Source organism: Engystomops pustulosus, chromosome 4 (genome assembly GCF_040894005.1).
Source record: "Engystomops pustulosus chromosome 4, aEngPut4.maternal, whole genome shotgun sequence".
Lineage (NCBI taxonomy): Eukaryota > Metazoa > Chordata > Amphibia > Anura > Leptodactylidae > Engystomops > Engystomops pustulosus.
In genome coordinates, this window is record NC_092414.1 from 57,046,611 (window position 1) to 57,118,699 (window position 72,089).

The 72,089-nt window shown below is 40.3% G+C and overlaps 1 long non-coding RNA gene across 1 annotated transcript; it reads right to left on the reverse strand.

Moving 5' to 3' along the window:
• Positions 1 to 19,936: 19,936 nt before the first annotated feature.
• LOC140128965 (uncharacterized) lies at positions 19,937 to 33,657 on the reverse strand. The gene is made up of 3 exons (XR_011855216.1): positions 33,597 to 33,657; positions 33,428 to 33,489; positions 19,937 to 19,990 (listed from the first exon to the last, which is right to left on the reverse strand). It is a non-coding gene; the product is annotated as an uncharacterized lncRNA (long non-coding RNA).
• Between the last annotated feature and the right edge of the window lie 38,432 nt (positions 33,658 to 72,089).

The following is a 72,089-nucleotide window of genomic DNA, read 5'->3' on the forward strand; positions in this document are numbered from 1 at the left end:
GGTTTTATAAATCACAGATTGAGACAGGATAATTTGGAGCAGTGATTGAATTCATTTTGCTAAAGTGGAGAATTTGCCAGTAAAAATGTTTCCTGATTGACTTGAATATATTTTACAATTCTAATTTTACGACACGTCTTACTCAATAGCGAAGAATATGTTTTCCTGTTAGTAGATTTTTACTTTCAGTGTTTTATCCCCATTTAGAAACCAACGTAAAAATGAAAGCTTTTAAAGGGGTAGTCCAGTAAGTTATTTAACCATTTCATGATCATTTCAGGAACCAAGGCCTCTCCATGTGTGACGGGTGTCAGCTGTATAATTGAGAAGTTGTATGTGTGATGATATGTGGTGGTCTCAGTTTATGAAAAAAACTTAGATTATATTTGTCTTCTTAATGTATATTTTATAAGTGTAACTTCAGGCAAAAATTTTTCTTCAGTCAGAAGCTCGGATTCAGGTTTGGCTTTCACCCACGATCGATGCTGCCAAAGTTACGTCATAGGGAAAACTTGACATCATTGGGGAGTAACAATCCTCGTAAAATTGGCAGCATGCACACGCTGGTGGCATTTAAAGAGTTAACAATCACAATTGGTGCCAGCAACAATTACTAATGGCAAGCTCTCAAGATCTCCTGAAGTCCTGCATGATATCAATCACAGAGGCAGCATACAGAGACCCCCACTTTGACTTCAGCCTCCTTGACTTTATACAACGAATTTACATATTACTTCAAAGTTAATTTTCTGGATGATGCCACTACATTGGACCATGAAAGAAACCAAAACTAGAAGGTATTACATTGTTTGACAAAATAGTGGTAGTGGTTTATTACGGCAATTACTGATGACAGGTTCCCTTTAATTGGAGATTTCCTACAATATGAACAGTATTCTGTATGATCCTGATCAGCAATGTAGAGATCTTACTGTACAATTACTATTCCAAGCTAGCCTTGTCCATTTCCACCATTGGTTTTATCACTAGTGGGGTGGATTTATGGATTATTGGAGAAGAAAAAAAGGGTCGCTTTTGGGGTAGTAATATCACTTCAGTTCAATTCAACTCCAGTACAAAATATTGATGTAAGATTTATTAATTAGTTGAAAGAAAATACATTAAAATAATATGAAACAAACTGATCAATGTCTTTGTAACTTATTTCAGGTGTTGTACACCCAAAAGTACAGTAAACAGTAGTCCACCAGCATTATATATTTCATTTTTATTAATTTATGCTTTCTATGAATTTCAAGCAGCTAAATGTATGTCTAAAGTGACTTTTAATGTTATTTACTAATTTATGATTTTGTATTATAACTGTGTGTATTTATACTGCATTACTTTTTTATTATAGAATCACCAATTGTTTTATGCATTTAAAGGAAACCTACAATTAGATTTGATGCACTATAAAGCAAACATACCTTGAGAATGCTGTAGCTACACTGATGCAAGATCATATCTTGGTTAATCCCTGTGCTGAGTGGTTTTGCTGAAAAAACAATTATAAAATTATGATAATTAAGCTATGTCACTTCTGTGGCTGGCTTTCCTAGCACATTAGTTATGTACTGCTCACAGGATGATGTAATCACTGGATTGTGTCTGAAGGCAGAATAATCAATTGCTGCACCATCCCCCAGGAGCTGTGTATGAGTGACCCAGCTCATGTTGATTAGTTCTGTCTGGACTAAGCCCCCTGTGTCATACATGCTCGTGTAACAATCATACAATCCAGCTTTCCCGAGGTCCTGAATGTCATAATTGTTTTTTCAGCAAAACCACTTAGCTTAGGGATAAAACAAGATATGATCCTGCATCAGTGTAGCTACAGCATTCTCAAGGTATGTTTGGTATCAATTAGTATATTTATATCTACGTGTATTGGTGTTCTATGGTATATGTGTTTTTTTTTATGTGAGTTTTTTATATATGTGATGTCTTGTTGATTGATGTAATGCGGATGTGACACTTTAAAGTTCCCGTTTGGGATAATAAAGTATTATTATTATTATTATTATTATTATTATTATATTTCCTTTAAGAATATTTTCTATCTTCGTTAGCTTTTTCTTACTTTTTCTTTTCTTAGGGGTCTAATTATATGATAGATGTGTTTCTATATATAAGCAATCATTTTGTTAATGTAGAATCTTTATACCAACATTTATTTAATTGTGATTTACCAAAGACCAGTTATATCACACTTCATACCCACATGCATTATGTTTACACATCTAGTCTTCATTTTTATAAATGGTCAATACTATCCCTAGCTGTAAGGGCTGTAAGTCCCTATTATTGTGACGCCAGATAGAGGGTCTTGTAATCATAGTTACAATCACACCTTCGTCATGACAGTTGGCCACTTCTTCACGCTGCTTTCCATGAGTCACAGAGGGAACAATAGACCCATGTATTATACTGTAAGTTTTACAGTTCACTGTTGACTAATTATGTTGACTAATTATGATAATATATGGGTTGTTCTTGAACTGTATATTCCCTCATTCCTTACAATTTCTACCCTCCCCTTTTAAACGTGTCACGAGAACATTGATATCAGATTTATATTCTTTTTATGTAATGCCTTTTAACTAAATAATAAATATTACATCAATATTATTTACTAGAGTCAATTCAGAATATTTTGATGTGGACACTACAGACCTAGGGGTAGCACTCCAATAAATCCCATATTTTTCTTTTCCAATTTTCCTAATACCAATAACGGCTCCCTTTGTAGCATACAGATTTTTTGGCTTGGTCTGTTGCAGGACACCTTTGCAACAGCCTTATAAATCCAACCTAGGAGAGTAGTACCAAGTGTGTACCCCGAAGTGGGTGTTTCTCATTTATGGATTATGGAATTTTGTGGTTAACGTGAATTTCTTATGAAGAATTCAATTGGGATTTCCAGACATTTTAGAAAACCTGTTGGGGGCCAGGGTAAAGATGGGTAAAAAACAAAGTGAACTTACCCTACTCCCAGTTCCCAAATTGCTCCTTGTTGAAGACAAAAACTCTTAATTTTTTCAGAGGCTTCTTTACTCTGTCACAGGGAAGATGATGAGTGGTGCTAGTCTTTAAAAAATGTCTCCCATTGTTGAAACTAGCACATAAGCACAGAACACTAGGAATTTTATTCCACAAACAATATTTATTAAGATTATGTACACTTAAAATATAGAGATCACTATGGCGATTAACAGCTTTATATAAAGAGAAATGGTCAGAAAATGTTTGATCTATATGTGGAGAGCAGGAGAGGCTGAACAGATTTATAGTTTTTGTGGAGAGAGAACAGGAATAAATGGTAAAAGAAAGTATTCTAATTTAAGATATAGTTAAATAACATTCACAAAATAAAACTAACTACTGTATATACTTGAGCATAAGCCGACATGAATATAAGCCAAGGCCCCAAATTTTACCACAAAAAACTGGAAAAAAAAACCTATTGACTTGAGTATAAGCTGAGGGTGGAAAATGCATTGGTCACAGCCAGTATATACCAGTCAGTCCCTTTCCCCCCTAGAATATAGCCAGTCCTGCCCCCAGTAAATAGCCAGCCCCCTGCCCAGGTATATAGGCAGCCAGCATTCCCCAAGTGTATAGCCTCTGTATATAAACAGCCCCTTGCTTCTATAAATTGCCAGCCCCTGCTCAAGTATATCGCCAGTCCCAGGTTGCCAGTCACCTTTCTGAAGCATGTCTTCTCTTCTTAGGTTCGGCAGCGGCAGGACATCACAGCTTTTGCGCTAGAGCATCAAACGGACTTGCTGCTGAAGGACCGAAGAAGAGAAGACATGCGGGGGCTTCGGAAAGGTGAGTAGTGACTTTTTTTGTTTGACTCAAGTATATGCCAAGATTGGGTATTTCAGCACATTTTTTGAGCTGAAATACTCTGCTTATTATAACCGCGTGAATACGGTACTTTTTTCCTATGTGGTGTATATAAAGTAAGATGTCAAAAACTGAACTTTATGCCCTGGAATCTTGAAAGTTCAAAAACAAAACTGCATATGATGAGAATTAACAACCTTTGATTTTCAAAGAATTATCCCTTTACATTGTACTCGTTTGATATAAAGGTTCTGTAAAAATGGCTGTGAAGAATATTTTTTGCTATTTTTTAAAACTACTTTTAAAATTACTGGAAGGAATGTAAAGCAGCATAAAATGAACTGGAGTACTGTATGTAATACAGATGGTAAAGCATAGGGTAGTTAACTATGATAAAAAGAGAAAATTTCCGCTTTGGGTAAAAGGAAATTTTACAGCTACACTATGTGTGTTTGGGACTGTGGCTTGGATTGAAATGTCAAAACATTATTATTTCATATCATTCTGGCATTTTGTAAGAGGAAAGTCCTTTAGGACCATTTATAAATGGTGCAGCTGTACTCTACAAATGGAGCTGATGTGCATGTGGAGTAGATTGGAACAAATGAAGTCAAGAAGCCAAAATTACTGGCACCTTCTTCAAGCTGCAATTACATCCTGGCCTCGGTATCCTTCCCAAAAAGACATGTGTAGACTTTTGGCTTCATTAATCCGTCACCTGGAACTGCTAATGAGGAAAACTGTATATCTGGTAAAGCAAAAATAAAATGCCCAAAGTAGGATTCAGCCAAATTGAACCTAATAACTGACTCGTATCAGACTGCATTCAAAAATGTAAAATAAGCAATAGCAACATCTGTTTGTGAAAGCTGTAAATGAGAGATGTTCATTTATACCATTCCCTAGAGGCTCCAACACTCGAGACACCAGGATGACACGGAGGTCCCAAACATCAAAATTATCTCTATATTGGATCCATCCATCCATCAAGCTTTTTATAATTACAAAACATAAAATCGACAGTAAAAAACGGCAGAGGGTGCTACATATTGTCTCAGCAAGGACTGTAAATGACTTGTTCTGCCTCATCAAACACTTTTTTGGTTGCATTGTTGTTATTTTCCTCTTTATAACCTGGACAAGGTAAATGAGTTTTATGTGTTTGTGTGATCTGAAATAATAACATTACACATTATAACCACACATTCTGAAATCTATAGAAATTAATCCTTTTGGGATAGTAGGAGTTTGGCCTGGTATTTGTAGGTGACCTTGAGAATGAATGACAAACGACATTTGGTGAGCTAAAAAAAAATCTGTATGTTATAAAAGAAAAGTATTTAACAGCACAAACGTGCTTGGTTAAGTAGAAAAATTATGGGGACAAAAATGCCCCTCCGTCAGGCAGAGCACTAGGGGCTTTCTTAGTTTTGTTTGAAATCTAAGAGGCTGCTCCTTGGAATACTTTTGGCTTTGTAGATCTCTTCATCTATGACCACTTAAAGTTGTAGAGAATTACTCCTTAGTATCCGAGCAGATCTGAAAATATCTCAGAGCTTGGTTTTAGACAGTGGATGTTTTTGTGTTTCCTGGATGAAAACTATTCCAGCTGTACCAGTACTTTATACGTGAAATTAAAGAATACAAGTTTTATCACAGTGCTGGTCAGGGGCAGTGTAAGACCACCATGGGCCCTGGGCTATATGAATATTATAGCCCCTACAAGTCTGGAATCACTTCCTACATGTTGTACTTGTATCAGCTTCTTGGGGAATGGCGGATGTGGCGAATGGCTTTCAATCTGCTGTTTCAGGTCCTTTGGAGGACTTTCTAAGGTCCTGAAATGGATCTTGTGTCCATGTGTATTGAGAGCAGGAACATATGTATGAGGATTTCATGGGTGAAGGCCCTTCATGGGCCTCCTAGAAGGCTTGGGCCCGAGCTACTGTCCAAACCGCCTATATTATAATGCACTACTGGTGCTGGAAGGCATTTTTCTTGCTGGGTGTACCAGCTGCTGTCTCTATTCTCTGGTTTATCTGCTCGTACACTGTGTATGAGAAAAGGAGAAGACATGGGTGTTAAATATGAACTCTTTCTTCATTCTAAGGGTCCCCTCCAGCTTTCTAGTGGCATTGACTTTAGGGACTCATCTGGGTGGTCCAAAAAGCAGTTAAGATTTTGTTTGATGTTTTTTATATTTATGCATTCTATGTAACTGGTGTGATTTGAAATTCTACTTTTTTATGTTGAATGACAAGACTGGGGGCTTCAGGCTATCATGGCAACCGAAAGGCATTCCCCAATGACATCATGGGGAACATCTAATAAATTAACTGCTACCATCGCTGCCAGCACTGGTCATGGCAGTTATTGTTCTTGTTTTAACAGGGCTTAATACATGAGTCCTCTGCATATACACTTAATGGCACCAGGTTGTTCAATAAAAGTGTGTAAAAAGGGAATCAAAAATGTATTTAAAAAAACTTTAAAGTTAAAAAAAAAAATCAAATGCATAACCAACATTGTGTATTAAGTACACAATATATTTTATTGGGAACATGTTACCTAAAACTACAAAAAAAAATTACATGACCTTATTCCCCTAATAACAATAATCTTTATTTATATAGCGCCATCATATTCTGAAGCGTTTTACAAATCAAAGAATCAATTAAATAATTTATTTAGTGTAGACTTTAAACAGGATGAAACATTTTGAGAATCTTTCTCTTTACTGACTGTCCTTTCCTGAGTTACCTGCATTACCTACCTACATAGCAGAAATGTCATACTGTATGTTCTTTGATTCTGAGATTATCATTAATGTGTCCTAAACATGTGTTGTGTCTTATAAAAAGTGGTAAACAATACATATTGGATTTATTCAATAAAGCACCCTAATTCCTAATTACAATGTCATTTATCTAAGAACCGCTTCAATCCTGTATTAACATCAAACTGCAGGGGAAAAAAGCCTTTATTGGCATTCTGATCCAGTAATTTCTATAGAAAAAAACGACTTTATTTTTACCAACTAAGACTGATCAGATGTGATGGCATTTGAATTACAATTCACTTTGTTAAAAAGAAATTCATTTCAAAGACCCGAGGAATTTCTATCAAAGCTAAAATCTTCCAGGCATTCTACTGTCCAGCTCGGATTAAAATGAATGCCGTAAAACATCAGACCACAGTATTCCCCAGGGTCTTCAAATCTAGTTTGCACCTTTATCAGAGAGTACATCACTCAAGGACAGCAGATTAACTGCATCTAAACAAACGTATCAGTGACAATTTAGACATGTAATATTCAGTATCTTTTATCTCACCATTTCTTTCCCAAATCTTTTCAATAAATGTATTTTTCCAACCCTCCTTGGGCTTCATCTTAACTAGAGGAAAGTCATTATTCTTCCTAAAGCAGCCAACCAGAAATCTGTTTTGCAAGAGAGCAGAACACCGTGTATATGAAGATTCTTTAAGATTTATGGATTTTTTTACACAACTGAATTCAGCTAATGTTTCAACTGTGCTGTAACTACTTGTGAAGGATTCAATGTTAAAAGGTCTTTTTCTTATGTTCTTGACATTCCCTATTCTCCATATACAGCAGGAAAAAATGGCAGTACTGAAACACACAATAAGATGCAGATCTGTTTACAATCTCACAGGGTAAAACTATTTATGCCTTCACTGAATATATGAGCAGTGATGTATATACTGGATGTGTATTATTTTTTGTTGTGGTGGGGTTTTTCTATATTTTAATGTTTAACTGTGACTTATACCTTTACCAGGCAGTATATTTAGTCTGTGCACAACTGTGTCAACCAATAGGTTTAGTTATTTGCTACTGCCACAAGTGTTTCTAAGCTTTTTCAGCTTTATCCCCTAAAGTCGGATGTGGTATTTGATGTGATGGTGTCAAGTGGTCTCTTCATCCCTGGCAAGTCCCAGTGTAGGAGGCAGCTGACCCAGATAATCTATATGACACAAGTGCAGAGTATGAGCAGGAATAAGCCAAAGATTAGGTTGTATGTGTAACACCACAAATGGTACAGAGAAATAAATGCATATATAATGCTGGGCCCACACCATAGACACAACTAGAAATAGGCACATAAAAGCTAGTGTGTAATAACGACCCAGGAGCAATACGAAGTCATGTAGAAAGAAAATGGTCTTTATTGAATCACATCTCTAAAAACAATTAAGATGTCACTGCAAAATGTGATTAAACAAGGGTCTGGTAGCAATACACTAGTACACCCAAAACCCTCCTCACCCACATCACCAATAGTGGTGTGGAGACTGACCAAAATAAATAGCCAACTACCAGCACAATAGATAATCCAAGCCACTGTAGTACATATGAACAAATACAACGCTGGGATTCAAGGACAATATGAGCAATGCAGCAAAATGAATGGTAGACAATATAATAACCAGTCAAGGTCCCAAAAGTACGGTCAGGAGGGGTCAAGACAGCCCCACGCGTTTTGCCACAAATGGTGGCTTCTTCAGGAGTCTGATGAGATGCATCGATAAGTGAATATATATATATATATATATATATATATATATATATATATATATATATATATATATATATAAATATATGAATCAAGCTGGAAATAGGCCAATCATGTGAGAAGTATAATTACCTGCCGGCTTGATTGGCCTATTTCCAGCTTGATTCATATATATATGGATGAACAGCATATGGCAAATAGTGGCAGTGCTTCTTTAGACCTGATGATTTTGTGACCATCAGGTGTCTGATGTGTGCAAACCTGCTGGCTCTTAAAAGACATAATACATTCCTGCATGTGACTTCATGGGTCTACTGGAGCCTAAATAGTGACATCATGGCCCAGGCATTCTGCTGGATCTCGCCCGTTTTTTGTCTACATTCGCACTAAAAAGTGTCTTTGGAGCTTGAGTGTGTCACAGTTTTGTTTTCACCGACACTTTCGAAAGCTGTGCGCCTAAAGTGGCGTTTTGGTGTGTGTTTCTAGTTTTTTTATAACATATGTTACTGCGATTCGACACAATTGTGTCGCAACAGCATGAAGCAAATGTACCAAAAAAATGCCGCAGCTGCGTGCACATCCTGAAACCGGACCAGATAAATTGAGAGCATGCGCCACTATTAAATAATGTGGCGCAAAGTGCACATGAGTGAGACAAACGGCACTAAGGCAGATTGCACCAGTTTTCATATATCAGGAAAACAATAAAAAAAATTATACACACAGTACAAGCAAATGTTAATAGTGTCCAGAATGTTAATGGTTAATTAATATTAGGTATTATGGTAAGGTAATTTGAGACCAAATACTGCCCTAATGTGAATTTGCATGTGCAGAGAAATGCAAATGCAAAGGACTAATACATTACAATACTGGTGGAAGAGGTCAGTCATCAGCAGAACAATAAGGGTTATATTTTGAAGTCAAAATAACCAGAAGAGTAATTATCAAGCGACTGAACTTTTTTATTATGGGGCCTTGACAGTTCCTTTATAACATTCTGTTCTATGGGTGTATGATTTTCAGTATCCCAAGATATATTTATTATGTCATTGGGTTGTTATAAATTCCACAATAATTCCGGGCATAATTAGTGAAGCTATTACTTTGCAAACTTATAGTTTTATGTTGGAGCTGAAAAGAAATCTTACATTTTCCAGAAGTCAAAATTAAGCAATGTGAAACAGAATCCGAAAAAAAGACAATGAATTATTATAGACCAAAAGCAATTATATTTTGCAGACAGAAACATACATTCCCTGACTTCCTTGTCAAGATGTTGAAAAAAGATTAAAGAGGATTTTTGTCATTGAAAATTTGTTTCAGAGAGGAGAAAAAAGAAATTCTGCTGTTCAGCTTGTGATTTTAATAAGATGGCCTGATAGATGCTTCTCATCGGAGAAGGAATAAAAGGAGAAATTGGACACATGCAACAGGTCTTCTCAGCTTCTTTAATCTGATGTCACTCATCACAAAACAACCGGTCACAAAATCCACATCTACAAGATGAAAATATCCCATGAAACATCTAATCACACCTTAAGAAATGCGGAGACCTTTTAGCAGAAGATGTGATATTGTCATTGTGCAAAGTTCGGCTTGTGAAATCTGTGTTACAGGATTTGTTTCAACAACTGGCGGCTGCAGAACTGATCGAGGGTCTCTGTCTTATTCCTTAGGATATCTCAAGTGTATGAACATTTACCTGAAGCAAACAATTGGAGAGTACCATGCTACAAAATATCTTCCTGTGGTTAATATGACGTGTCCTCAACAAGAAAAGTGTTCGGCAAGTACAGTGCCTTCATTAGAATTTTTTTTTTTCTTTTTACTCATATTCTTATTAACATATTGGAAATCCAAAACTTATTTTTTCCCCTTTGTGTTTAATAAGGTAAGAGGTTTCTAGGTATTTTTGTGGGATTTTTTGTTAAGTTTTTTGTCAACTTTTTTTTTACTTTTAACTGAACAACTTTACAGGGGTTTTCCCATGAAAGAAAATTGTTAAATTTCAACCCTCTAGTGATGTTAACACAAAAAAGATAATTTTTATCCCCTTACTTTTTTACTCAGTTTTATTGCTGTTTTAGCTCTTGTCACTCCCTAGGCTGGTCAGTGCAAAATTCCAGAATGTGGGCAGGGACTATCTAAGCAGACACATTATGATTCATCTAGTTCTGTGAGCTGAAAATGTGGTTAGATTATCAGGGTCCAGGTGTATATACATTTTCATTTATGTTCTGAACACTGTACTAGTATCTGACACCTAGAAAGAGAGATGAGACAGGTCAGAGATGATGAGATCCATGAGATGCCTATTACACACAATGATACAGTCAGCTCTCCTACATCTCTGCTATTACACAACACACTGCTACATCTGCTGTGCCTTCCTCCCCTCCCCAGATAAAGAACTTATCTGTCTGTAGTGTTGCACTCCTTACGCTGCTCCTGGCAGGATGTCAGGGTAGAGCTCTGTCATGGAATGGGAGGGTCTAGAAGCAGAGAGCAGAAGGAGACAGAAATCTCAGCTCCACAGCTATCGCAAATAAAGCTAAGATGGCTCCCGACCCCAAGTCAGAAGATACAGGGTCGGGAACCAGGGGCAACTGAAATTGTGTACACCAGGACTGATAGAGACAGGTTGGACTTATATCTGTGAAATGTTGTATTTTTGTTAAGAACAGTGAATTAGAGAATGTGTTATTTTGTTATCCTGAGTACATTTAAGAAACTTGTATATGAGGGAATAGCCCTTTAAGCCCTGAGCACCTGTTTTCAATGTTTATGAACACGTTATTTTCAATTTTTTATTTTTCTGTCCATTTAGCTGTAGGGTTTCTTGTTTTTTTTTTGGATGAAATGTAGTCTTTAATAGAATAATTTTGGTTTTCATATGTCCCACTGATGAACTTTTATTAACCCTTTCTGAATAGTATACTTATAAAAGAACAAAAATCTAGTGTTCTTCTAAACAAAAGTTCTGCGTAGTGTGAGGGCTTAATTTTTGTATAGAGACCTGTAGTTTTTATTTGTACACTCTAGGGGTTCTTAACATTTTTTGATCGCATTTAATTACATTTTTAGTGTGATGGATGAAAATTTTTCAGTTTGTGCAGTTTTTTCCTATGTTTATTTTTTTTCTTTTTAGTTTTGTCGCCTGGGTTTGTCAAGGATGTTAGTACAAAATTTGTATTTTTACGTGGATATTTTTAAAGGGGCAGGCAATTTTTGTGTGTTGATGTAATTGATTTTGCTGCTCTGCGTCTGATATATTCAGAGACTGAGCGCAGTAACTTAGCGTTCAACGTCCGATTTTCACTAGAGGGTTTAATGTAATTACTATAAGTGGACCACATTACAAATCTAAAAAAGCTACATAAGAAGTTATATAAGAGATTTTACACCACAAACATAGTGTAAATATATTGTAAATAGTTGCCCCATGCTATTCGATCTCTACTTTGGATGACAAATTTGAGTCTATTACAATAAATTACATCTGTTTTGCACAGTTCAACATTAGTTCACAAAAGTCTGCAAAAACCTAATTTTATGAAGCTTCCTTTACCCATTTAATAAATATAATAAATAATAAATAGACGAAAAGTGTCTAACATTTTCTGCAAGCTGAGTTTTAATTAAACGTTACGCAATATTAAATAAATTTAATTAAGTTATTTTTAACTTTGTCTCTTTATTAAAAATATTTTTCAAGATGAGAATATTATCTACTGTTTTAATAAGCTTTGTTATTATATTAAAGACAATGGAAATGCAAAAAGAAACCTAAATTTATACTGCACTTGCTGGCCTACTTAAAGAGATTAAATATAAAAGAGAAGGAAAACAAACATTAATGGTTATGTTCAGACATAGATGTTTTGATCTTAATTTTGCTTAAGGATTAAATAAGTGTTACATTTAGGCTGACCTGGTACAAAACGTACCCTCTAGTAGATTTATTTGTTCTAATTTTTCCGTAGTTAAATAGAAATTCCACAATTCTCCAAAGAATAATATAAATCACAAAGATTATATATGATTAAGGTGCTGCAAATTTTAAAATTGTTTACAGAAATATTGTGCTTCACTATAGTTTTTCTATTTTAAACAGCTCTAATACAAATCATTAACAGGTGTGCAGAACTCACCAACCAATGACACACAGGCTGCAGACAATGAACCATGGGTCCATTCATGTGCAGGTAGGCTTAGAGTGCTTAAAGGGGTTATCTGAGTGTTCGTAAAATTCTGGGGGCAGGCTGGTGAGGCACTTTTAGAAAAAACAAACCTGTATTCACCTCCTCAGTTGCCCCAGGCATGCCGCCGCCTCGCCGGGCCTTGCCTTGTTTACAGGGGCATGAAAGCTCCGCCGACTTTGGCTTTCGGCCAGGCACCCACTCATCCCTATTTCCCAGCACTGTATCAGGCGCTGAGATATGGTGATGGGTACGCATGGCCAGCCACCTCGGCTGGTCAGAAGCCGAACTCAGCGCAGCTGTGACGACCTGGCAGTGCGGGACATCTGGAGCGACTGAGGAGGTGAGTACAGGTTTTTTTTTTTTTAAAAATGCCTCACCAGCCTGCCACCAGAATTTTACAAACGCTTGGATAACCCCTTTAAAGGACACCTGTCAGATCAATAAAACGAACTAGCTGCACATACTATTGAAAGAATCTCCCTAGCCCTCTAACAGTTATGTCACTGTGAAAATCCTAGGTTTATGGGAACATGCCAAAAAGCTGGGCCGTACTGTGGCACGTAGCGGTCCGACTTCTGTCTGACTTTTCCCATTCTTTTCAGTGCATGTATTTAATAAGAGTTTGAGTCACATTTGTGTCTCAGCTGCACTGTATTGCACTGAAATGGAACTTGCCGTACACAATCGGACCGTGCCCCACATTTATCATGGAAAGTCCGACAGAAGTGTGTTGTATGCCCCTTGTTAAAGCTGCACCAAAAAAAGTGGTGTACTCTTTCAGAGCAGTGCAAAGAACACCAGATTCATGAAGAATGTGCACCAGAAATCCTGAATCTGCCCCCCTCTGCACACTACACAGGCAAACTGCACATTTAGTAAATGTGTGTGTATGTTTACATTCATGATGCATCCTTTTTGAGGCAAAGACATGTGAATTTCTACTAGATGTGTGGCTGCTCCTATACTTAGCAAAGAAACAGATTAGGAACAGATTAGCAAAAGGGGGCAATTCTTAAGCATTTGATAAATCTCCTAAAGTTTGTTCTCGGAAACTGTCTGCGACAGAATTCTAACCAAAACCTACCTAACTTTAAAAAAAACTGTCTTAAATGCTTTGTGACACATTTATTAAGGATTTTGGACTGTTTTAGGAGCTTTTTGTATTATTATGACAAAAGGTGTGTGGCCTCAAAAACGAAGGAATACTTCATAGGAAAAAGTCAGTTAATTCAAGTGTTTTCTGGCATTAAATACTTAAACAGATTGTACAAAATATGACTCTACAAACTTAAACCCCACCAGATTTATCATCCAGCATCAGATACAGAAATCTGGCCCAGCATGGTAAGACTGTCTAGTCCAACTGTGCACCGGGGAAATTTAACAAAGTTTTGCAGACATCCTTTGACTGCAGACATGCATCAATTAGTGATGTTCATGCTTATATGGAGAGGACCCAACCATAATTTTGCTTTGGGGCCCAGCATTTCTTTGTTACACCCCTGGAAATCAAATAATTATGAACTTGTTTAACTGTTTTTGCAAATTAGCATAATATAAAGGCAACCTGAGTTACTACTGTAATGTCCTGGAGTTGGTGTCATTACTAAATTAGATGTCTGTTAATCTCACGGGATTAGTCCTAGTATGACAGATTACCCTACTGGGACCTGTTACTCAAAGACCCAGCCTTCTAGAGAGTGTAACCAGCTTTCCGAAGCAATATCTCTACTGTTTAGGCTGCATAGTTTGTAATAACAGCAGATGTTTATGTCATAAATCACCTGGTGCAATTGCAGGCTGTCCAATTAATTGGTCCCCTCAAAATTTCCAGAGGCCAAGTCCTGAAGTCTATAAGTATAGACTCAGCCCTGGTTTCTTGGTTCTAGGTCTTCTTTTCCTAGTCTGACTTCAGAATGTTTGCTGCTGCGTCAGAACTGACACAGTTCCCAGAAAATTTACCCAACCATGCAGAACACTGCTAAAGGGTTGCTGTCCTACCCCTGCAAACAAGAGGGAAGATTATCTGAACTTGAACCAGGCCCTGCATGCTATCACAGTCAAAAGTTGCACAGTCTATCACTGGTGCTGAAGCCTTAGCTAAAGCCACTAACATTAGGGGCCTTCCCAGTGCACTTAGCCAGGACCCATTATACAGACTGTGCCAGGGTGATCCTTTCTACAATGTAGTCCCCCTCTTCATGCTTAATCCTGCTGCCCCTGACAGGGGTAGAAAAGGCTTACATCAATACTGTGCTACTGTGATCATTCAAGTTTTTCAGCACAATTATTGTGCTGAAAAAGCACATCTTGGGTACATAAAAAAAATAGACTTTGTACTCACCTTTGCATCTCCCCCCAGCTGCCCTCCCCACAGGTCCTCTTCTTGATCCTGTTCCGCAGTGGGGCTCAGGCTATGATGTCGGCAAGCGATGTCATAGTCTGTACGTCTCCAGCGTTCATGGACCGTTGCCGGTGGAACTGGATCAAGTAGTGGACCTGCAGGGGTGTACATAGGTGAGTACATAGTTTATTATTTTTATGTGCTGGGCGGGCTGGCTATATACTTTGAGCATCTTAGTTTCCACAAATAAAGGTTGTTGTTGCTTTTTGTTTGTAACACTTTAAAGATGGTTTTGGCCAAATATTAAAAAAAACACTTAAAAAGTTATAATAACAGAAGCGATACTAATTTCTCTTTCTCGGGTGCTCCCATTCTTCAGTTTCCTGTTCCCTGGCTGGTCTGTAAACCAGTGATCAGTGGTCAGTGATTATTTCCTTGGTCTCATGTCTGTATGTCTCTAGTAGTCTTGATACCCAAGACTGGTGAGGACTGTGGTGGATCAATAGCGACAGAAGATCAGTAGGTAGAATACTGTACTATTATTCATTAGTGTTATTGGAAAAATGTTTAACAAGGCTGAGAGTAATAAATTGTGGTGCTCCAAGGGTTAATTGCTTAATCAAAGTGTTTTTATTTTTAATTTGGGTTCTGCTGCTTTATCAATACGTGTAAGGTTTTGACCTGTTAATAGGTCTTTGTCCAACACTGCAATATACAGAATGAATCATATTTACAAAAAAGTACAAACTGACAAATACAGGTATATGTTCTAGGCGTGTATATACATATTAAACCGCATTACAAGGCTGGAAATCCCCTCTAACTTTCTCTTTCAAGGATTTTAATGATCTCAGTATAACCCTTTATTATATGCCCCAGTGTATAAGATTCCGTCTTGATCATGTGTTAACATAGCTACATAGCTGACTACTATACAGTTATTAACCTTATGAGTCACATATTTGATTAGTCATTATTTATTCATCAAATGACCAAGACTAATATGTATGCCTTAAAAGTAAACAACATGGGATCCTATTAAATGACCTCAAACCAAAGACGTTCAAAGAAATTGCTACAGAATCTACATAGGAAAATTGGTAACATTCCCTCACACATTCCACAATCTTAAATTTTTCAGAAATTGTAATACCCCTTTTTTCTGACTACCATTGATTTATTGTTGCTTTGGATAATTGATATTATCTAAATCTCTGAAATGTCTTGTCTTCTCCATAACGTTATCTATAATGTCATGCACATATTTTATTACACTTCCTTATAATTAAATATAGCACGTCTGGTTAATATATCTTGGAAAGTAGTTGGCTTGGAATGTTGTATCATTTTGTTTTTTTATTGAAATTTTTTTTTCACTCGCTATAAATCAGGGCATAGGCCTGAAATTTTTCTCACATGTTGGACTTCAAAATTCTTTACTGCGCCCTTTGCTTAAAAAAAGTCAATGACTTCACCAAGAAAGTTTGATTAGTTTCTTTTTACTTTCTGTAATGAAGTGCCATCCTTTTTACACTTGAAAGGATCCCGGTAATTAATGCAACATTGATCCTTTGAATACAGATGAGCTAACCTAGATAATAGGGTTTGCTATCCAAGGATGGGACTGTAGTGCAATAGTTAAGCTTGTAGTGCCATCATAAGGACTGTGGACGCAGTACATGTACATAGAAACGCATTGCTTCCCTCCGAGCCATTGTGTATCATGCTCCCTCTTACGTAGGATCACTTTCCAGCAGGACATATGTGCTATTTATTAGGTTACAAATGGTGACAATTGCAGAAGACAAGCGAGCTGCTTCACAATAGTATTTTATGCAATTTGCTAATGACTTTCTCAGATCAGGCATTAATCTGTCTGTACCCTAAGCGTACAGACCACACACAGCAATATTGAAACCAATACTACTGTGAGGATGTAACCCTTTATGATCTGTTAAAAGTACAGTATGTCCTAATATTTTCATGGATCACTAATTGACTACTGTTTATGTGGATCCATAAAAACATGTGACAAACCGTTAAAAACCTGACTGTGAAAAAGAATTTTAACCCCCAAGGGCTGGTAAAGATGCGTGAATATAACATAACTCCTTTTATTGTGGGTATATAAAGTATACAGGCGGTCCCCTACTTAAGGACACCCGACTTACAGACAACCCATAGTTACAGACGGACCCCTCTGCCCACTGAGACCTCTGGTGAAGCTCTCTGGATGCTTTAAAATAGTCCCAGATTGCAATAATCAGCTTAAAATTGTCTGCAATGAAGCTTTATTGATGATTCTTGGTCCTATTACAGCAAAAAAATTTGAAACTCCAATTGTCACTGGGGCAAAAAAAAAAAATTGTCGGGAACTACAATGATAAAATATACAGTTTCGACTTACATACAAATTCAACTTAAGAACAAACCTACAGTCCCTATCTTGTATGTAACCCGGGGACTGCCTGTATATGGATATTAAGGCTACCAAGTTAAAGAGGACCTGTCATCAGGTTTGGAGTTATCAACCTGATGACAGGTTCCTATAGCATAAAACATGTAGAAATAATACCTGTTTTTTCCCTCATATACGCCTTCTGCTCTATTGCAGAGAAAATTAAGTTTAAAAGTCTACCAGGTTGTGTGGCAAATACAGGGGGCAGTATATGGGGCATGCGAGTCACAGAATCATCCACATGTATCCTCAATGCAACTGCCTTCTCAGACTTTCATTGACGTCCTCGGCAAACCAGCTGGACTTGTAATATGTGTGTAAGTGTGTGTAGGCAGGATATTAGGTAATTTACCAATATACATCTATGTAAAATTGTTGAGCCAGAGATTCTTGTCCATTAAATGGCCACAAATGAAGGGTCATGTGATCTCTAACTGGCAATTGTTTATGGACAAATAGAGATCACATGACCCTCCATCTGCAGCCATTTTATGGACAGGAATGTCTGGCTGATGAGGTAAAAGACAGGAGGCTTCACTTTATGTATCAAAAAAGCGATGCAGAACTTTTAATAGATGTGTGTTGGTAAATGACATAATATCCTGCCCCCCCACCCCCCACACTTACACACAGATCCCCCTTCAGGATGTTTATTATATGATTAGTAGTTATACATTTCCAACTTTTTTTTTTCATTCCTTTCTTTCTTCTAGTTACTCAATTTACCCTGGACATGTGACCGACACAGAGCTCCAGGACTGATCATAGTTCGAGGAGAAATATGAGAGCTTTGTCTTGAAATGTTGGTACTTAAACAGTAGGAAAATTCTAGCTGATCAGAATGTTAAAATTATCTCAATCTTTATTAGGTTATATTTAAAAATATGCTGGAAAAATTAGCCAGAAACCACTTCTTTCAGGCTTTTCAAGGTGCTCTTCCAGGTGGCAGTATATTCACATCTATGCCAACTGAAAATCAATGGACTGCACGAAGAACAAACAGGTATTGTCATGGGAGCATAAATAAACTTCCAACAGTGATACATTAACTGAGTTCTCTGCCTTTCTAGAGTATTTCCCCTGCCTGACACGTTTATGCATCGGTCCTAATAACCGATTAGTCATCGGAGGCAAAATGGAGTCAGACGCCGTGACCATAACAGAGTACTGTATGTTTGTACTACAGTCTTAGCGGTCTGCCCGCATATACAGCACTGTTACAGCCGTACTTAAACAGTAAGGCCAGAGAAACACAGGTCAGGTTGAATTTCCATAGTGGATATTTTGGTTGCATTTAGACAGAAAATGTGAAATTGGCCTAATTGTAATGTGTTCTGTTCCTGTTATATGCTGCATCATGACCAGGGTAGATTATTATCCCTAGTATAGGTTCATATTAAATTAGGGTAAGTAGAGATTTTGAAAACCATAAGATATTTAGGGTAAGAAAAAAATGTACACACTTTTTATTATACAATTTCATTAATTTACAGAAAGTATTATACTACTTATAAAGAGATTCAACACTGAAGTTTTTGTTATCCAAATTGTGGCTTGGAGTGGATTTAAAGTTATTGGGGATATAAAGTAAGTATACTTTTAGGTGGGTTTACTAATGAAAACAGTGTAAAACCAGAAGAGTCTTTTTATCCACATATATCATAATAAACCTTCAATAAAAACTCACTTATCCTTATCTAATGGGTTAATTATTGCTGAATATTCCAACCTTGAAGAATCCAACCTTGTAAAATCAACCATTCAACTCCATCCCCGGCTGTCTGGTTACACATAAACCATTATCATTGGTGGTTACGTCTGAGGCTAATATATAGCGATTTACAGTCACCATATTGAGTGGAGGTGTGAATTGAGATAAGGTAATTCTTAGTAAAACCATAAAAAACATACTATCATCATGATTAGTTGACCCTAATGACAAAATCAGATCTGCTGCATTGGTGTTTTTATTGGACATGAATGAAACTATAATTATGCACTTGTGAAAATACAATTATCGTTATGTCAGAACATCATACCTGTATGTTAGCAGAAGAATTTGTTTAAAAAACGTAATTTTCTCTTTATTTCTGTGATGACATGAGAATGTTAATGGAAAATGACCCAAGGCCATGCAAATTACAGGCAATCACACACCAGTGATGAGCTGGTTTAGAAAGATCAAACAAATGGAACTCAACACATAAAGTAAGGAAAAAAAAACTTTCAGCAAATAAAATGAAGCTTTTCCGATCACAGTTTTTGAAACTCTTTATATTTCAAGTATCGTCAACTTGCAAATGGAGGAAACTCAGATTCAAAGCAAAATATCCAGGGATTGCTTTACTAGTTTCCATTTCTACTTTTGTGTCAGACTTCATTTCCAATGAGCTGTTGTGTGATATTTATTTTTGTTTTGTAGTGTTTTATGAATATTTTGGTTATTTGATTTATTATGCTTTGGAAAATTAACTAATATCTGTTGTATAATATAGTGTACATCCACAATCTTGGTTTTCTTTCACTATGTAGACTTTAGGCCTTACCTTTGGGATGTGATGAATCTGCACTTCACACTGGCACACCAAGAGCATGCCTGGTAAAAACAAAAGAAAATGGAATAAGGTGAAATTTGTGCATGTTTTATTCTTTTGAAGCCCCTTTTCTATTGTTTAACTGTATTCTTTACAAATGTGTGGCTGAAAGCTGAAGAAAGTGTGTACCACATTTGAATATGACTGTCCTGACCCTCTGAATTGACAGAGGATTTTGCTGCAGCAGGGTCCTGAAGCTTTTCTCAGCAGGAAATGTGTTTGTACCCAGTCCTATGGGAGTGCTGGAGTGCTGGTCCAATCAGCTTCTGGGGGTTTCAGTCAATTTATATATACCTGCTGGTATATGTTATGTATGCCTGCTACTGATGTTGTCTTTCTGGCTCTTTGTGAGATCCTTTGATATTCTGCTGTGATTCTGACCTCTTGCATTAGTATTGACTACTCTTCTGTCATGTGATTTGGTACCTCGCCCCCATATTTTTTTTTATCCAGTTTGTCTGACTTTGCCTTGTTGTCTGTCTTGTGTCTCATGTCTTACTGTTCTGTGCACCTATCGAAGGTAGGAACTGTCGTTCAGTTGTTACCTGCAGTTTCGCACAGGGATGGCAAGTAGTTAGGGATAGTTCTTCTTTGAGAGTTCAGGATTTCTATGCTGTCCTGACAATCACCTTATATGTAGTTTGATAACGGTGTTCATATATTTGAATTTGATATGATTTTATGGAAAAACATTTTTCCTGATCTGTGACAACAGCAGTGGCAAATGAGAAAATTAGAAGAAAACAACACAAAAGTCCCATTTACTTGTGGAAGAGTGAGCATTTGAAGAATAGGCTAAGAATCAGAAAAATCAGAATTTCTTCTGATTAGCTGTAGAAAAACCTTTTAAAATTCTCTATCGATCATCTGAGATTAATGGGCTAGAGTTAGAATAATTGTTAGCATTCCGGCTAGGGTTAACTGCAAAAAAATTATGAAAATGAACAAAACAAAACATATCTTTTAATATGAAAAAAATATGTTTTATAGGACTAGATGGGGTTGTATATTAATTTCTAGGACAATTGGAGCAACATCAGTTTGGACCAATTCAAATAAGGCTTAAAGGGGTGTTCCCATTTTAACAAATAATTTATATTATTTGTGTAATGAAAAGTTATACAATTTTCCAATATACTTTCTGTACCAATTACTCATGGTTTTCTAAATCTCTGCTTGCTATTCTTCTATAGAAAGCTTAATTGTTTATTTCCAGTTGGAGAAATCTGTCCATGCAGTGGCGTAACTAGGAGAGGCAGGGCCCCATAGCAGATTTCTGCATGGGGCCCCCCTTCCGCTAAAAAAATATTCATGCATACACACACGTTTATACAATCACACACATTTATACACTTAAATACACCACACACATAACATTCTACAGTCACTTTTATATACTCGTACACACATACATACATATACACTCATATGCACAAGTTTATGTTCATATATATATACACACTAACATATACAGTATATACAAACTCAAACTGTATATACAGTACATTTACATCAAAGTTTCATACATGCTATTTATATACATACATACATATAGCATACATACAACACATTCTTTTACATATAATAAAGAAAACACTGTCCGCTCACCCAATCACGATCCTCCTCCTCATGTGGACCTTCCCGTGTGTGGGGTGCACGCCTTCCAGATCCTCAAGCATACGATCAAAACTGGTAGCAAATAGTAGTCCAGCAGCACTCAATCCACCACTCAGGTAGTACTGTTAAAAAAATCTCTTTTTCTTCCTTTATTGCATCAAATGGTAAAAACGTACAGCAATGGATGGATAAATACACGGATCTACGCGTTTCGACGCTACTGCGTCTTAATCATGATCCCAAATAACATGAAACACATCAACATATATATAGGTTAACTTACCCAATCGGTGACTTGCCGCTGTGTGAGAGGGGTGGAGTGAATGGAGTTTTTTAGTTCCGTTTCTGAGGACCTCGTGGATGCGAGAAACCGGAAGTGACGCTACTATGGAAGTGTCCTCAAGTCACGTGACTCATCATGTGGTTAGTCATGTGACATGTGTGTATGCAAGCTCCGCCTCTCACAGAGCCGCAAGTCTGATGTTCCGCTGGGCAAGAAATTACACATTGTATAAATACAAAACAGATAAAAATCAGCAAATTGCTACATGTGTTAGATTCTTAATCTTAGGTGACCAAAATAAGTATGGAGTGTACAGCCCATATGAATATTCATGATGCCACTTTATACTGAGTCAATGGCTATTAGAAAAGCTCTGATTAAATTTTATCATATACATATTTGGTGCTGGAACCTCATTATAGCCCTTGACAACCCATACATGTTTGTGTCCGAGTCAAATGTCGTTTGATGTTATGTAAAATATTCTTAAATGATTGCGAACTTTTTGTATGGCAAATCATGGAGTCTCCATATACAATAAAATTTATATATACGTATTGTCTAAGTACTGGTTAGCCGATGTACCAAAATCGGGGGTAAAGATGTATAACAACAGATGTATACTTATTGATATGCATATGTACTCGCCCTACAGGAATAAGTAAGAAAAGACATGTGCATTTGTAGGCAGTAAAATGACTACTCCCCTTCGTTTCCAGTAGGTATATGATATCTAGTCTAATAAACAGTAATGAGATCTAATCTTCTGTTCAGGCCATCTGGATGTCGACTATTGAGGACGAACATCCAAAAAGTTTCCCTGTTATGGAGTAACCTTTTGATGTCTCCTCCTCTTCTCGGTAGGGAAATTTTTTCTATACCATACCAAAAGAATCCCCTGGTAGATTTATGGTGCTTGTCTCGGAAATGCCTTGACAGTGTGGAGATATTCACATTGTTATTATCTATGTCTGACAGATGTCTTCGTATCCTAATCTTTAGAGCATTAGATGTATGTCCCACATATTGTAATCTGCATTCTGAGCATCCTGCCACGTATACTACATTTTCTGAGTTACAGTTAATGTAGTTTTTAATCTCATATGTTTTACCCGTAGAGAAGGACTGGAAACTATTCTGTGCTACAATACAAGTGCACGCTTTGCATATGTTATGACCGCATCTAAAGCAGCCTGGATATCGTAGCCAGTTGGGAGTTATACTGTTGCCTCGTGTGCTGTCGAATAGACTAGGGGATACAACTGAGCCCAATGTTTTGGCTCTTTTGGCTACACACTTAATACCTGTTTCTACAATAGGGATTAGTGTGTCATCCTGTGTCAAAATTGGAATATATTTGTTGATAATCTGTTTGATGCTATTAAATTGCCTACTGTAATTGGTTGAGAACACTATTGGGTGTGTACCCTGTTTATGGTGATGGTTCTTATTCCGATTTTGTGTTAGAAGGTCCTTTTGTTTAATGCTGTCAATTTTATTGCTAGCTACTTTCAAATCACGAGGTTTGTATTCTCTCTCTGTCAATCTTTGTATGAGGGCTTCTTTTTCTTCCCTAAATGTTGTATCCTCTGAGCAATTTCTGCGTAACCTTATCATCTCTCCATACGGAATGTTTTTGACTACATGTACTGGGTGGCATGACGAAGCCAATAGTATAGAATTGCCTGCCGTGTCTTTTCTAAAAGGTGTTGCTAATACCTTACCGTCTCTCCCCTCCAAATTTAAATCCAAGAAATTAACACATGGTCCACCAAAACAGTGTGTGAACCTAAGGTTCATGTCATTCTTGTTAAGATAAGAACAGAAATCCTCAAATTGGTGTCTATCCCCCCTCCAAATCCATACCAGGTCGTCTATATATCGTCCTAGCCAACATATAGACTCCCGGTATGGATTGCTGTCTGAAAACAGGAACACATCCTCCCATTGTGACATGTAGATGTTAGCTAAGGAGGGGGAAAATTTTGCCCCCATGGGGGCCCCTTCCACTTGTAAATAATAACAACTGTCGAACAAGAAAAAGTTGTGCTTCAAAAGAAACTCAACTACGATAATAATATACTCCATGAGATTAGTACTGTAAGTACTATATTTTTTCAAGTGACGTTTTAAAAAGAAAATACCTCTCTCATGTGGGATGGATGGGTAAAGAGCTGTTACATCGCAGGTGGCCCAGTTATAATCCTCTTTCCATTGTATTGTGTCCGCTATTCTCAACATGTGTTTAGTATCCTGAAGGTATGTTGGGGTAACTTTGGTAAGTGGTTGAAGGTAATGATCCACCCATGCACCCAGTCTTTCACTCATGCCTCCAATACCCGCCACAATGGGTCTTAGGGGTGGGGGAAAACCCCCTTTGTGGATTTTAGGCAGTGAGTGAAAAACTGGGGTCACCGGTGTGTTAACATATAGAAAATTCTTTTGTTTGTCAGTAAGTATGCCTCTAATTAGCCCTTCTTCCAAGACTTTTTGTAATTTTGTTTGGAAAAGATCTGTTGGATTGCCCTGTAGAGGTCTGTAGGTGGTAATGTCGCTCAATATATTTTCATTTAATCTTTTATATAAGGATGAATCAAGTAGAACCACGTTGCCCCCCTTATCCGATGATCTAACAGTTAGATCTACATTATCACTGAGTTCTTTCATGGCTCTTCTCTCCCCCACGGACAAGTTGTTGTTCTTATAATGTTTAGTTGGTGAAGCTTTACATGCATTTTCATTTTTTAATTTTACCAAGTCCCGTTCTACAAGTTCTTGGAACTTGTCAAGAACAGCGGGGCGAGACCCCACTGGATAAAAATCCGGGTTGTTTGTTTGGAAAGGCGTGCCGACACCATCATTATTTTCCAGAACGTTGCATAGTAACTCTCGGTAACATAACATGCTACTTTGATCCTGGAAATCCATATTTATTACTTCTGAGGAATTCAAACTATCCACATATTCATTATATTCCATTGTTTGATCTTTATCTGGAAAGTTGTTTTCTGAGAAATGTTTACGGATTGTAATGTTTCTTGCGAATCGGTTCACATCCAATATAGTTCTATAAAGGTCAAAGTCACAACTGGGGGAGAAATTCAGACCTTTCTTCAGTATATTTATCTGGTCCTGACTTATGATGTAACTCGACATATTGATGACCACATTATTCATTGTTTCTTTTCCCTCTGGAGATGTTGTCTGGTTTTGATACCTATGTTTGCGGTGCCTCCTTCCGGCACGTCTGCCCCGTTTTTTGAAGGGCCATTGTCTCTATTAATAGCTGAAGTGTTTCTAGGTGTAGAGGGGGTTTTTTCTTCCAGAGACTGAATTGATGAGGACCGGCCATTCAGAGATTCCTCCGTATCAGAGAAACTTACTTTTCTGTTGTATTTTTTATATTTTCTGTATTTCTTACTTGATCCTTTGTTTTTTAAAATTGGTTTAGGAGTATCCTCCCCGTCGGAGTGGTCCCTGGAAAGGCCGCCATATCTGGACCTTTTCCATGTATAGACTTCATTTTCTTTATAATCCATCACATCACGTTGGAATTTTTTCTTTTTTATTTCCATGATGTTCTCCTCTATTTTTTTCACTCTTAATTCATGTGAAGTGATTTGCTCTCTATATATAGATTCCGGTATTGTATTTTGTAGTTCCTCTTTGATGGTTCTGATATCGGTTCTGGTTTCCTCCAATGTTTGTCTTTCCTCTGACACAATTAGCTCCATCAATTTTAATGAGCATTCGCTCAGTATTGAATTCCAGCTATCCATGAAAGCTTCTGTATAGACCGTGGTGGGGATCTTCCGTAATCTTAGACCCCTCGGTATCATTTTTTTGGCCAAATATGAGTCTAGAGTTTCTGCGTCCCACCACACACGGGCTTCCTTCTCCATTAACTTGTGCAATTGGTTCCATAGAATAAAACTGCCGGTCCCAGGGTTAGCCTCTGTGGGTTCTATATTAAAAATCTTTTTCGCCAGGTCTTTCCTGTCCCAAATGGGGGCAGAACCTGGAATATTGTCCATGTTGACCACTGGGACCGAATTATCCATCCAATATTCTGACAAGTATGTATCAACAGGATTAGAGGGGTGTTACGGGGAGCAAGGACAGAAACAGCTGAGAAATGTCAATATAATAAAGAAAACACTGTCCGCTCACCCAATCACGATCCTCCTCCTCATGTGGACCTTCCCGTGTGTGGGGTGCACGCCTTCCAGATCCTCAAGCATACGATCAAAACTGGTAGCAAATAGTAGTCCAGCAGCACTCAATCCACCACTCAGGTAGTACTGTTAAAAAAATCTCTTTTTCTTCCTTTATTGCATCAAATGGTAAAAACGTACAGCAATGGATGGATAAATACACGGATCTACGCGTTTCGACGCTACTGCGTCTTAATCATGATCCCAAATAACATGAAACACATCAACATATATATAGGTTAACTTACCCAATCGGTGACTTGCCGCTGTGTGAGAGGGGTGGAGTGAATGGAGTTTTTTAGTTCCGTTTCTGAGGACCTCGTGGATGCGAGAAACCGGAAGTGACGCTACTATGGAAGTGTCCTCAAGTCACGTGACTCATCATGTGGTTAGTCATGTGACATGTGTGTATGCAAGCTCCGCCTCTCACAGAGCCGCAAGTCTGATGTTCCGCTGGGCAAGAAATTACACATTGTATAAATACAAAACAGATAAAAATCAGCAAATTGCTACATGTGTTAGATTCTTAATCTTAGGTGACCAAAATAAGTATGGAGTGTACAGCCCATATGAATATTCATGATGCCACTTTATACTGAGTCAATGGCTATTAGAAAAGCTCTGATTAAATTTTATCATATACATATTTGGTGCTGGAACCTCATTATAGCCCTTGACAACCCATACATGTTTGTGTCCGAGTCAAATGTCGTTTGATGTTATGTAAAATATTCTTAAATGATTGCGAACTTTTTGTATGGCAAATCATGGAGTCTCCATATACAATAAAATTTATATATACGTATTGTCTAAGTACTGGTTAGCCGATGTACCAAAATCGGGGGTAAAGATGTATAACAACAGATGTATACTTATTGATATGCATATGTACTCGCCCTACAGGAATAAGTAAGAAAAGACATGTGCATTTGTAGGCAGTAAAATGACTACTCCCCTTCGTTTCCAGTAGGTATATGATATCTAGTCTAATAAACAGTAATGAGATCTAATCTTCTGTTCAGGCCATCTGGATGTCGACTATTGAGGACGAACATCCAAAAAGTTTCCCTGTTATGGAGTAACCTTTTGATGTCTCCTCCTCTTCTCGGTAGGGAAATTTTTTCTATACCATACCAAAAGAATCCCCTGGTAGATTTATGGTGCTTGTCTCGGAAATGCCTTGACAGTGTGGAGATATTCACATTGTTATTATCTATGTCTGACAGATGTCTTCGTATCCTAATCTTTAGAGCATTAGATGTATGTCCCACATATTGTAATCTGCATTCTGAGCATCCTGCCACGTATACTACATTTTCTGAGTTACAGTTAATGTAGTTTTTAATCTCATATGTTTTACCCGTAGAGAAGGACTGGAAACTATTCTGTGCTACAATACAAGTGCACGCTTTGCATATGTTATGACCGCATCTAAAGCAGCCTGGATATCGTAGCCAGTTGGGAGTTATACTGTTGCCTCGTGTGCTGTCGAATAGACTAGGGGATACAACTGAGCCCAATGTTTTGGCTCTTTTGGCTACACACTTAATACCTGTTTCTACAATAGGGATTAGTGTGTCATCCTGTGTCAAAATTGGAATATATTTGTTGATAATCTGTTTGATGCTATTAAATTGCCTACTGTAATTGGTTGAGAACACTATTGGGTGTGTACCCTGTTTATGGTGATGGTTCTTATTCCGATTTTGTGTTAGAAGGTCCTTTTGTTTAATGCTGTCAATTTTATTGCTAGCTACTTTCAAATCACGAGGTTTGTATTCTCTCTCTGTCAATCTTTGTATGAGGGCTTCTTTTTCTTCCCTAAATGTTGTATCCTCTGAGCAATTTCTGCGTAACCTTATCATCTCTCCATACGGAATGTTTTTGACTACATGTACTGGGTGGCATGACGAAGCCAATAGTATAGAATTGCCTGCCGTGTCTTTTCTAAAAGGTGTTGCTAATACCTTACCGTCTCTCCCCTCCAAATTTAAATCCAAGAAATTAACACATGGTCCACCAAAACAGTGTGTGAACCTAAGGTTCATGTCATTCTTGTTAAGATAAGAACAGAAATCCTCAAATTGGTGTCTATCCCCCCTCCAAATCCATACCAGGTCGTCTATATATCGTCCTAGCCAACATATAGACTCCCGGTATGGATTGCTGTCTGAAAACAGGAACACAAACGAAGGGGAGTAGTCATTTTACTGCCTACAAATGCACATGTCTTTTCTTACTTATTCCTGTAGGGCGAGTACATATGCATATCAATAAGTATACATCTGTTGTTATACATCTTTACCCCCGATTTTGGTACATCGGCTAACCAGTACTTAGACAATACGTATATATAAATTTTATTGTATATGGAGACTCCATGATTTGCCATACAAAAAGTTCGCAATCATTTAAGAATATTTTACATAACATCAAACGACATTTGACTCGGACACAAACATGTATGGGTTGTCAAGGGCTATAATGAGGTTCCAGCACCAAATATGTATATGATAAAATTTAATCAGAGCTTTTCTAATAGCCATTGACTCAGTATAAAGTGGCATCATGAATATTCATATGGGCTGTACACTCCATACTTATTTTGGTCACCTAAGATTAAGAATCTAACACATGTAGCAATTTGCTGATTTTTATCTGTTTTGTATTTATACAATGTGTAATTTCTTGCCCAGCGGAACATCAGACTTGCGGCTCTGTGAGAGGCGGAGCTTGCATACACACATGTCACATGACTAACCACATGATGAGTCACGTGACTTGAGGACACTTCCATAGTAGCGTCACTTCCGGTTTCTCGCATCCACGAGGTCCTCAGAAACGGAACTAAAAAACTCCATTCACTCCACCCCTCTCACACAGCGGCAAGTCACCGATTGGGTAAGTTAACCTATATATATGTTGATGTGTTTCATGTTATTTGGGATCATGATTAAGACGCAGTAGCGTCGAAACGCGTAGATCCGTGTATTTATCCATCCATTGCTGTACGTTTTTACCATTTGATGCAATAAAGGAAGAAAAAGAGATTTTTTTAACAGTACTACCTGAGTGGTGGATTGAGTGCTGCTGGACTACTATTTGCTACCATTCTTTTACATATGGTATACACCCACTGTGTATACACTGTATACACACACATATGTTGTATAAAAACACCATATACCCATACTGAATCTATATGCAGCATATATACACATACAGTATATATAGTGTATACACACAATGCATATACATACAGCATATACACACATATATACAGTATATACAGCAGATACACACATACACCATATACATATAAATATTTATATGCATGTTTCTACATACAGTTTATACACATACACACAGTATACACATACACACATACTGCATATACATGCAATATATACACAAATACATATGGTATATACAGAATATACACACACAGACATACAGTATATACTGTACACACACATACAGTATATACTGTACACACACATACAGCATATACTTTACACACACATACAGCATATACACACACCCATACTGCATATACACACACACATACAGCATATACACACACATACAACATATACACACATAAAGTATATACTGTACAGCACATACACACAGCACATACACACACATACACAGCACATACACACAGCACATACATACAGCACATACACATAAATACAGCACATACACATACATACAGCACATGCACACAGCACATACATACACACAGCAATCTATACATATATATATATATGTGGTCTTACTTACATTTCCTGAAGACCGGCTGCTGTGCAGTGGGAGGCTGTGTCTTCGGGAAGCTGCGGAAGTAGGCCGGCTGCGCGATTGCGATCGCGGACGCGGTGAGCCTGTCAGTCAACCAGGCGCAGATGGAGCGGAAGGTGTGGGCCGGCCAGGCAGTTGCGAATGGACTAGGCCCTGCGCAGAAGAAGTGGACCGGCCGGGGGGCCGTGAAGACACTAGGCTGCGGAAGGAGTAGGCTGGCCGTGCAGCCACACACAGACTGGGGCTGGCGAACGCGGCGCGGATAGAACAGGTGGGGCCAGCCTAGAAGTGTCCATGCCATGCCGCTGCTGCTGGTGCCGCCGGGGCGGTCGCGCCAAAAGAAGTGGGCGGGCTGAGTGGCCACAAATGAAGAGGCAAGTCGGTCGTCCCACAGATCAGGTGGGCGGACAGAGGGACGGCACAGGGGCCCATATTATTGTCCAAGGGCAGTCCCATCATCCCAGTAAGCACTGGCTGTTCATCCCGGGCCCCTGTGCCGCCCGGGCCCCGTAGCAAGCGCTACGGCTGCTACGGCTATTGTTACGCCACTGTGTCCATGGTCACACAGGTGCACGGCTCGTTATATCACATGTCTCTGATTACTCTCTGTGACACCTGTCAGTCGTGTATCTGTGTGACCATGGTCAGATTTCAGTCCACTGGAAGTAAACATAGAAGCTTTCTATAGAAGGACAGCAAGCAGAGATCTAGAAAACTGTGAGGAATTGATACAGAAAGTATATTGCAAAATTGTATAACTTCTAATTACACAAAAAAATAACATTAATTTGCTGTAATGGTACCCCTTGAAATCAATAAAAATGTTTAGTGAAGCTTCAGCTAATCAAATCTTGGAGGATTTGCTTATGTCTATAAGGTACCATATCACTAAGAAATCCTTCAGATAATAGTTTGGATGCTTTAAGCCCCTTCCACACTGGCGTTTTTCACGCGCGAGTTCTGCGCGTGCTTTTGACGCGCAGAACTCGCATTGCACTCTGTCCCATTGTATTCAATGGGTCTTTCTTCATTAGCGTTGGTTTTAACGCGCGTGCTTGCGTTCGTTTTCACGCGCGTCAAAATCGCAGCATGCTCTACTTTTGCGGGTCACGCGCGTTTTTCACGCCCCATTCAAGTCTATGGAGATGCATCAAGAACGCATTGCACTCGCAATCATTGCAAGTGCAATGCGAGTGCAATGCGTTTTAAACGTAAGGGTTGCTAGGTGACCAGAATAACATTATTTCCCCTGCTCGCGATCGAGCATTTAATTAAAAAAACACAATGAAGAACAGTGAAGAATAGAATAAAAACATTGAACACAGTGAACACAGTGAACACAGGATCATTTAAGAGAAAAACACAGTACAGAACACAGTGAAGAATAGATTACAGATGTTCGGCACATCTGCTTACTTGTCAAGAGATGCGCACGGAACGGTGCGCTCAAAATAGCATGTGAAGAACAATATATATCTGTGAAGAACACATTGCAGATGTATTTAAACATCTGCAATGTGTTCTTCACACACATATATATTGTTCTTCACATGCTATTTTGTTCGCGCCGTTCCGCGCGTATCTCCCGACAAGTAAGCAGATGTGCCGAACATCTGTAATCTATTCTGCACTGTGTTCTGCACTGTGTTTTTCTCTTAAATGATCCTGTGTTCACTGTGTTCACTGTGTTCAATGTTTTTATTCTATTCTTCACTGTTCTTCACATCTGCTAACTTGTCGGGAGATAATATACGCGCGGAACAGTGAAGAATAGATCGCAGATGTTTGCAACTTATCAGAAGACATTATTTTTCAATTAAATAACACATTTTAATCCCAAACCATGGTCCCTTTGAAAAATGCTCGAGTCTCCCATTGAATCGCGCGTGAAAAATGCGCCGAAAACGCAAAAAAACGCTAACAACACGCGCGTGAAAAACGCAAAAACGCTAATTACTCCAAGGAAAAATGGAACAAAAACGCAGCCAAAAACGTCAGTTTTTCACGCATTGCACCCTGACGTGAAATGCAACGCTAGTGTGGAAGGGGCCTTACATTTGTTTAAAAATGTTTTGTGCACTAAAAATAATTATAACCTGAGCTAGATTCACACAAAAAAAACAGTCTAAAATGCCTTCCAACACATTTAAGACATTGACAATTCGCTCATTTTATGGAACTTTTCTGACTCGTTCAACAAATGGGTGTGGTCTCAAGAAAGGGCGTGGTCTCTGGGAAAGGCCATACAGGAAATAGTCAGTGTGCCAAAAAAAAAGGAGGGTGAGTCACATTGTCTCGCACAGTTTAGACCAACTAAAAGCAGGTCTAAGAGTAGAACATGAGTCTTAAACTGCAATAGATTCATCATCACAGGATTGTCCAGCTCTACACTGTGGAAGGGAGTGACACAATAATGAATCCCCCCGTAGTATCATAGTAAATAAGGTTAGAAAAAGAAATCAGTCCATCAAGTCTAACCTTGATAAACAACTTATAAAATAGGTTGTAAATATCATATAGGTGGTGGCACATTACCAAGAATTGTTCCAAAGGAAAGTACTTGTTGATTATTACATATTTAGGGACATGTATCGTATCTTTATTTCTGTTAATTGTCTAATTTTTACGACTTTTCATTGCGACTTTTGCTGTCGTTTTTCATACACAGCTTGGTCTGCACCATGTGTAGTGTGTCTTTATTTTCCAGATGTTCCATGCAACTTTTTGAGAAGAGCAGATTTGCCTGTTTACAAAACACTTGCGTTATCTCAATGTTAACATTGTCAACATTTGGGTAACACCTGCATTTTCTAAATGCAATGTTGACAGCAATGTTATTAGGCAAAATTCCTCTTCTCAGCTGTTGTGATGCATTGAAAACACAAGACTTCAACCATGTGTGACCAAAGCCTTATATGTCGTCATCTCCCAGGGGTGTGACTAGAGTGCATAGAAATGCAGGACACAGTCTGAAATCAAAAATTTACAATAGTGTCCACTCCTGTACATAGCCCCTCATATGGCTTTTGTTCACTCCTGTATATAACCCCTCCTATTGCTTGTGTCCATATGGATTAGAGACTTTTGCAGCAAAAAGTCTCAAAAAAAGCCAAAACTTGCGCCTGCCAGGATAGGCAAAACTAACTATTTGTATCACAAAAAAGGACATGATCATATATAAGGCGCAAAAAAGACCTTCCAAAGGTCTCAATTATACAACAAAGAAAAAAAAATAAGATACATGTACCCCATTGTAAATATGACTTTTAGATTAGCTAAAGAAAGCAGCTATCACAGGGTACCAATACAATATTCTTACCTTGTAATGATAATGATCCAGGAAAGAATTACCAATACATTATCAGTTCACAGTTTTTTATTAAAGCCAAACGTATAGGGACAATGTTAAAAGCTTATGAGAATGAAAGAATATGAAGCTGTGGGACCATGATCCCAATTATAGCTATATAGAATACTCTAAACATATTGCAGTATATGCATTTGTCATCCATCATATTTCTTACCTTACAAACATTCCATGTTGGAATGTATGAGGTGAATCACTCAGGTCCTTTTGTTCCCTTTCCTTAGAAAGAAATAAAGAATCTAGTATTAACCTTATTCCAAGAAATACAGAAGCACAGATGAATACTAAGTGACATTCTAATGTCAGCGTCACAATAATATACTTACCGGTTCCTCCATCTCTTCTCTTCTATCAACATTGACCCATTGCACCCATCCAGATCTGTCCATAAGGAAAAAGTCCAACATAAATTGAAATACTAAAGTTCTGCTCAGGGTTTTTGACTCTATTCATTACATCAAAAAAATTATTTAATTTCATTTAGAATTTGGGACTGACTTATGATAAATTTCTATGTTCTCTATTGAGCACCTACTTAATGTAAACTTAGCTTGATGGGCCTAATAGCTAATAAACATTCTCCAAAAAGTAGCATTTTTATAAAGATGTTCACTCTAGATTTCATATATATTAAGCCAGTTTCAATCCGGTCAGTAGTAACTGAATAGTAGGGGTGCAGTACCCAGAGTGAAAACTGAAGAAGTGGATGAGGGCCCATAAAGTCTAGATAGAGCTATCTGTTTTCAACTCTCATCATGTAGTTCCTATAGAATTATATAAACGGTGCTCCTGCAGTTAGGCCTGCGTGGCCAATACCCTAGGAATGGAGCTGTGTAATCTCAACTCTAGGTGTAGTATACAACCACTGGGCAACTGAGGTGTCAGTGGTTGTCCTCCAACTATTGACCATTAATGACCTCTGGCATAAGTAGCTCATGAACAACAAGAAGTTGAGGTCTTTAATCAAAGGTTTGTCTGCTTGTATAATGCTAAATATTACATAAATATGCCGTATACTATGGAAATAATAGGAAAGGGAGGAGGAACTCCGGCTCAAAAGTAAACTTCAATCCAGGTAGGTAAAATCGAAGAGACTTTTATTGAAGATATACAAATAACATGATAAAACGGATTGGCATCGGTAGCGGGAAGGGTCCCTGGAACGCCTACGCGTTTCGGATAAACTCTGTATCCTTATTCATTATTCCATTATCCATTATTATTTAGCCATGAATAAGGATACAGAGTTTATCCGAAACGTGACCCTTCCCACTACCCATGCCAATCCGTTTTATCATGTTATTTGTATATCTTCAATAAAAGTCTCTTCGACTTTACCTACCTGGATTGAAGTTTACTTTTGAGCCGGAGTTCCTCCTCCCTTTCCTTGATTAAGTGCCTCCTGTGAAGCGGGCGATATCCGAGCTTGAGTTCACTTCTCCACTAATCCACTGCGTCCCAGGTGAGCTGACAGAACTGTTTCTTTGTATATGGAAAAAATAGGGGAATTTTTAAGCTGGATTTTTGAGCAAGTTATTTTACACTGTCTTAGAAGCTTTTTGTATGTCTGATTTATCTTAGTGGCTTGTACTCCTTGATAAATCTGTTACATGTTAATGTCTGCATTTGATTTCAGACAAATCTTACAAATTGGCGATATTTCCGGGTTGGGAGGAACTCGCACGTACACCACACCTGAACCTGTACTTTAGGTCCACTCATCTCGCGTACACCCAAACTTAGAGGCTTTACAACTCTTCAGGAGTGGGTTTTAATAGCACAGAAGATAAGTCCTTCTCTGAAAAATAGATAAGCATTGATGCATATAATCTGTTTTCTATGTACAGTTGTATTTGTATGTAAGTCAGAACTCAGGCAAAAGTTGTAACCCCAGGCAAAAATTTTTTTGGTCTCTATGACTATTGCATTTAAAAATGTTGGATTGTCATAAGAACCAGGATTAACAATAAAGCTTAATTGCAGACACCTGTGATAAATGTTATAGCTGCTTATTGTAGCCTGGGACTAAAGTACAGTAAATTACTAACATCCAGGGGTTCGTTTGTAACTAGAGGTCGTCTGTAAGTCGTCTGTAAGTAGGGGAAAGCCTTAACTTCTTTCATGTCCAAAATGAAGTCTCTTTCATCCAGTAGCTCTGTTTAGAGATATTATAAATCAAATAGTGCAGACAGTTTTTTCCTTTAAAATAACTTTTTCTTTTTAATAGTTCTATATAGGTGAAAAAGGCCTTCAACATAAAATCACTATCGTGTGGCAATGTGGCTTTGTTTGAAAAGTGAAAGAAATGCATAGAAAGCAGATAATCTGATCCATTCTTCAGGAAAGACTTATCTTCTGTGCTATTAAAACCCACTCCTGAACAAGTAATGAAACCTCTAAGTTTGGGTGTACTTTAAAGCGTTGAAAAAAAGACATTGCAATGAAAAATTCCTCCCCGTTGACTCTTCAGGAATCCACTATGAAATCCTGAAAATCATCCTGGGAGCTCCAGCACTGTGGCAGTCTACCAGTCGTTCACGGTAGATTAGCCTGATGGTTTGAGGAAGATCACAAAACCCAAAACGTATTTCCTAAATAAAAATATTCCCATTTCATATGAGTGATGAGTGATCTTTGCATTGTCCAGATGATTTTCCCTAATGGGATGTTTTAATTTCCATTTGCATTAATACTTCTATAGGTAGGTGCTTTACATAAGGATAAGGATGCTGGAAAAGAAACGGAGGTACACGGCAGGAGAGGTAGGCAGTGATTTGTAAAGCACTAGGGAATTCGATGGCGCTATATAAATAAAGATTATTATTAGCAGAGCAAGGACGCCATATCAATGTTGTATCGCCAGTACCAACATTCCTTGTAGTACCCACACTAAAGGGGTATTCCAGGAATCAGCATAATTCATATACAAGTGGGCACTCAAAATATAAGCTAATGTGTAATTAGTTATTTAAAATTTTGCTCCCCTTAGCAGAAAATGCTGGTAACATGAATGAAGAATTAAAATGCTACTGGCCCTTTAATCAGTCCGTTAATTTCCTCCGCGCGGTCCGTTGCAGGACAGAAGATGGCTGCTGGTCACATGTCCACATCACATGTTCTGCACCTGCCTGGGCAGGTCATGTGATCACTACTACGTTTAGCTGTTGTCGGTTGGTTGCAGTGCATCCAGTATGGCCAGTGCTGTGGTGATGGCAGTTACACATCATTACTATGGTAACAGAGCAAGAAAACCTGTTAGATCATCACTGGGAGCAGAGCATAAGAGGGAGGAGGAGTTACTGAGAACTAAAGGATCATGGAACTTGTCCAGTAGCGGACATCTTAGTGATAACTCCACCTACTTTAGAGAGGCCATAAATTTTGTAAATCATAAAATCAAATTATTTAAGCTCCATTTTGTGACTAATGACATTGAGTATTGTTGTATTCATTTATTTATATCATCATGGGTTTTTGTGTCAGACGTTCATATTCCCAGAATACCCCTTTAACTGACATTTACCATTTAACAGTTAAGTTAACAAACATGCTGGGTATTCCATGTTATTCAGCGTCTACATCTTATTTTGCAGACAACAAGAACAAGGACACAATTGCACTCTGCACACCCAATAAATTTAGACAAAGTCAATAAATATATAAGGTCCAAAAGATGAGAGGAGACAAGGCCCTACCCCGCGAATTTCGGCAGTGTGTTTGGCTTCCTCAGGGATCCCATGAGAAAGCCAGACACACTGGCGATAGGCATGGGGTAGGTTGTTTGTGGAGTCTCCCCTCATCTCTTGGACCTTATATATTTTGTGACTTTGTTCCCAAGCAATTTTCCATGATAATTAGGGACTGGTAACCTTTATTTTGGGACTGTATTGTATTGATATATTTGATGCACCTACAGTATCTTGTATGCAAGATGCACCTAAAGATCACCTTTATGGCAGATGATCTTATCATGGACCATGACCAGAATATTTTTAATTGCATTTATGCATTTTAGGGCATATTCACATGAACGGCGCAAGCAAGAGGAGGAGGGGGTGAGAGCTGCTCGCCCCCACCCCTCGCCATAGAGAAATGTGGGGTACTGTGCCATGGAATGTACGGTGCTGCAGTGTGCTGAACCGTACTGCTCAGTACCGCACCGTGCTTCCATTGCTGGCCTATGGGGGTATATATACAACAGCCATATATACGTCGCCCAACATAAATGTGTTTGTTGTGTGGCTATGAATTAATAAAAATGTTTTAGTCTATTGGGTGTGCAGAGTGCTATTGTGTCCTTGTTCTTGTTGTTTGTGACTACACTATAGGATTGTTTTCCACCCCTGCTCTGTGCTCTTAGGTTTGTTACATCTTATTTTATTCATGAAGAGAAGGGAATCAATCCCCAAATTTTAATTGGGAGTGTGTGTTACCATTCTTTTTTAGGTTCCCCTTCCAATTTCTGGAAATTAAGAATGTAAAGGATGATGGAACGTTTGTTACAAGTGTTCATTTTCTGAAATCTAGTAAAAGCTGTCAATATTTTTATTACATTTTTCTTAGGTTGATAGGTCAAGTAAAGCTCTTAACATTGTGTTAATATCTTCCTGCGGTAGTAAACCACCCACCTCCATACAGGACCGCAATACAAAGAACAGCACAGATATCAGAAGTATGAAATAAGATAAATTTAAAAGTAAGCCGCCCCATGTTCATTTCAAACTTGTCATAGGAACCGCTATAGTTCACTGTGGTAGCTCTGACCTACATTGATAACAACACTCCGCTTCACCACTTTAATGTCCCCCAAAAGGCTTGAAAGTAACAGACCGTATAAAGATATCCTGAGATAAATGATAACTACGTCTAAAGAAAATAAAATGATTCTGTGCATGAATATCAATGGTAAATTGATTAAACACATGCAGCTGAAAATCAGAAATCACTTTATGGCTTTAGTATACAAATCTATTCCAATTCAATGATTTTTACATTCAACACATCAACAACTTCTGCTGTGCCAAGATAACAGCTGGATACAATCTGGCTCCTTTTACAGAGGGCACACACAGAATGGCACATCCAGAAGAAAGTCAATAAAAATCAGGCTTTTAACTTGAAAAAGTGTCTTTAAAGCTAAAGTATAAAATATCTCGCTGGGAAACATACAACTTGTGCTATATCCTTTTTCTTTTCCATTTGTTTGCAAATAATAGGAAAGACGTCCTATGAATCAGCAAGGAGAATAAATGTCTGATGAAGTGGCTTTAGTACAAACAATTTCTTGCAGCTGATGGGATTATGGGAAGAAGAAATATTAATTGCAAAAAAACGAGTCATTTAGGGCTTGTTCGGAACAGCACGGAGGCTATGTTCACATTTGTGATTGAAGTTTGAGTGGAATTTCTTTTTTACTTGGAAGTGGATCTAAACAGATTTTAAAATGTTTAAAATATCACCTTAGTTTAGGACATGATGTGCGGCTCTCTGGTGGAGTCAAGGGCTGCATATAATTCCCCTTCAACGGTAATGGCTTATCCGCACACATTTAATGCCCAGATTTGATAGGAGATAAACACCTTGGTAGCATTAAATAATGCTACCTAAGGGTTCCTACTTCTAGGCCAAGTAGTGGCAGTGCTTTGTGCTTCATCTTCATATATAGGGCTTTTTACTCAAAGGAGTACCGTATATACTCAAGTATAAGCCCATCCGAGTATATGCCAAGGCCCCTGATTTTAGCACCAAAAAAATGGGAAAACCTGTTGACTTGAGTATAAGCATCGGGGACACCGGAAGCTGAGCATGTACGTTAATTTTTTTATTGACTCGTGTATAAGCCGAGGTGAGGTTTTTCAGCACATGTTCTTTATACGGTGAAAGCCCTCGCTATCTGCAGTTTGTAATATGATACATACTTGGGCACATTTACTAAGGGCTTTGCGCCAGTTTGCTGTTGGGCTTTGTGCATTCTTTTTAGTGCAAACTGCTTGCACAAGTATTTAAGAAGTATCTACACCATTTTTGTGTCACAGGCGACCCATTTGTGGCATGGCTGCACTAGGCAAATTAGAGTGCGTTCCAGTGCTCAGTTGGACTGTGTGACAGATTTAACATGCAAAATGCAACAGAATTGTGTCGCACTCTCCATGTTGACGGTGCACCAAAAAAAAAAAAAGTGATACACTCTGTCGGGGAAGTGCAGCGGATGCCAGTATAATGAAAAATGTGTGCCAGAATCTGCCACACACTACACAGGCAAACATCATTTAGTGCAGTTTGCACTGTTGTTACTAAATGTGCCCCACTGGATATGTCCTGTGATCAGATGAGACCATAATTGAACTTTTTGATGTCATCCCTCCCACCTCGGGATGCTTAAAAAATACAGTAAATGAACATCTCAATGAACACCTCTCTTTTCTCCTCCGTTACAGCACTAGGGCCAGATTGTTAAGCTTGGTCAGGGCCCCTGGGTGCAAAATCTAGTGGAGGCCCCATGTCCTCCTCCTCACTATCCACTATCTCCTCAGTAATACATGCATACACAGCCGCCAACACCCCTTTGTAATACATCCATATATATAGCTGCCAACACCCCCAGTAATACATTTATGTACAGCCACCAACCCACAGTAATATACCTATAAACAGTACCTACCCTTCAGTAATATACCTATATACAACTGCCAACCCCACAGATGTATTACTCGGGGGAGTAGGTATATTACTATGTACAGCCCTTAACCCGCCAGTAATACATCAATGTACAACAGCTCCCCCCACCCCGAAATACATCTGTATACAACAACACACCAATAATACATCTATATACAATCACCAAACCCTCAGTAATGCACATATATACAGCCGCCAACCCCACAGTAATACATTTATATACAGCCACAAACCCCCAGGAATACTTTTTTTTATACAGCCACCAACCCGACCAGAAATACATCTATATACATCCACCAACCACCCCTGAAATACATCTATATACAGCTGCCTCACGCCCCAGTAATACATCTATATACAGCCGCCAAACCCCCCGTAATACATTTATATACAGCCACCAAACCCCCAGTAATACACCTATATACAGCCGCCAACCCCCAAGTAATACATCTACCTACAGCCACAAACCCCCAGGAATACATTTATATATACAGCCACCAACTCCCCCGGATAATACATCTATATACAGCCACCAACCATCCAGCATGATACATGTAGATGCGCTGGTAGCAGGTTACGCTAGAATTGAACTTACGAGACCTTTTGACATAGACTCCCCACTGACAAGCAGCACATACATTCTAGGTGCTGTATCCACTGTATTGTTACTGCAAGCTAACTGTCTGGGAATTGCCCACTAGGCACTGGGATTAGGTGTGACACGAACGGCAACATGGCACCACCTCTACGTGGCTAACTGTCACTGCCTGGCTGGGAGCGATGTGCTGCACCAATGCCGCTGCGCATTGCTCCCACTTCCAGAGAAAGACAGTCAGCTCAGTACCTAGGCGCACCAGCACTGTGCCACGTGTGGCGCAAATCAAATGCTCAAATATATTACTCAGACAATGTCTGACTGACTGACATTGTTATTTGGTGGGGGCGCACTCTGGGAGCAAGATGGGGGAGCCCTGGGGCGCACATCCAGGGAGCCCTGTTTATAAGCCCTGAGCACTACAGATACCATCGCTGCAGGTCTCTGATTGTATACCGCGAATGTTGACAGCAGGTGAACAGAGCCTATCCTTGGCCGCAATGGTGTTCATCTGACCATTGATGGACTTTGTTTGTCTTGTTGCAAGCAGTGATGACATTTGGATGGTATACTTTAAAGCAAAAAGTCACAGCTGGAAGAAGTCGCCATGAAGTTCTGGATCCAATGGAGCAAATTTTCACCCGTAGTGAGAAAGCCTTCTCAATCCAGTGAAGTGGTACTAGGGTGTTAGTATCTAGTGCCTAGAAGAAAAAAATTTGGGACCATAAACTGTTCTTCAGCTAGATTAGATATATAAAAATACTCTTTTTATTAGCCCTCATGCACACAACTGGTTTAACCAGGTGATACAGCTGTGGTTTTTGTGTCTCTCACAGAAACATGTATTGCTATGGAGTTAAGCACACACCTGAGTATTCCTTAGCCTCATGTATGTGCCTAGTGCCCCTGAGAAAAAAATCAAAGCAGGTCCAATTTCTGGCCTTCTGTGCAGCTTTACCTTCCCAGACGGGGCTGGGAAAAATACGGATGACACACAGTTCATCATTACATTGCTGTCTGTATTTGCATATCAGTTGGTAGGTAACACAATCAGGTGACACCCAAAGGGGTTTGGAACAAGCTACTGACATAATTTTCCAGCCTCCCTATTTTTTGCAGATCCACAAAAAATGAGTGAGGTATTGTTAACATGTGGACACGTTTTATGCAGAATCTAGTAAAATAATGTTGACATACGGCCATAGGAAGGATACTGCCATGTGTAGGCAGCCTTATGCCACTTTGCCTGGTGTCTGGATGAGTTTCCTTCTCTTCTTTTACCTTGAATCATCAGAGGAGGGGCCCATGTCTCCTCCATGTGATTCCTTGTGCTGGTGGCCACGCCCCTGCAGCCTGTGTGTCTATTTCTATACGCATGACTGACAGCCTGTATAATGATGTGACAGTCTGTGTGCTTCCTGGTGGCTGAGCCCTCAGCAGCCTGTGTGTGTATGAGATACTCCTATGCATATGACTGACAGCCTGTATAATGATGTGACACTCCTGGTGCTGGCTCATCTATGTGCTTTCTGATGATGGTGGCCAAGCCCCTGCAGCCTGTGTGTCTATGAGATATTCCTATACGCATGACTGACAGCCTGTATAATGATGTGACACTCCTGGTGCTGGCTCCTCCATGTGCTTCCTGGTGGCCACAACCTCTGCAGCCTGTGTGTATGAGATATTCCTACACACATGACTGACAGTCTGTATAATGATGTGACACTCCTGGTGCTGGCTCCTCTATGTGCTTCCTGGTGCTGGAAGCCACGCCTCCTGCAGTCTATGTGTGTATGAGATACTCCTTTGCACATGACTGAAAGCATGTATAGTGATGTGACATTCCTGGTGCTGGCTCCTCTATGTGCTTCCTGGTGCTGTCGGCCAAGCCCCTGCAACCTGTGTGTGCATGAGATACTCCTATACATATGACTGATAGTCTGTATAATGTTGTGACACTCCTGGTGTTGTCTCCTCTATGTGCTTCCTGGTACTGGTGGCCAAGCCCCTGCAGCCTGTGTGTCTATGAGATATTCCTATACGCATGACTGACAGCCTGTATAATGATGTGACACTCTGTGTGCTTCCTGGTGGCCACGCCCCCTGCAGCCTTTGTGTATGAGATATTTTTATACACATGACTGACAGCCTGTATAATAATGTGACACTCCTGGTGCTGGCTCCTCTATGTGCTTTCTGGTGCTGGAAGCCACGCCTCCTGCAGCCTATGTGTGCATGAGATATTCCTTTGCACATGACTGAAAGCATGTATAATGATGTGCCATTCCTGGTGCTGGCTCCTTATGTGCTTTCTGGTGCTGGCAGGCCAAGCCCCCTGCAACCTGTGTGTGCATGAGATACTCCTATACACATGACTGATAGTCTGTATAATGTTGTGACACTCCTGGTGCTGTCTCCTCTATGTGCTTCCTGGTGCTGGTGGCCAAGCCCCTGCAGCCTGTGTGTCTATGAGATATTCCTATACGCATGACTGACAGCCTGTATAATGATGTGACACTCTGTGTGCTTCCTGGTGGCCACGCCCCCTGCAGCCTGTGAGTATGAGATATTCCTATGCACATGACTGACAGCCTGTATAATGATGTGACACTCCTGGTGCTGGCTCCTCTATGTGCTTTCTGGTGCTGGAAGCCACGCCCCCTGCAGCCTATGTGTGTATGAGATACTCCTTTGCACATGACTGAAAGCATGTATAATGATGTGACACTCCTGGTGCTGTCTCCTCTATGTGCTTCCTGGTGCTGGCGGCCATGTCCCCTGCGGCCTGTGTGTATGAGATACTCCTAGACACATGACTGACAGCCTGTATAATGATGTGAGGTTTAATGGTGTAATAGCTCCTCTATGTGCTTCCTCGTGCTGGCGCCCTCCTGCGACCTGTGTGTATAGTAGAGATACAAGTGCTCCAGAATGCAGCCATGTTATAGCAGAACCTGTCAGATTCATGTGTAGCTGATATCTGTGTCTCACACGTGTGTATTAGGAGGGAGAGCATGTCATCAGATAAAGCATAGGCACTAGTAATGCTTTACTATATATTACACACAAACATGGTGACAGAAACCTGATGACCGTTGTCCTTTAAGGACACATGCTATATTTGGAGACAACATCCTTTGACACCTAATGTACACCAGTAGTAACCACAAATTTGCTTCCTAAATTTTTTACAGACGGTTGCTTAAAGAGCTACTTTACAAAAATCTGCGCACAACGCCGTAACACGGGGACATGTCCTATCTTTTCCCCGTGTACGTAGTGGTACGGTGCCGCATGTGTGCTGTACCACATCACTCCGTGCTATGAGAGAGACTATGAAGCCTAAGGCCCCTTCTACACTGGCGTTTTTCACGCGCGAGTTCTGCGCGTGCATTTGACGCTCAGAACTCGCATTGCACTCTGTCCCATTGTATTCAATGGGTCTTTCTCCATTTGCGTGGTTTTCAACGCGCGTGCTTGCGTTCGTTTGCACGCGCGTCAAAATCGCAGCATGCTCTATTTTTGCGAGTCACGCGCAATTTTCACGCCCCATTCAAGTCTATGGAGATGCATCAAGAACGCATTGCACTCGCAATCATTGCAAGTGCAATGCGAGTGCAATGCGTTTTTAACGTAAGGGTTGCTAGGTGACCAGAATAACATTATTTCCCCTGCTCGCGAACGATCATTTAATTAATAAAACACAGTGAAGAACAGTGAAGAATAGAATAAAATCATTGTACACAGTGTACACAGTGACCACAGGATCATTTAAGATAAAAACACAGTGCAGAACACAGTGCAGAATAGATTACAGATGTTCGGCACATCTGCTTACTTGTCGGGAGATACGCGCGGAACTGCGCGAACAAAATAGCATGTGAAGAACAATATATATGTGTGAAGAAGACATTGCAGATGTATGGAAACATCTGCAATGTGTTCTTTACACACATATATATTGTTCTTCACATGCTATTTTGTTCGCACCGCTCCGCGCGTATCTCCCGACAAGTAAGCAGATGTGCCGAACATCTGTAATCTATTCTGCACTGTGTTCTGCACTGTGTTTTTATCTTAAATGATCCTGTGGTCACTGTGTTCACTGTGTACAATGATTTTATTCTATTCTTCACTGTTCTTCACATCTGCTAAATTGTCGGGAGATAATATACGCGCGGAACAGTGAAGAATAGATCGCAGATGTGTGCAAATTATAAGAAGACATTATTTTTCAATTAAATAACACATTTTAATCCCAAACCATGGTCCCTTTGAAATATGCTCGAGTCTCCCATTGAATCGTGCGTCAAAAATGCGCCGAAAACGCAACAAAAACGCAAATTACTCTTTAGGAAAAATGGAACAAAAACGCAGCAAAAACGTCAGTTTTTCACGCATTGCACCCGCACGTGAAACGCAACGCTAGTGTGCAAGAGGCCTAAGTCTCTCTTTGCAAGGCAAGTAATTGCAGCAAGAGCTTCTGTTCCATACCATCTTGAGCAGGATAAGCCCTTTGCTATGAAGAGTAAAAAGAAAAAAACGGTTCGCTCACCCAGTCACCTAGTTGTCCTCCTGCATCTGTATCCTGTGGTGGTGCACGCCGTCAGATCCTTGACTGTTTAAATCCTCCAACTTTACAAAAGGTAAGCCCTTTGCTATGCCACATTTGGAAAATGGTCTATTTTCTGCACGATTCATACAACATTGTTTCTGGACCATTACAGAGATGCTCTATAGAGATATTTTCGCTTTATTTTTAGGTTTAATCTTCCTTTTACTGATTAAAGTATTGACTTCTACACTTAAGTGCAGTTTGTACCATTATATATAGCTATATAACAGGGTTTTCACACCAATATGAGTTATTCAGCTCCTAAAACTTATCTTGCAGTTAGAGAGTTAACTCCCTGCTTTAATTGTACATGCACTTTAAATCCATAATATAAAAGGCTAGCCTAGTAACATCCACACTCAGCTTATCTGTAGTTACTTCCACAAGTGTCAGTAGGGAAATTAATATTCTGGTCTGACAGGCATCTTGTATTCCCCCCACAATTACAAATGAAAATAAATCAGACTACCTTGGCCTCCTGCATGAATATAAATCCACAAAGAACTAATATACAGTATCAATTTTTCAGCATATCTCTGGCTGTACCTGTGAATTAAATCCCTCAGTAAAAATGAGGGGGAAACTACCTCCTCAGAAAACCAACAAATATACCATCTGTCCCGCGCATTGCAGTACAATGATGGGCTTTACTTGTGTTGTACTGGCATCTTGTGGCACCTCAGGAGTAATGCCACCGCTAAATATTAAGCTTGTTGTGACTCTGAACTGGTATATAAGGTGGATGTGTGCGTGTGTATCTGTGGGCTACCTTTACTAAAAGCAACATAGCACATCTTATACAGGAGAACACTCTTACAAAACAAGTTTCGAGATCAGACTTAGGCAATGTGCACACAACAAGGAAATGAGGATGTGTTGTAGCCGTATATTCTAAAGCTAGAACATGTCCTTATTTGCTTCTATAACTCATACACACGGCAGTGAATTTCCAAGCCCTGTGCATGAGCCGAATGCCCAAGATGCAAACGATAGAGAAGGTCCTATTCCTGCTCGTATTTGCAACTGCTCTCAATGGTCATCAGCGTGTGAGTGGAGCTCACCCACACAGGAGCCAAAGGTCCTTGCTTGCATCTCATTTACCTGCACACACAGGGCCAAAACCAGGAGTGGATCCTACATGAAAAACTTTGAGGAATGATTTCCATGTTTGTGCTCTGTTACTGGTTCTTCCTTTCAAAAACTGAAGGAAAATACTGACCAGAATAGTACGATCTGAATGGGGCCCTTCGTAAGATCTGTTTTTTTGCGATCATTTTTTCATGCCTAAGAAGTTAAATGCCCCTCGAGATGGTATTTTGGATCATGTTTAATGTCGCTTCAGACCATAAACCCCCAAACAATAAAGTGTCCTCCTGCTTTGAGTTCTTCATTTTTATTTTTTTTTAAATTTAAGTTTCTTTTTCTTTCTTTTTCCCTAGAATTGAGTCTATGGCAAACTTCCCTCATAATTGAATCCAATGTAAATACAACAAATACATTCAGTCCGGCCTAGTCTATACATACATGGCCAGATATATTGTTGTGTCTGTGCCGGTTTTTTGCAGTAAAAAAGTGTCATGGGAGCTTACACGTGTATGTATTAAGCTTTTGTGCCACTTTTGTTTTGCGGTTACATTTTGTCCTACACTTTTGAAAACTGTGCACCTAAAAGGGTATGGTAATGTGTGTTCCTAGGTTGTGCCACATTGTACACAAAGTGCATATAACTGAGATAAACTGCACTACAGCAGATTGAACCAGTTCTCATATTTCTGGGCCACTGTAGTAACCTCGCTAGTTATCATGCAACTTTACAGCATGGAATTAGAAGTCTATGACTACCAGCAGTTAAATGCATCAAATTTGATTTGATGCATTATGAAGCAAACATACCTTGAGAATGCTGTAGCTACACTGATGCAGAATCATATCTTGTTTAATTCCTGTGCTGACTGGTTTTGCTGATAAAACAATTATACCATTCAGGACCTTTGAAAGGCTGGGACAGACTTGAAATTAAAAATGGAGGTGAGTCAAGCATGACTAGTCAACCTGAGCTGGATCGCTCATACACAACAGCTGGGGTATGGTGCAGCAATTGATTATTCTGCCTCCAGGTACAAGCCATATTACATCATCCTCCCTTGCAGTCATATGCTAGACAAGTGGTGAAGGAGCCACAGAAGAAAAAGCTTCATTATCAGAATGTTATCTCTGTTTTATCAGCAAAACCACTCAGCACAGGGATTAACCAAGATATGATTCTCCATCATTGTAGCTACAGCATTCTCAAGGTATGTTTGCTTCATAATGCATTAAATCAAATGGTTGGTGTTCTTTAAATAGTTAGGCATTAGCAAAATGGAAAAAGAGGGTAGGGAATGTAGGAAAGGGAAAAGGTGTGAGTGTATCTTAAAAATTAACTTTTATTTATTGCTTAAAAATCTTAAACGAGTATTTTTGCTCATATAAAACAGATTTTCTTATGGCAGTATAATAAACTGCTTAATTATTATCCAGGTCACTGGGGTGGTGTGTGTACACCCCGGGATAACACTAGGGTAGGGGCGCCCTTATATTTTATTGTCCCCTCCTAAGTTAAATATTTCTCCCACTTATTTCTGTTGTGAGTATCAAGGAAAAAGGAACAGAGATTAAGGATTCATACGGTTCCAGTGCTATCTTGCAGCCTGACGCGCTGCTATGATAGTAATATATGTTTCACTGTCAGGAGAGCGATCACGATGTATAATGAAATTTTTGTCGCTCCCTGACTAGTTGCACTGTGTCGCGCCAGCAGTAGATTGTATTACTGGGATCGCGGCCATAAGGAGCATGTGTCGCATCTCCCTTACTGCTTTGGCGCAGACACGATCGTCTCGGCTTGCGTGCGTCCACACCGCCGGGACTGGCAAATATTTGGTGCACTGGTAACTGATTTCTATCACTATATTTCTTGATTGCTACTGTCCCTGATAGAATCTGTCCCTAAGATGTGACTCTGGATAAGCTGATAGTGTCCCGACACGTGTTTCGCCGGGTCTCCCCGGCTTCTTCTAAGGGCGAAGACGCCCGGTTCCGGGCGCTTTTTATTGAGTCATTAGTGATTGACGGCTTAATGAGCCAATACCAAACAGCTAGTACTTTTAGTGTGTTTGGTTTATTAAAATAATGACGAGAGTGTATCATTATCCTTTCTTCCAATGATGTCATTATGTTATATTGTATATAAACAATATTATCAGTCTCTTCTGTCCGAATCGTGATTATTCGGAAGAGACATGATATTGACAGTTGGGAAGGAGGGGCCAGTATAAAGTACAGCACCGTTGAATCCGAATAGAGGTAAGTCTTTTAGGTAATTCTTCTGCCTTAAAGTGATTTCTTGTCACTAGATATTAGGAATAAATAATAATGAGAGGTGCAGTAGGATGTTATTGATATAGACTGACTATTTAGTTATAGTCAAAATAAGAGGGGGGAGAGGGAGAGAAAATTGCCCCTGTAAAATACAGGAGTGTCTGTGTCATTATACAGTTGTGTTGTCTAAGGTCCGAAAAGAGAGTAATGCTGGTTTATGAAATCAGTTGGAAATAGGACAAGGAAACGTAAATTATTTATTCCCATTTTATCATGGATGTGCGCATAGATGCTGAACATAATGAGAATCATAAAAAGCATCCAAAGCCAAAATTGTCATTCAGGCCTCTGGGTTTTAGGCTGCCCATCCTATAGATCCAATAACTCTCTTTCTGCAGAAGCAGAGTATCCAAATCACCACCTCTAATGCCTAATGTAACTTGGGTGATTGCCCACCCTTTAAGGCGGTGATGGCAAACCTTTTAGAGACCGAGTGCCCAAACTACAACAAAGACCCGCTTATTTATCGCAAAGTGCCAACACAGAAATTCTATTTGTGATTTATACTCCCTTCTCTGTCACAGCTTTCATTGATACCAGCCCCTGAGCACACCAATAAAGCAGAAAATAGTCCCAGGTAGAGCTGTCACTTTAAAATAGCTCTGTGCACAGCAAGTCCTGGGCTGTCTGGGACTGCAGGAAGATACCTGGAGTCATCTTTGGTGATGGCCTGAGTGCCCACAGAAAGGGCTCTGAGTGCCACCTCTGGCACCAGTGCCATAGGTTCGCCATCACTGCTTTAAGGCCCTTGTAGTTACAGTTATGGAATTTTCGAAAGTGTTCTGCGATGGGTGTGGGCTGGAAGATTTTTTTCCGTTTCTCGGCTTCCTTCTGCATTTTATCATAGTTTTTTATGGAGTATATATGCTCTCTAATCCTTGTTCTCATCTCTCGGATGGTTTTCCCCACGTAAATCAACTTACAAGGGCATTGCAGAGCGTAGATTACTCCCAGTGAAGAGCATGTAATATGTTCCTTGATGTTATAATTATGTCCATCCTTGTCCTCAAATTTTGTTGTTCGTACCAGAATCTGACACGCCATGCAGAGTCCACCGGGATAAAATCCTGCATATTTGTGGTGTGTAACCTTCTTGGTCTTACAGAAGTGACTCTGAACCAACATATTGCCTATAGAGGAACCCTTTCGATATCCACATGAGACCCTTTCCCCTACCACTTTAGCTAAGTCAGGATCCAGGGTGAGTATCCCCCAGTGACGGTTAAAGATCTGGTTCATTTCATTCCATTTATTATGTAGAGTGGTAATGAATCTGATTTGTGAATCTACAGTTTTAGGTTTTACTTGTAACAGAGAGGATCTGTCGGTACGGAGTGCGACATTATATGCTTTTTTTATAGAGCGACCCGAGTACAACCTCTGTCGTAGGCGTTCCTTCAGGGCCATTGCTCCTTCCTTAAACCTTTCAAGAGTGGAACAGTTCCTTCTTAGTCTTAGGAATTCCCCTTTCGGAATTCCCTTGATGGTTCGGGGTAAATGCGCACTCCCTGCGTGTAGCAGGCTGTTGGTAGCCGTCTCTTTTCTGTACATTTGTGTTTGGATTGAGCCATCTTTATCCACCTCAATGTTAATGTCCAGAAAGGGAATGGAAGTTTTACTATGTGTGAGGGTAAGTCTGATATTGCAATCATTGTTGTTGAGATGCAATATGAATTCCCTCATACTCTCCTCTGATCCCTTCCAGATGAACACCACGTCATCTATGTACCTTTTCCATAGTACAGTATGATGCGTGGATTCCTCTAGAGTGTCGCAAAATACCCGCTCTTCCTCCCACCACCCAAGGAACAGATTGGCGAACGTGGGCGCACATGCTGCGCCCATCGCCGTTCCCTGGGTCTGGAGGAAGAAGCGGGCATCAAATACAAAGTAGTTGTGGCGAAGTACGAAGAGCAAGGCTTCCAAGATAAATTTTTGTCGCATTGGACTTTTATCGTTGTTGCGTTCTAAGAAATACTTGACAGCCTCACACCCCACTTGATGACCGATACTAGTATACAGACTTTCCACATCTACTGTAACAAGGATTTCGTCCTGTTCCAGAGAGGTACCTTCTAGGTCTTTCAAAATCTGCATAGTATCTCTTGTGTACGAGAACAGATCTAGGACATAGTGTCTCAATTCATTGTCCAACCAACGACTAAGTCTCTCGGTCAGACACCCAATACCGGACACGATGGGCCTGCCCGGTGGAACATTAAGGTCCTTATGGACCTTAGGCAACATATAGAATGTCGCCACTTTTGGGTGCCTGACCGTGAGATAGTCCCTCTCTTGAGTGGAGATGGCTTGATCCTGCCATCCTTTGTTTAATAAATTTTGGTATTTAATCAGGAAGTCCTTTGTGGGATCATTCCACAATTGTTTGTAACATTGTATATTCAAGAGTTGCCTCTTGGCTTCTTTTATGTAGGATTCCTGGGGCCAGATAACCACGTTTCCCCCTTTATCTGACTGTTTCAGGACCACATCGTCCCATTTCTTAAGTTCTTCTAAAGCCTTACGTTCTTCGTATGTAATGTTGGAACCGCGTGTGTCACTTTCTAATTTCTCGATGTCCCTCGAGACCATCTATATAAATATTTTTATTGGGGGGCAGGACTCAAAAGAGGGCATTGCCTTGGATTTGGATTTTAGTTTGGGATTGGGAGCAGTCTTTGGATCATGTTGGGTAGGATATGGTTCTGATTCGGGAGTACTGGCATTCTCCTCTGCCAGTTATTCTAATATTCTCAGGATTTCATCTTCTTGTGTGCCTTCCCTGTTATCAGTTACATCTCCCGCTGTATGTTCAGTTTCCTTGTTTAGGAACATTTTTTTATAGAACAATTTCCTCCCAAATAGGTGTAAATCTTTAATTATTTCAAATTTCTTTATGGGGGTTGTGATACAAAAATTAAACCCTTTCTTTAAGACAGAAGCTTGTGCCCCCATCCTATTTTTTCCTTCCCCTTATCCCCCAAGTTTGGGCTTGTGCTCCTCTGTTCCCGTATCCCCATCTCTGTCTGTCTCGTAAAAAAAGATTGTTACTGGTGTTTACTCTATGATTTGTGTTTGGTTGGCTGTTGCTTGAATTGGGGGTGTTAGTTTCTGTCTCTGTATCACATGGAGAGGAATCACTGTATTCCGATCCCGTCTCCCTATTGGTGGTCGGTTTACCTTCTTGCGATCTTCTGTATTTTCTCCTTGTTGAAAGAGAGTTTGGGGCTCTGATCTCCCACCTATAGATGTCTCCCACTTTAAAATCTCTCTGATCTCTTATGTATTTTTTTCTCCTTTATTTTATTCTCGATTTTATCAATTTGTGTGAGAGTATTCTGAAATTTAATTTACACACCACAAATATGCAGGATTTTATCCCTGTGGACTCTGCATGGCGTGTCAGATTCTGGTACGAACAACAAAATTTGAGGACAAGGATGGACATAATTATAACATCAAGGAACATATTACATGCTCTTCACTGGGAGTAATCTAAGCTCTGCAATGCCCTTGTAAGTTGATTTACGTGGGGAAAACCATCCGAGAGATGAGAACAAGGATTAGAGAGCATATATACTCCATAAAAAACTATGATAAAATGCAGAAGGAAGCCGAGAAACGGAAAAAAATCTTCCAGCCCACACCCATCGCAGAACACTTTCGAAAATTCCATAACTGTAACTACAAGGGCCTTAAAGGGTGGGCAATCACCCAAGTTACATTAGGCATTAGAGGTGGTGATTTGGATACTCTGCTTCTGCAGAAAGAGAGTTATTGGATCTATAGGATGGGCAGCCTAAAACCCAGAGGCCTGAATGACAATTTTGGCTTTGGATGCTTTTTATGATTCTCATTATGTTCAGCATCTATGCGCACATCCATGATAAAATGGGAATAAATAATTTACGTTTCCTTGTCCTATTTCCAACTGATTTCATAAACCAGCATTACTCTCTTTTCGGACCTTAGACAACACAACTGTATAATGACACAGACACTCCTGTATTTTACAGGGGCAATTTTCTCTCCCTCTCCCCCCTCTTATTTTGACTATAACTAAATAGTCAGTCTATATCAATAACATCCTACTGCACCTCTCATTATTATTTATTCCTAATATCTAGTGACAAGAAATCACTTTAAGGCAGAAGAATTACCTAAAAGACTTACCTCTATTCGGATTCAACGGTGCTGTACTTTATACTGGCCCCTCCTTCCCAACTGTCAATATCATGTCTCTTCCGAATAATCACGATTCGGACAGAAGAGACTGATAATATTGTTTATATACAATATAACATAATGACATCATTGGAAGAAAGGATAATGATACACTCTCGTCATTATTTTAATAAACCAAACACACTAAAAGTACTAGCTGTTTGGTATTGGCTCATTAAGCCGTCAATCACTAATGACTCAATAAAAAGCGCCCGGAACCGGGCGTCTTCGCCCTTAGAAGAAGCCGGGGAGACCCGGCGAAACACGTGTCGGGACACTATCAGCTTATCCAGAGTCACATCTTAGGGACAGATTCTATCAGGGACAGTAGCAATCAAGAAATATAGTGATAGAAATCAGTTACCAGTGCACCAAATATTTGCCAGTCCCGGCGGTGTGGACGCACGCAAGCCGAGACGATCGTGTCTGCGCCAAAGCAGTAAGGGAGATGCGACACATGCTCCTTATGGCCGCGATCCCAGTAATACAATCTACTGCTGGCGCGACACAGTGCAACTAGTCAGGGAGCGACAAAAATTTCATTATACATCGTGATCGCTCTCCTGACAGTGAAACATATATTACTATCATAGCAGCGCGTCAGGCTGCAAGATAGCACTGGAACCGTATGAATCCTTAATCTCTGTTCCTTTTTCCTTGATACTCACAACAGAAATAAGTGGGAGAAATATTTAACTTAGGAGGGGACAATAAAATATAAGGGCGCCCCTACCCTAGTGTTATCCCGGGGTGTACACACACCACCCCAGTGACCTGGATAATAATTAAGCAGTTTATTATACTGCCATAAGAAAATCTGTTTTATATGAGCAAAAATACTCGTTTAAGATTTTTAAGCAATAAATAAAAGTTAATTTTTAAGATACACTCACACCTTTTCCCTTTCCTACATTCCCTACCCTCTTTTTCCATTTTGCTAATACTTAACTTAATAGGTGGTGCACACCGTGAGTGTTCACAGAATTGGAACACGAAAAATAACTTCAAGTTAAATAGTTAGGCCTCATTCAGACAGCTGCTATGGGGGCCGTGATCTGGTCGCTTGACTCTCGACCAGATCACGGCCCCCAGAGACCTCTATGGCTCCAAAATAAAAAAAACTGACTACTCACCATTTCGACAGTCAGTGCAGCTCCCCTTAATCTTCATGCTGCAAGTCCGCGACAGCTCCGTGGGCAGTGCCTCTTCTGTCTCTTCATGCCGGCTAGGCTGTGTGCTGAGCTGTCATGGACCTGGTGCTGGCGCACGTGAAGACAGAAGAGGCACTGCCCATGGAGCTGTCACAGACCTGTCAGGTGGTGACATAGAATTTACACCAACAAAGCCACCCGTAGGGTACATCAAGAGACCGGTTGTGAGACGGTATATCAGAAACAATTGGTCAGTTTTCTATCAACCACCTGAATCAAGGATAGCATACGGACGTGAAACAGCCTCCTGAATGAACCCTCTCTCTAGCTTTAGATCATAGACATAAAAGACAGATGACTAAATATGTGAATAAGGGACCTACAAAGTATCACCAATTGTTGGAGGGTACTTTCCATTTTGAGTTTAATAGAACAATTTTCCTAACTCGTCTTGTTGTGTCAAAACAAAGTTTAACCCCTTAATGACAGCTGTATTGTGTTTTTAACCGGATAAGGACCGGGACCTTTCCTGTTTTATTATGTCCATTTTTCACTCCCCACCTTCAAAAATCTATAACTTTTTTATTTTTACACGTAAAGAGCTGTGTGACGGCTTGTTTTCTGCGTAACAAATTGCACTTCATAGTGATGGTATTAAATATTCCATGCCATGTACTCGGAAGCGGGAAAAAATTCCAAATGCAGTGAAAATGGTGAAAAAACGCATTTGCGCCATTTTCTTGTGGGCTTGGATATTACATCTTTCACTGAGCGCCCCAAATGACATCTCTACTTTATTCTTTGGGTTGGTACGATTAAGGGGATACGAAATTTGTATAGGTTTTATAATGTTTTCATACATTCACAAAAATTAAAATCACCTGTACAAAAATTATTTTTTTGATTTTGCCAACTTCTGGCGCTAATAACTTTTTTATACTTTGGTGTACCGAGCTGTGGGTGGTGTCATTTTTTGCGAAATTTGATAATATTTTCAATGATATCATTTTTAGGACTGTACGACCTTTTGATCACTTTTTATACTTTTTCGACTTTGGGCGCTATTTTCCGTTACGGGGTTAAATGCATTGAAAAACCGTTATCATATTTTGATAGATCGGGCATTTTCGGACGCGTCGATACCTAATGTGTTTATGATTTTTACTGTTTATGTCAGTTCTAGGGAAAGGGGGGTGATTTGAAATTTTAGGTTTTTTTATTATAATTTTTTTTTTTTACTTTTTTTTTATTTTTACTATTTTTCAGACTCCCTAGGGTACTTTAACCCTAGGTTGTCTGATCGATTCTATCATATACTGCCATACTACAGTATGGCAGTATATGGGGATTTTCCTCCTCATTCATTACACTGTGCTATCAGAACATTGTAATGAAGGGGTTCCGACGACCCGAGGCTACCATGGAGATGGATCGCTGCTCCCCGATGACGTCACGGGGAGCGGCGATCCCAGGTATGATGGCGGCGCCCATGCGCTGCTATCTTTTTGAGGCTGCCAGCAGCTTTGCCGGCAGCCATTGCTGTGTTCACACCCGCGATCCCTCTCCACACAGCGCGAACTGGTTAAAGTCATTAAAGACTTCTGACATGCCACCTTTGTACGTTAGCCTGTCAGATGAAGGTTGCATCGGTATGTAAGGGTATTCTACCTGGAAAGGACCCCCTGTGCTTCTTACTGGGGAAAGGGGGGGGTCCAATCCATCCTGTGGCAACCCTGGGGTTCTGTGTGTGCCCTGAGGCTGACGGTATGTGTCAGTCTATGTGCATAGCAATGTGTAAGGGTTTGAACAAGCGATTAGATGAATGCTTGTTCAAGCCCAAGTATAAAATAAGTTAAAATAAAAGTAAAATAATTTTTAGAATAAAATAAATAAAGTCATTTATAAAAAGTCCCATACACCACACTTACATACTAAAATCAGATGAAGTATAAAAAACAGAAAAACACACAAAAAACAACATGCGTAACACTCTGTACAATAAATCTAAAGCAATGATGAATGGCGTAAAAAAAAAACACACAAAATGTTCTAAATAGCAATCAAAAAAAGTTATGATCCCCAAACTACTGTAATGAACAACTGTTTTCACAGTTAAAAACAAGCCTTCAACCAGCTCTGTCAACAGTAAAAATTCTGAAGTTATGCCACTGATGCTAAAACAAATGTTATTTTCTCCAATGTTGGTTTTGCTTAGTAACATTGAGCAAAGATAAGAAAAAACTATATAAATGTGGTATCACTGTTACGGTTAGCAGCCAAAAAAAAGTGCTAAAAATGCAAAACAAAATTGATGACTTTGTTTCCAACTTTAAATAGTTAATAAATCTTATGAATAAACTTTAGACCCCCAAATGAATAATCTATGCAGTGTATTTCATCCCACAAATAATAATAATAATCCCTCATATGTTCACATTTATAGCCTGTGCAATGTGACAATACAAATCTGCTCTAAATGCCGCTGCTTCCATTCCATGCCCGGCCATGCGCCCATACAGCAGTTCGCCACATGTGGGGTACCTGTATTTCATCATTTAATCCAAAGAGAATGTGTAATTTTTTTTTTTTTTTATCTAAATGAATGTATTTGCGATAATAACAAAAATCTAAATCTTTTTTTAAAATTCATTTTTTTTAAATGTCATTTTGTTTTAACCTTCGTGAAACACCTAAAGGGTTAACAGACTTTGTAAAAGTAGTTTTGCATACCTTAAGGGGTGTAGTTTCTACAGTCCCATAAAACGTGAGTCTTGGCAATTTTCATGAAAATAAGAAAAATCGCACCTAAAGTTCTAAGCCTCTTAACAACCTAGAAAAATTTGAGGATGCATAAAAACCATGTCAGCATAAAGCAGATATTCTGGAAATGTTATCAAACATTATCAAACCTTTAAAAAAGGAGAAATTTTTATGAATTTTTGCCGCATTTCCATTTTTTTCAGAACATAAGGTAAAACTTATAATTAAAATTCTGCAACCTGCTGGAAGTGGGGACACAGTCATCCCGGTCATTGGAGACACCTACCCATCTAGTTCGGTAAGGACTGCACTTTCACTTTAGTTCCCTACTATGTGCTATTTCAGCAATTGACGATAATTGTGTCCACCTAGCGCCAAGGCTCACCAAAATTCTGTGGTTTTAAAACTACCTACCAACTGCGTAACTTTTTATTACAATCTTTCAACCAATGTCTGGGGTCACTACCAGAACACTGCATTTGTTCATCATTGTATGTCATCATTTTCACTGTTTATGTACTCGTGTATATGTTTACATTAATAAAGTTTGTTGTATTTTTATTATATCTTTTGTGTTGTAGTCTGGCCTTTCGTCTCCTCTTTGAGGGGCAAAAATTGGTCGGTTTTAACCAGCTGGAAGTGCAATATGTCATGAGAAAACATTCTCAAACTCATCTGGATGGGGGCGTGGCCTAGACACCGATGGGAGCAGACGTGTAGCTTTGCAGCTCCGTCACCTCTCCCCACATACCGGATCGCAGCCACCACCATCCGGCACCTGATGGGACAAAAGCGCTCCAAGAAGCCCCAGTCCATCTCCACAGCTCCGTTACCGGTCGAGGGAGGCGGAATGGAGCAGTTTGTGACTCGCGCCACAAGAACAACGCGCGGCCCGGCGCCATCTTCCCTGCCACGTGCTCCCGGTCATCAGCCTCCAGCAACCAGCCGCAGCCGGCCTCAGACCTCAGCCGGGGCAGGAGTGCGCTCCAGATCCTCTCCGGCAGTCCAACGCCAGCTCCAGCTGCCGCCGGAGCAGGCAGGGGAGCAGGAGTCGCCGCGGGCGCCTCCTGGGAACGAGGACTATGACCCTACCTCCACAGCAGGATCAACAGACGGAGACCCGGACTGGCCTGCACTCCCGGCTCCCTCAGCGCCACTGCCGCAGCGACACCCGTTGAACCCAGGTGAGCGTGCCACAACCATGTCTCCCCAGGGCATAACTGCATGTACCCAGCACGAGAGAAATGGCGGTCAGCCACAAGTCCAGGGGGAGAAGCTTCTGTCAGAGGCCATTAACCCCTCAGAGATGGGGGAAGAGGATGACTCAGAGGAAGATTTGGGGGCCACACCATCTATGTCACAATTTGCACAGGACGTTTTGAGCATGGGGTCATCACCATTAGCCCCTTCAGTTACTACTGATGAAAATATTAACCAGCTTCCAAGTGCTATGATGCAGTTTTTAAGTACCCTACCAACAAAGAAAGACTTTCAACACTTAATCTCAGAAGTAGCAGAGACATGCCACTCTGAAATATCTGCGGTTAGACAAGATTTACATCATATTGCAGCAAGGGTTGAGACCCTAGAAGGTGATCATGATATCAAGCGCCAGTATGTTTCCCAGCTACAAACTACAGTGACTGAGCATTCTGAGGCCATGAGAAACATGCAACGCCATCTTGAGGACCTGGATAACCGGGGCAGGCGTAATAACGTCAGAGTCCGGGGCCTGCCCGAAAAGGTACTGGACGCGGAAATTCCGAAGGCTTTAGAATATATCTTCAATGGGCTTTTAGGAGCTCCAGCGACAAACAAGGTTAAGTTGGACCGAGCGCACAGGGCGCTTCGCCCTAAGGGGCTTTCTTCTCAGCCAAGAGACGTCATATGCTGTATACATGATTTCACATTAAAAGAAGCGATCATGGCCAAAGCCAGGGTGGCAAAGATCTGGAGTTCGAAGGAGCTCGTGTGCAGCTTTATCAGGACTTGTCTTGGATCACTTTGCAGAAGAGAAGGCATCTACGTCCCCTCCTTGAAGTACTGCGGGAAGCACAGCTACCGTACAAATGGGGATACCCCTTCGCTCTCACCGTTCGGAAGGATGGGACTACTTCACTTTTGCGTTCTTTCACAGACCTACCTCGCTTCTGCAAGGAGCTGGGTATTGTGGAGCCCCAATTGTCTGATTGGGAGGTGGGAATGCCACCCCCATCACCCTCACCAGCCTGGCAGCCAGTACAACAGAAGAAGAGGCGCCTACGGGGATCCAGGTCCCCGTCTGACCGGCCTGCAACGACCCCATCAGAGGGCTGAATGATATAGCTATTGTTTCTGATATATGATGTTTTGCTCTTATTTTCTTTCTCATCAGGTTTGGCGAAAACGGCTATAATTCCAAGGTGGTGGCTCTATATGCATAGAGGTTTCCTCTTTATAAGTTGCAATATTGTTGTGGGGAGGGGGGGGAGGGGGAGGTTGGTTACCGGGGTTTCTGTTAAGTGATGGTTTACCCCTCACCTTTTGGGAATTGGGTCGGTGCGGTGTCCCTGTATGGGATGTTGTTAGTCCGTTACAGGACGATTGGCCCCTGGAGGAGTTCCCTGAGGCCGGGCGCCCTTAGCCCGGACCATTTGAAGACACTATGGGGCACATTTACTTACCCGGCCCATTCGCGATCCAGCGGCGCGTTCTCTGCACAGGATTCGGGTCCGGCTGGGATTTAAGATGGTAGTTCCTCCGCCGTCCACCAGGTGGCGCTGCAGCGCCGAAAATAATCTTAACGCCCCGGAATGCACCATCCCATAGAAGGTGAAGGTGAGCGCTCCCCAAGCGACACATTTCGGTTTTTAAATGCGGCGGTTTTTCCGAATACGTCGGGTTTTCGTTCGGCCACGCCCCCCCGATTTCTGTCGCGCGCATGCCGGCCCCGATGCGCCACAATCCGATCGCGTGCGCCAAAAACCCGGGGCAATTCATGTACAAGCGGCGCAAATCGGAAATATTCGGGTAACACGTCGGGAAAACGCGAATCGGGCCCTTAGTAAATGACCCCCTATATGTTGGTCTTTGTCACTTTTTTGATTTTGTCTTTGTCTTCCCTAACCTCATGTTTTTCCTTTTTTCTCGGAGCGGGGAGTCTGAACGAAAGTTGTTCACTACGCTGGCGGGTCCGGCTAGTAACGGTTGGTGCAATTATCAGGTTCACACGGTGGTGAGTAAGCATGACCTTTGCATTTGTATTGCAACTAAATTATCCCAATGGTTAACTGTGTGACGCTAAATGTAAAAGGCCTTAACTCTAATGTTAAGCGCCGTTTATTACTGAGAGAGCTTCGATTACTAAAGGCACAGATTGCATTTGTGCAGGAGACTCACTTTGACCGAGCAGGGAATTTTAATTTCGCTAGACATTACTTTCCACAGGCCTTTTCTGCTTTTCACGACCGTAAAAGAGCGGGGGTGGCAATACTCCTTTCAGATACATGTCCTGTGACAGTTTCGGCCCAGCACCTAGATCCGGGGGGGAGGTATGTCATTCTAGAGGGGACACTACGGGGAAGTCAGATTATACTGTGTAATATATATGCACCTAACACGGCCCAAATCTCCTTTTTGCGGAGAATATTGCGTAAACTGCAGACACTCTCCCCAGCAGCAATACTGATGGGGGGAGACTTTAATATGATTTTTTCAACCTCAATGGATCGCCTATCCGCGACAGACGGTTCTGCATCTGCAGCGCAGGAGCGAGTAGCTAGGGAGTTCCGCAAATTGATCCGACTGCATTCATTGCACGATCTCTGGAGAATAGATCACCCGGGTGAGCGCACCTTTTCTTTTTTTTCCCACCCCCACAATTGTCACACACGAATAGATTACTTCTTTGGGAATATTGTAGCCCTACGTCTTCTAGGTTCGGCAGACATTGGCACTATTTCGTGGTCGGACCACGCGCCAGTCTCTGTAACCCTCACGCGCCAACTGAGGCCCACTAAGGTTAGTAGATGGCGATTGAATGAGTCATTGGTCAAGGACCCCATATTGCGGGAACAGGTCAGGGCGGCCATTCATGCCTTTTATGTCAGGGAGGAGCACTCTTCACTCTCAGAAGAGGCGCTGTGGGAGGCGCACAAGGTAGTAGTACGGGGCGAATGTATGGCAGTTTCTGCGAGAGTTAAAAAAACTGCTTCTGAATATTATAGGAAAATATTAAATACAATTAAGGATCTAGAAGCAAAAATGTTATCCTCACCAAGTACAGTACACTTAAAGGCGCTAGTGGCAGCAAGGGCTAAACTGCGGGACTACGCATATCAGAAAGTGGAAAAATTACTGATATTCTCGAAACAGAGATATTATGAGAAGGGTAATAAAGCGCACACACTACTGGCAAGACTATTGTCGGAAAGGCATACTAATGGTACCCCTCAAGCGATTAAAGATGAGAAAGGCGACCTTAGGTATCACCCGAAAGAAATTGCACACCTGTTTGGGGCTTACTACTCTAAACTTTATGCATTGCCTAGTAACCTCCCCAGGGATGAGAATAAGAGGCGAGACTTATTGAAATCTTATTTGTCCACCTGCCAACTGCCGAAATTATCAGCTACAGCAGCGGCTACCCTGAATGCCCCCATAACAAAGGAAGAATTGGAGGAGGTCATTAAGATGCTTCCTTCTGGAAAATCCCCTGGACCAGATGGTCTCACCTATCTGTATTATAAAGTTTACATGGATGATCTAGCTCCCTATATGTTGTCATTGTTTAATGCCTTTCTAGAAGGAACCATTCCTTGCCGCGATACGCTGGCATCTTACATATCATTGATTCCTAAGGCAGGGAAGGATCCAACAGAGTGTGGTAATTATAGGCCTATCGCGCTGCTTAATTCTGACCTGAAGATCTTTACCCGCATCTTGGCTAATCGGCTCAATGAATGGTTGCCACAGTTGGTCAATAAAGACCAAGTTGGCTTTGTCCCGTGGAGGCAAGGGTCTGATAACACCAGACGTACCATAGATCTTATTGACGTGATTAATATGGAATCGCGATCCGCTTTATTGCTTAGCCTAGATGCGGAGAAAGCTTTTGATAGATTAGATTGGTCATTTATGATAGCTACATTAGAGACATATGGGATCATAGGACACTTCTTAAAGGTAATTTGTGGACTTTATAGTATACCCACTGCAATGGTCCGCTTCCCACATGCCATGTCAGACCCCATCGCCATACATAATGGTACTAGACAGGGGTGCCCCCTTTCCCCCCTAATTTTTACTGCATCGAGCCCCTAGCTGCGAAAATTAGGCTTAATGCAGACATTCGAGGAGTGTTAGTAAGGGATAAGGAGTTTAAGATATCATTATTTGCGGATGACGTTTTACTGACCATAGTGTCACCTCACACCTCCCTCCCGGTCCTACACGCCCTTATTAAGGAATATGGCAACTTAGCAGGGTATAAGGTAAACACGGCCAAAACAGAAGCCTTGCCAGTGAACATTCCAAGGGAGGAGTTGTCTTTACTGAAACAGAACTATCAGTATCAGTGGAAGACAAATTCCCTAAAGTATTTAGGGGTACAGTTGACGGCCTCTTATCCAACGCTCTACAATGCCAATTACCCCCCTTTATTTAAAGACTTGCGAGCTATGCTCACTAAATGGAAAGGACATCATATTTCCCTGCTCGGTCGAGTGGCTGCTGTTAAAATGACTTGGCTCCCAAAACTTTTATATTATTTTAGAACTCTGCCAATTAAAGTACCCCAAAGGGAGCTTAAGGCTCTACAAGGGGCTATTTTTAACTTCATCTGGGATAATAGAAGGCATAGAATGCCTAAATCAGTCATGCTTGCTCCCAAGGCCCGAGGAGGCCTAGCAGTCCCACATATTGGGAATTACTACTGGGCAACACAGCTACGATATATACCATATTGGGCGGCCTCAGCAGCCTATACTAAGTGGGTCAAAATAGAGAAGCTTTGGTTGGCCCCGATGCATCCTAATTCGTGTTTGTGGGGGCCTAACCCCCCCCCCCAACCGTCTCAACCATTACTGGGTCCTATCGCATTCACCCTGTCCACTTGGCGAATGTGCCAAAAAAGGTTTAACCTCTCCTCTAAGTGTTCCCCAATGATGTCAGTTTTATACAACCCTGCTATACCGGATAGCTTAACGTCTCACATGGTGAGGCAGTGGTCTAAAGTTGGGTTGTTCCACTTGGCGGACATGGTAGACCCTCTTACAATGGAATTGAGACAGTTTTCATACCTTAAGGAAGAGCGTAAGCTACCTAGCGATGAATGGTACCATTATATGCAAATAAGACACTATGTTACTGAACAGTTTGGCTCAGGGCAAGTTTCCAGGCCTTCTGAGTTTGAATACCTGTGTAGAAGGGGTACCTCATGTCGAGGTTTGATATCTGCCATTTACCAGATTTTGATGGCCCCTACAGGGGACACCCAGACCACCCATAGATATATGAGTAAATGGGAGACGGATATCGGGCGCACTATTCCCCCAGCCCTTTGGCAGGTGATTTGGAGTAGGGCGGCGAAATCGTCAATTTGCACGGCTTATAAGGAAACACAGTATAAGATAATGATGCACTGGTATCATACCCCAGCATTACTGCATACCCTCAATCCGACAATTTCGCCCATATGCTGGAGATGCCAAAAGGAAACAGGCACGCTTTTCCACATTTTTTGGTCTTGCTCTCGTATAGTTCCATATTGGCGGTGTGTCATGGGACTGACTGAGAAGCTGTTCGGTGTTGGGGTTCCACTGGATCCTTTGATATATCTCCTTAATGTGCCCCCACAAAATACGCGTAAGCACCATACGAAGCTATTTTTGCATGTCTGTATGGCAGCCAAAAGTCTAATAGCTAAGTCTTGGAAACAGACTGCTTCTCCGTCTGAAATAGAGTTATTTACCCGCATTAAGGAGATTTATTCATTGGAAAAGATGACAGCTTCGCTTAATAACTCTATGGATGCCCTTCTGACGGTATGGGAGCCGTGGGACTCTTTTTGCACCCTTACAGGTTTATAGCCTCCTCAGGCTACATTCTGGGCGGCACCAACTATTTAAGCTTGGTTTTCCTACCCCGAGATCCACTTAACCTTTTGTGTCTATTGTCGTGTCTACCCAAGTCTTGTTTCTATGTTTTATGTTCTAAATTCTGAGTTATATAAATTTAGGTTATTTGTTGTCAGTTGATATTGTGCATTGGGAAAAAGCATGACGGATTGCAGAGTACCTAGGCGTAAGCCTACCTCCAAAGGTTGGTTTAGTATTGCCTGGTGGGTGAAAATTAAGGATAGGCTCTACTCAGGAATGAGATCCTTATTTGAGCAAATGAACCGCACTATACCATTTCATTGTTTAACCTGCTGGTATTATATATTGTACGCTGCTTATGTTACCAGAATCAAATCTGTTATTGTACAAAGAGTGAAGACCACTGTATTATCATGCTTGTTGTCCCTGTTGTAAAGATTTAATATTAAAAAAAAAATTCTTTTAATAAAAATTAAAGTTTAAAAAAAAAAAACTAATCTGGATATGTTAAAGTTCCGAAAGTTATAACCCATTATCGTGGCACATGTCAGATTCTAAAAATAGAATCTGGTCATTAAGCTGATAACCAGCGTTGGTGAGAAGGGGTTAATAATTGGTCTTTTTGGAACTGAGGACTAATGTGCATGGCATAGATACTCTGCAGTGAAGGGTGACTTCAGGGAATCACACAAATAAACATCATCAGAGATGTCAGCTTACAGTAACTGACTGATCACAGCTCCCGAATCATTCATATAAAGAAGAATGAACTGTATGAGCAGGAAGCCTGGGGGGAATATAAGGAAACATGAAGCTAGGTCAGGATCAGGCAGTAGTGCAGTACTAATAAGTTACACAATAAAAGCCAGACTCAGCAGACCTGACATCCAACAATCCACTGATTCATTTTTTCTATATTTAATTAAATACAGGCGGTCCTCTAGTTAAGGACACCCGACTTACAGACGACCCATAGTAAAAGACGGACCCTTCTTCCCACTGTGACCTCTGGTAAAGCTCTCTGGATGTTACTAAAGTCCCAGACTGCAATGATCAGCTGTAAGGTGTCTGTAATGAAGCTTTATTGAAAATTCTTGGTCCAATTACAGCAAAAAATTTAGAAACTCCAATTGTCCCGGGACAAAAAAGTTTTTTCACTGGATCTACCATTATAAAATATACAGATTCGACTTACATACAAATTCAACTTAAGAACAAACCTACGGAACCTATCTTGTATGTAACCAGGGGACTGCCTGTACTATAAATAATTTTCACTGGTTGATTTACAGTTATGGACATCGGGACATTATTTATCCCAATCAATATCCAAACAATCATTCTGAAATAACATTATGTGTTTCCGCCAATAATGCTAGATTTGTATAATCTTTTTTATCAAATAAAAATCTAGAGTTTTTTTGGGAAAACTTTGAAGTTTGACTGACGTTATATGTCCAGCGTTACGTTCCCGTTTCTTTATGCACTAAATGGGACTGTTTTTAATGCATAAAGAAAGGGAATGTTTGCTAAGAAAAAGACCTGGGTACCTTTCGGCACTGACGGATTTCAATGTATTCCGCCCCCCAGAAATAATTGGACCTCCTGCTACCGGCCAGTGATCTAGGAGCCAGAGGGTGATGTCAAAGGGCCGGGTCGTGGAGAGAGTGGGGCGTGTACTCCCTCCTAGCTCCTATTACAGCAAGAGGAGGACTACATTAAAATCTGGCAATGCCGAGAGACTTTGAGGTGACGTCAACCTAAACACCTCCAGCTCATTTACATATTTTGTAAAAGTCTTCTTAGCAAACGTTACATGCCTGTTTTTATTTATGCACTTTTTTAGTGCATATATAAAGGGTATGTTTGCTAAGAATAAGCTGTTTGTTTGCTTTTGAGTACCTCTCTGCATTGCTAGATTTTAATGCATACTGCCCCCTCTCCACGCCCTGACCGGCTCCTTGCTCGCTGGCCAGGAACAGGAGGTACAATTGCTACTTAAAATCCCTTTATTTATGCACTAAAAAAATTTCCACTTAGTGCATAAAGAAACGGGCATGTAATGCTGGACATATACCATCAGTCAAACTGTTGGTAGATGTCCTTTAATGCAAAGTGGGACACATGTATAGGAGTTTAAGACTGCACCATCTGCATAAGCTGTAAGATAAGGGGATATTGTTTGCATTGCAGATATTCTAGTTCTCGCTGTGAATCTGCAACAATAACAAACATGTTGTGAATTCCAAACTTGCAGCAGAGTTTTATCACAGTGTGCAAATGAGATTTATATTTCTGTCTATGTTTTCCATAACTTTGATATTGAGAACCTTTTTTCAGCTGACCTGGAGCTATGTTGTGGCCATGTCATACTACTGCAGTTCACCTATCACTTTAATACCTCAGATCCCTAAATTTAAAGGGGTTTTCTGGGCTAAAAAAAAGTTAAAATCATTGTTTCATTTATAAAAACTTACTGAAAATCTTACACTTACCTTCCCTGGTGATCCCATTGTCACGCCATTTGTTTACAGAGTCTGGCGCCTCCTTCCCGTCTACTTCTGCACACCTGATACACGTAGAAAATGATGGTGTACCAGGCCAGTGGAAGTGTTTGGAGGGGAGCTCCTGCTCTGTAAACAAACATGACAGGACTGTATGACCTTTTGTATTTCTTTTTAGTAAATTTTTATGTGTGTCTATATAGTTTATATGTATAGCCTTGACCCTCATTATACTCATCCTAGGTGTGCTAGTCCCGCTTTTTTCGTTTCTGTGTATTGATACGTTTAGGAGCCTGGGTTCTCCCACCTATAGGCTCCATTTCTGGGAATTTTTAGCACCCTCATTAAATTTTTGAATAATACATGTTAAATTACTTTGTTTAAATAGTCACACATTCTTCTTCTGCTCGTGTATCGTTTTAGTGGAGTCATGGATTTGGAGGCAAGGGTTTCGGCTTGGAATGGGCAGGCCCCTTCGGTGTTTCATGCAGAAGATATAGTTGGATCAGATACTGCTTTTAAAATTGTGTCAGATGATCTATTGGAGGCACATAAAAGCCTCACCCGAGTTTGGTGGAACATTCGGAGCTTGGAGGAGTACAAATGACTTGGAATTATACCAAGGGGACTTAGGATCCAAAAGTTCCCCTCATGGGAGGTGGACCAAACATTCAAGACCACGTGGGAGACAGGATTGATCAGGTGTTCCAATATACTTATAGATCTGTTATTGGATCATGACAGACAATTGTTAACAGAGGTCAAGGAACATATAAAGAAAAACGAAACTAAATTGTCTCAATTCGATCAGACCACTGTAGTTGGTCCCTTTCAGGCCAAATTGAAAGAATCCATAGATAAATATGAAAAAGAGGTTCTCTCCAAGAAGAGAGCCAAATTTGCCAGAGATAGAGTGGATTTTGAGAAGAAGCGTGCCTTTCAGTGGACACATAATGGGAACAGGAGGAGGTTCCCTGGACGCAGGGATAATACTGGCACTCCCAACGAGGCTGCATCCAGCAATTTTTTTTTTTTTTTTTTTAATCCACAGATACCAGCGACCAAGAAGGAGAACCAGGCGGGGGCACCGCCAGTCAAATCCACCTTCGCAAGAGAGCCCCCAGGTACATAGATGGGTCCCCACTACACAAGAGGGGCGGACAACGCAGGAGAAACTTAACACGTGATCTGGTGAGTCTGGTCTGCAGATTGTGAACTTGTCATCATATGCCCTCACAGACATCGAGAGGAGGGTACTCTCTAAGGGACTGAATTTTTCACCTATGCAAAGGTTAGACAAATTTCTCTTGGTTAAAGACGTATATATTTATTGCAGGCAACTGGCCTTCAAACTCTTATTTAATCAATCGACCTTGATTGACGTGATGCCTGACACTGATCGACGGGTATTTTCAGATCTTCTAGCACTTCTCCAGGAAAGTGAAAGTTTTTCAGGTAGGAGAGCGTTCACACTCAGAAACTCTTTCCAGCCATCCAAATATTCTTCGATTGTATGATGCAGGACATACAGGCACTGCACATTGACCCTAACAGACATGAAAATCTGTCCATGGAAGAACGACAGGCACTTAGAGACCTCCAGAGGAACAACATGTTTACCATAAAAGAAGCAGACAAAGGAGGTAATATAGTGATGTGGCCCATTGAGATGTATGTGCGAGAAGCCAAGAGACAGTTGTCTAACAGTGCCTATTACACCACATTACCCTCAGATCCAACGGAGGTCTTTAAGAAAAAATGAGATCGCCTTTTAGATGTGGCATTCCATCAAGGTATAATAACCAAGCAAGAGAGGGCCTACATGACGGTCAAGAATCCTGTGACTCCAACCTTCTACATGCTCTCAAAGGTGCATAAATCCCTAGACTGTCCTCCAGGTAGGCCTATTGTGGCTGGGATCAGGGGTTTATGTGAAAAAGCATGCATATATGTTGACTTCTTCTTGCAGACCTTTGTCACCAGTTTACCATCCTATATCCGTGACTCATCGCACCTTATAACACAAATTGAAGAACTTGTCCTACCTGCCGAAGATCTATGGATTGTCTCAATGGATGTGGAGGCATTATACACGAATATTATCCATCAGGTAGGCTTGGAAGCGGTCAAATATTTCTTCCAAAACATGGAACGTGGGAATGCTCGACACCAAGACTTTTTGATTGAACTCTTGGGATTCATCCTCAAACAAAACTTCTTTGTATTCGATAGAACGTTCTATCGCCAGATCTCCGGGGCGGCGATGGGTGCGCGTTGCGCCCCCTCCTACGCAAACCTCTTTTTGGGGTGGTGGGAGGGGGAGCACGTGTACCCCTTGCCTATTTGCGAATTTCAGTGAAGGAAGGCAAGATTCAGACCACTCTATTTCGTTAAAAAACGGCCACAAATAGCCTTTTACATCATTCAAGTTTTCATCCCCAACATATGAAGAATGCTATCCCGGTGGGACAATTCCTCCGCTTGAAGAGAAATTGCAGTGAACCTGAACAATTCAGGAGCCATGCTAAAGAATTGTCACAGAGATTTCAAGATCGGGGGTATCCACATAAAACTATAGCAAGGGCATATCAGAGAGCGTGTTGAACCGATTGAAGTACGACTTTTCAACCAACAATCAGACCAACAATCAGGATGACAAACCGGTCCTGGTTACTAATTTCAATAATCGGTGGCAAGATGTCTACCGGATACTTTGTAAAAACTGGATGATATTGAAGAGTGACCGGAGACTTTTACCGCATGTCCCGGAAAAACCGCGAGTGGTGGCTAGGAGGGCGAGAAACCTTTGGGCCTCACTTACACACAGCCATTTTAAAAGACCAGCCACCAGCCTTGGACATGGTCAACAGCTTAAGGGCACATACCCCTGCTGGGGCTGTTCAATTTGCCCCTTTATACAACGAGGGGCTGTGTTTCAGACCCCTCATAGTCAAGAAACCTTCAACTTGTGGTCCTTCATAAATTGTCGTTCCAGAAATGTCATCTACTACCTACGGTGCCCTTGCTCCCTTTTGTATGTGGGGCAAACTACGCAAGAACTGCGAAAACGGGCACAGAAGCACATCTCCACAATCATCAATGCCAATAATGATTTGAGACAAGGCAAAACATTGACGACTGTGGCCAAACATTTTCTCCAATACCATCGGGGTGACCCACAGGGACTTCGTATTAGTGGGCTTGAGAAATTACAAACCAACATTCGTGGTGGAGACATCACACCAGCCCTCTTGAGGGCAGAATCTAAATGGATTTTCCGTCTGAATTGACAAGCCCCATCAGGGATGAATGAAGATCTTTTCTTTGGTGGTTTTTACAAGCGGTAAGTAGGACATCAGCTTTCACCGGTGCACGGTGTTAGCCCCTTGCAAACACACACCTTCACTTCTATCTAATAGGTCCCACATCCCTCCTTTTCATCCCTCCACTTTTTCCTTTGGTTTGACACGTTGCACTCCTTGGGTCACCTTACATGGCATGGCAACTGGTTTTCATGTGACCCCTTCTTCACGTTTTCACCTCTTGGGTTAGTAAGTAGCCCACATCACACTTGGTGAATGTTCACTTTCCCTATTTCATACATCCATTTCACATTCCCCTCATTGTTCTCACACCACCATTGGGCATTGACCACGTCACCATTGTTCACTTTCACTATTTTCCGCTTTGTGTACTTGGCAGTTGTACCCAGGCCCGATCACTTACTCCCCAAACCCTCCCGCCCCCCGCCTCCCCCTCCCCCCCCTTTTTTTCCTTGCACGTTACATTCCACCTAACTCCATTCATTGTATACTTACCGTTCAGGGTTATGCTCCACCTTGCCCTTCTCCCTCTGAGATTCGTGTCTGATCGATCTATCCCATGACTCCTCCTGACCTTTGTATCATGTCATGGTAGGGTCCAGATATGGTGGTCTGCATCCAATAGCATATATAAATACAAAAAGAAAAAGAGGGATGCATATGTGCAGAGTCAAACAAATTAATTTTTATTATTTAATATATACAAAGACACACAGTTTTAAAACATCATTAAAAAGTCCCAAATTGGACATACATAGTGACAGAAATGTGCATTAAATATAAATTATACAGAGGGTATATATATATATGGAGACCAGAGAAGGATATATAAAGTACAATATTAATGATTATGTCGAGTAATAGCTGTGTAAGGTAAGCCTGGTCTCCATAAGGTCTATGTGGCCAGAGTTTTACTCGCCAGAAATAACATACAGCACAGTCTGAACACATGGCAGATAAATACAATACAAATTTATAATCCCAACCTGTGTCTGAAAGGAGATGGTCTCCATATATATATATACCCTCTGTATAATTTATATTTAATGCACATTTCTGTCACTTTAGCATAACTACTTCCACATACAAGTCTCTTACCTCTGTCTGACCTTGTTTTTTAGGTATGTCCAATTTGGGACTTTTTAACCCCTTAAGGACGCAGCCTGTTTGCAGGTTAAGGCTCGCAACTTTTTTTGGAAATTTGACCAGTGTCTCTTCCTGTGGTAATAACTTTTCAACGCTTTAAGATATCTCTGTGATTTTGAGATTGTTTTCTCGTGAGACATTGTAGTTTATGTTAGTAGTGTCATTTCGGTGATCCGTTCCTTTTTTGGGGGGTAAAAATTCAAAAATTTAGGAAAAATTTGAAAAAAATGACTATTTTCAAAGTTTCAAATGTTATAATTTTTAGACAAAAAGTGATACCACAAATTTTTTTTGATAGAAACCTTTTGCCATTGGTCTTCTTTTTATATCCATAATTTGTTTTACGTTTCCATTATTTTTATGGATGTGAGAAGGTTTGAAGTTTTAGGAGCAACTTCTCAGATTTTCTTGAAATTTGAAAAATGCTAACTTTTTGGTGATCAATTCAGTTTGGAAGTGCCCTATAAAGACTTATGTACTATATACCCCCACAAGTAACACCATTTTATGAACCTAACATCTCAACCTATTCAAATCAGCATTTAAGAAGTCTGTTAACCCTTTAATTATTTTTCCGGAAGCATATGAAAATGGAGTGGAAATTTTGAAATTTCAATTTTTGATTTCAATCTTTCCAATTTAGCCCTAAAACGGATACATTCAGAAGGAATTTGAGGTAAATATATATTCCTAATTTCTTGCCCTGCTTCTTCCGAGTACGGCAATACCAGACATGTGGATGTCAGCTGCTGGTTCCCCGCACAGCAATGTCCAGAACAGAGTTAGCGATACTGGGAATTTGGAAGGCCAATTTGGCTGCAAATATTTTGTGGTGCCACAGTGTAATTGAAGAGCCCCTGAAGTAAAAGTACAATAGAAAACCCCCCAAAATGTCACCATTTCGGAAACTAGACCCCTCAAAGAATTTATCGGTGGTTGTGGTGAGCATTTTAACCCCCGACACGCTCGTCAAAATTGAATGCAAAGTAAATGGTGCAGAGTAAAAATTGCGTTTTTATCTCAAAAATGTCATTTTAGTGCCTCATATACTGTGCCCAACTCATGCCACTTTAGACAAACACCCCAAAAATCATTCTGCGGGTTGTCCTGAGTACAGCAATACCACACTAGTGCCAATAATTTACAGACTGGGCACACAGAAGGGATGAGAACGGAAGGAGTGAAATTTTGATTTTCCAGCTCCGTTTTCACACGTTTGGATTTGGAGTGCCATGTCATGTTGGCAGGGCCCGTGAGGTGCCAGTGCAATAGAAACCCCCAATAAATGATACCATTACGGAAACTAGACCCCTCAAAGAATATATCG